General features: G+C 37.3%; 2 protein-coding genes across 6 annotated transcripts in view; both read left to right on the top strand.

The window, feature by feature from the left end:
* ZNF782 (zinc finger protein 782) overlaps positions 1–9,932 on the top strand; it is a 75,279-nt gene extending 65,347 nt beyond the window's left edge. Inside the window, exons 4-5 of the mRNA XM_049615301.1 lie at positions 636–731; positions 6,250–9,932. Of these exons, the coding sequence (XP_049471258.1) occupies positions 636–731; positions 6,250–8,120 (1,967 nt within the window). The 3' untranslated portion in view covers positions 8,121–9,932. The remainder of the gene's footprint in view (positions 1–635; positions 732–6,249) is intronic.
* Positions 9,933–31,399: 21,467 nt separating this feature from the next.
* Positions 31,400–69,204, top strand: ZNF510 (zinc finger protein 510). Of its 5 annotated transcripts, none has more exons than XM_049615649.1 (6): positions 31,400–31,475; positions 32,975–33,261; positions 34,026–34,084; positions 61,106–61,232; positions 61,530–61,625; positions 63,769–69,204. In XM_049615649.1, the coding sequence occupies exons 3-6, from the start codon at positions 34,070–34,072 to the stop codon at positions 65,379–65,381; spliced, it is 1,851 nt and encodes a 616-aa protein (XP_049471606.1). In that variant the 5' UTR covers positions 31,400–31,475; positions 32,975–33,261; positions 34,026–34,069; the 3' UTR covers positions 65,382–69,204. The 5 variants fall into 5 exon arrangements, with proteins under 5 accessions (XP_049471606.1, XP_049471678.1, XP_049471455.1 ...); XM_049615721.1 differs by having other exon boundaries at positions 32,975–33,264; XM_049615498.1 differs by having other exon boundaries at positions 32,975–33,613.
* Positions 69,205–72,089: the final 2,885 nt, after the last annotated feature.

The following is a 72,089-nucleotide window of genomic DNA, read 5'->3' as shown; positions in this document are numbered from 1 at the left end:
ATTTTGAGAGGGAGCACAAGCGAAGGAGGGGCAGAGAGAGAAGGGGACAGAGGATCTGAAGCAGGCTCCACGCTGACAGCAACTAGCCCAGTGGGGCTCAAACTCATGAACCATGAGATCATGACGTGAGCTGAAGTTGGAAGCTTAACTCACTGAGCCACCCAGGAGTCCCTCTTTAAAAATTTTGTAAATGTTTGTTCATTTTTATTGAAGTGTGATAATCATAGGACTCACCTCCTTTGTTTTCCTCTTGTAAGTATCCCACCAGACTGCCTGGTGTCTGAAGTCTAAAAACCAGTTTATACAGTTTGTATGCTTTTTTAAATTCTGCTATGGAGGGGTAAATCAGTTCCTTTCACTCTGTTATGCCAAGTTTGGGAAGTCCTTCTGAAATCTTGTTTGAAACACAGGCATTAACTGTTTTAGAATTTAACATCACTTAGGCTTGTGATTCGGGGTTTTAAGATAGATCCTTGATGAGCCTTAAAAAATGTTTTTTGTTATCACTTCCCCCCTCACAAAAATTGTCATGAACACCCTGAATGTTCCACTTTTGAAACTATACCTTCCTTCACATTCTGAAACAGTGAAACCTGTGCAGCTAACTCAAGTGCTAAATTATTTCCCTTTTACAGGGTACTGCTTTACAAAACCAGAACTGATCTTCACATTGGAGCAAGGAGAAGATCCATGGTTATTAAAGAAAGAATTTCTAAGAAAAGGCTCCCCAGGTGAGTTATTGAATACTGGCAGAAGGCATCCAAGAAAATTAGGTACAAAGTGATGAGCTAGAAGTGAGCAGTTTGAAACATTTTGCAGTACTGTCCTTTTTACAGGCTTTTACATTTGAAATTATAAAAATAATAGATCTAATAAAATGTGGAAGGGGCCAGCTAACACAAGGAATGGATTGTAAGCATGTTTATATTCTTAATCTTTAAAAGATGGGAGCTAAGTATCCCATTTGAAGCTGAAAAGTAACGAATTCTGCATACTTAACAGTAAAAAAGATAGAAACTAAAGTTAATAAAACAACTAAACTTGAGAGTCAGCAGATCAGAAAAGAGAAAGGAATGATAATTTTTTTTTAATGTTTATTTATTTTGAGAGAGAGAAAGAGACAGAAGAGTGTGAGTGGGGGAGGGGCAGAGAGAGGGAGACACAGAATCTGAAGCAGACTACAGGCTCTAAGCTGTCAGCACAGAGCACAATGTGGGGCTCAAAACATGGGCTGAAGACCACGAGATCATGACCTGAGTCGAAGTTGGATGCTAAACCGACTGAGCCACCCAGGCGCCCCAGGAACCATGATGTTTTTCAATTTTTTTAATGTTTATTTATTTTTGAGAGAGAATGAGCAGTGGAGAGTCAGAGAGGGAGGGAGACACAGAATCTGAAGCAGGCTCCAGGCTCCAGGCTCTAAGCTGTCAGGCCGACATGAACTGTGAGATCATGACCTGAGCCAAAGTCAGATGCTTAACCAACTAAGCCATCTAGGCACCCCAGGAACCATAATTTTATCATTATATAATAATTAATTACTAGAACCCATCTAAATAAATAGATAATTAAGGAATTACATAATGTAATTGGAAAGGATAATTCCTGGAGCAAACTGTATCCTTCCTAATTATTAGAAGTTAAACGTGTTTGAGCAAAGATAGAAGAATTTCTTATAAAGCTGTATAAAGAGTCCCCAATAAATTGTGTCAACTATACTTCAATTAAAAAAAAAAAAGTCCCCAGGACAACCACTACATTCACTGATTCTCTTACTCAGCATATAGTCATACTCATAGCTAAGATTTATAAAGTGAAATGATTGGTACAAAGCAAAATTAGCAAAGAGAAAATGGACAAAGTCCAGAGGAAACAGGTGCAAGCTTCCATCGCCCCAGCAATGGATGTGGCAACACATGTGAAATGTTGTCTACCTGGAAAGTTCATTAACGACTAGGTTCTTGGGAACCATTTCAAAATCTAAATTCCCAGATGCCAGCCAAGGATTAATCTTGCAAGTACACCTTCTAAGGTAATAATCTCAGGCCTGCTGTGTTAAGTGTTCTGCACAAAAGCTATGCAAATACACTAATATACAGTAAGGTAAATCTATCTGCCATATCAACTAATATGTGAATGAATTAAATTCACCTATTAAGATAACATGCCACCAAATTGTATCAGAGATATGCCTAAAAAGTAACATACAAAGTTTGAAATATAGTCATGAATTGTTAAGCCCAAAATGTAAAATAAGATCACGTCAAAAACAGAAGAAAAAGGACAGTTTGATAAAGCTAAAAAAGATCATGTTTAAAGGATATATGAAAGTTTTGAATATTGGTGCACCAAATAGATTATCAAGATTCAAAACAAGAAACAGCAAGAGTTATAAGGAGAAGTAGGTGTACATTAGATGCAGTAGACTTTAATAAGCTGCTCTGATTTCATACCAGACCCAGTGGAGTCTAGAATAGTGCTCAGGAAACTATCCCTAGGTCAGATCCTGCCTGCTGCTTTTTTTGGTAAAGAAACATTTATTACAACACAGCCATATCCATTTGTTTATGTATTCACACTGCAGAGTTGAGTAACATGGGTTTGAACTGCACAGGTTTTCTTCTGTGTGGATTTTTTGTTCAATAAATACAGTACAGCACTATAAATGTATTTGCCCTTTCTTATGATTTTCTTAATATTTTCTTTTCTGTAGCTAACTTCATTGTATGAATACAGTATATAAAAAAGAATACAGGGTATAATAATGTGACATACAAAACATGTTAATTGACTTTATGTTATTGGTATGGCTTCTGGTCAACAGCAGGCTATTAATAGTTAAGTTTTTGGTGAGTCAAAAATTGTAATGCAGATTTTCAACTATGTCGTGGGGTGGGGGTGGAAGTTGGTGCTCCTAAACCCCATGTTGTTCAAGAGTCAACTATAATTGCAACAGAGACTACATGACCAGCAAAGCCTGACACATTTATTCTCTGGCCTTTTACAAAGAAAGTTTGCCAACCTCTGATCTAGAAAGTATAAATAGCATACTTTATAAAATGAGTCTATTAAGTGTCTTTCAAAACTCTATTCTGAAAACAAAAAATAAACCTGCTTTTAAATGACTTTGGAATATTGAGAAAATGTACAAGCATTTTAGACAAACATCAATAAATTCCACAAGGTAGAGATACTGTTGTTCAGTAACACTGTAAATTGCAAACAATATGAGAAAAGTTAAAATTCCTCTATCTTAAAATCAGTGATGAATATATATCTTAAAAACCTATTTTATCGGGGCACCTAGGTGGCTCCGTCAGTTAAGCACCTGACTCTTGATTTCTGCTTAGGTCATGATCTCACACTTCACGAGTTCTAGCCCTGCACTGTCAGTGCAGAGCCTGCTTGGGATTCTTTCTCTCTCCTTCTGTCTCTGCCCCTTCCCTGTATTCCCTCATGCTCCCTCTCTCAAAAATAAATTAATAAACTTAAAACCTATTTTACCAAAAGGTAAATCAAAATTAAAGAATATCCAGAAAATTTTTTTAATGAAAAACATGTTTTAATTACAAACTTTGGACTGTAGATAAAGCAGTGCAGAATTTTTAGTGTCATATACAGTTGACCTTGAACAACACAGGTTTGAACTTCATTGATCTCCTTATACATGGATTTGTTTTTTCAATAAATACAGTACAGTACTATAGATATATTTTGTTTTTTCTTAGTAACATTTTCTTTTCTCTAGCTTACTTTATTATAAGAATACAGTATATAATACATGTAACTTACAAAATATGTGTTAATCAACTGTTTATCTTATTGGTAAGGCTTCTGGCCAATAGGACTATTAGGAAAGTTTTGGGGGAGTCAGAAATTATACACAGATTTTCAACTGCAAGTGGGAGTCAACACCCCTAAGCCCTGTGTTGTTCAAGGGTCAAGTGTACTTATTTAACAAGTGAGAGAGTTGTAAAAGAAATCTTAAGTAAAGCAAAAGATATAATAAAAACTATAATGGTATAAATTATAAAGCAAAAGGTAGTTTTGGAATAAAAATAAATAATGTAGCTAACCTCGGCCAGAAAAAGGAAAGAAAGCACATTACTCATAAAATTCGGAACAGATTCCTATTTCTGTAAAATAACCTTGGAATACTTTAGCCTATACTTTATCTCTTACTTTTGTAAACTTCTAACCCATTTGATGGATGTGTCAAAGATAATGAGATATCTGTGCCAGATAGCATATGGTTATCAAATGAGATCCCCTCGCCCCCAAAAGGATGGTCTGTTTTATTTTTCCTTACTCTGGTGTGTATATATATATATGCACATCATATGATAAATATTTTTTAATAACATTGTGGATTGATTCCAAACCCAGATGGAGATAACTATTTCATGTTTATTCATTCAGAAGACATTCATAAATGCAATGCCCAAGTAAAATTTCTGGGACTTTTGAATTCTCAGTTGTAGGTCAGCAATTGATCTGAGCCCTTATATGTGCAGAGCTCTCTAGGTAATTCTCTAGGTAATTCTGAGGCACACTGCTTTTTATGGACCACTGACTTTACATCAGAGAAGGATCCAAAGAATATCACAGTGAGGGTTTCATTTTGGAAAAGTGAGCAAAACTACGTAAAATATATTTCATATCATATAAGGTGCTGTTAATTAAAAAATTAAACCAGTATTATAAGTACATCCAAGAAAAAGAAAATGCTGCTGATTTAACTATGGACTTGCCATCAATTTTAAGATGCCTTCTGATTTCAGTTATGGTAATTTGCTTTAAAAATCATGGGTCACGGTGGGTGCTCTCTATATCCCTTGTTAAAATGAATGATATAGGCAGAATGATACTTCTGTCAGATTTTAAAATAAATGTTGCTTAAATTTGTGAGAAGATATTAGAAGCCTTTTTGTTGATGTTGTTGTTGTTAAGTTTGGGGAAGATAGCTTTGCTGTGCCTGAAGGACATCTAGATTCTATATAGTCCTAAGGCTAGAATGGAGGGTAATTTACGGAAACTTATAAATATAAAATTATATGGAAATGAACCAAGTAATGGGGACTGATATCTTACCAAGATTAGAGCAGAAAATACTGTGAACTGGTAGAATGATAGCCAGAACACATAATGTTCATGCAGTTAATGTGAAACTTTCTTTCCCTAAATCACTTAAATCTTTCATCTCTTGGTCCCTAGGGCACTGTTTTCAAGGCCTTCACATATTTTTACAATAGGCCTGACATTTTTGCTAGAAGTGTGGGTAGAAGCAGGAAAATAAGTGTTAAATATGCACAGGAAACATATGGTAAATAAATACAAAAGATACTTGTTTTTAGGGCCAGTTTGGAACATGATCCTTTAGGTTCTTGTGGTCAAAAAAACAAAACAAACAAACAAAAAAAAACCTAGATATGCTGAAAAACAGAATCAAGGATTGAGCAAGCAAGGTATTTTGGGGAAATTATGAGCAAGCACATTGAAAAGAGAAAAGTTAAAGTTTGATGACCAAGAGATAGTCAGTATTGAACAATTCTGATATACCAAGGTAGGTATGAGAACCAGGATAGAGCAGTGATTCCCAATATAGATGGAAAATTACTTAATTCCCATCATTTTTTCTTTTCATACTTCTACTGATATACTTGTTTCTACTGATATACTTGTATACTGATATACAGAGAGAATAAAAGCATGACAAGTAGAATTATTTTTTTCACCATGAGGAATTTGGTGCCATTATAAGTTAATTTTAGTGTTGTTGTATAGACTGGAAAAAATGGAGCTCCAACTGAAATCATATAGACTAATGATTATGCTCCCATTGCAATCTGTATTTCACGAAGAACCTAGACTCTGGTATTTTTTCCTAATGCATATTCTATGTCAGATAAATCCACTGAAGGCCTTTAATCTATTTAATGCCATAATCTTTGCTAAATTCATCCCATTCTCTGATTTTTTCTGTTCTTTTCTGTTTCCAAGATCCATCTCTCTTGAATATATTCTCCATTCTCAGTTTTTCCTTTCCTTTATATCTTCTTCTTATTTATTTCTAATTACTTCTCTTTTTCTACTACAAAAAAGAGAAAATATACACTTGGAATTACTGTATTGTTGCAAAACTTAGCCAGGAACCAAGGAGTCAAATACATAATAGGGCATGTATCTTTATGTCCCATTCCATAAGTGTGTTAAATATCATAAAGTATTTTTAATTTTCTCATTTTTTAGAAGAATACCAACCTAATCAACTCTCAGAGAAGAGCCTAGAAAACCAAGGCAAATATTTGTGGCAAGTTTTATTCACCAACAGATCATTGACTACAGAGGAAGAGTTTTCAGGAAAACCATGTAATCTGGACATAAACAATTTAACTCCAAGAACAATGCCCTATAAATTTGACAGTACAGGACCTGCTTACCTACATCTCAGCTCAGTGGCTCCACATTGTCAATATTCAAGAAAGAAGGCTCATGAGCTTAATGTATGTGAGAAATGGCTCCTCAGTATTAAAGAGGGAAGAACTAATACTGGAGAGAAGTCTTTTGTTTGTAGTAAAAACATGAAAGCCTTTAGTCATAAAGAGAAGGTTACTCAGCATCAGACAATTCAGACTTTGCAGGAAGCTTCTGAATACAATGAATGTGGAAAAGCTTTCCTTGAAAAGACTGTCCTCATTACATCTAAGAGTACCCACCCAAAAGTGAAATCTTATAAATTTAATAAATTTGGGGGAAAACAATGTGATAAGTCAACTTTTATGGTCTCTCATAGCAATAATCCAGAGGAGAAGAGTCATTATGAGCTTAATGAATATGAATGTACTGAAAACAGAAATAATTTCAGTAGGGTCACTCAGAAAACTGACACAGAAGGGAAGTCTTTCAACCAAAAATCACAAATTAGAGAACATCAGAAAATTCACATAGGAGTGAAACCCTTTGAATATGGAAAGAATTTCAACCGTAATTCAGCCCTCACAGTGCATCAGAGAACTCACACAACAGACAGATCTGATTATGACACATTATCAGAGACATTAGTTTGTCAGTCAGCTTTCAACATACATCAGAGAACTCCTATAACAGAGAAACCATATGAATGTAATGAATGTGGAAAATCCTGCTCTATGAATTCATTTTTGATTCAGTCTCTAGCAAGTCACACAGGGGAGAAACCCTATGAATGTCACACATGTGGGAAAGCTTTCAGTGAGAAGTCACGCCTAAGAAAACATCAGAGAACTCACACAGGAGAGAAACCATATAAATGTGATGGTTGTGAGAAGGCTTTCAGTGCAAAGTCAGGCCTAAGAATACATCAGAGAACTCACACAGGGGAGAAACCTTATGAATGTAATGAATGTGGGAAATCTTTCAACTATAAGTCAATCCTCATAGTACATCAGAGAACTCACACAGGGGAGAAACCTTTTGAATGTAATGAATGTGGAAAATCTTTCAGCCACATGTCAGGCCTAAGGAATCATCGGAGAACTCACACAGGGGAAAGACCTTATAAATGTGATGAATGTGGGAAGGCTTTCAAACTGAAGTCAGGTCTAAGAAAACATCACAGAACTCACACAGGAGAGAAGCCCTATAAATGCAATCTATGTGGGAAAGCTTTTGGTCAAAAATCACAACTCAGAGGACATCATAGAATTCACACAGGGGAGAAACCCTACAAATGTAATCATTGTGGGGAAGCTTTCAGCCAGAAATCAAACCTCAGAGTGCATCACAGAACTCACACTGGGGAGAAACCCTATAAATGTGATGAGTGTGGAAAAACTTTCAGGCAGAAATCAAATCTCAGAGGACATCAGAGAACTCACACAGGGGAGAAACCCTATGAATGTAATGAGTGTGGAAAAGCTTTCAGTGAGAAGTCGGTCCTAAGAAAACATCAGAGAACTCACACAGGGGAAAAACCCTATAATTGTAATCACTGTGGAGAAGCTTTCAGCCAGAAGTCAAACCTCAGAGTCCATCAGAGAACTCACACAGGGGAGAAACCCTATAAATGTGATAAATGTGGGAAAACTTTCAGCCAGAAATCAAGCCTTAGAGAACATCAGAAAGCCCACACAGGGAGTTAAACATATGAATGTAAAGAATATGGAAAAACTTTGAGCCAGAAATCAAATCTCACAGTACAAAAGAGAAAGAATCCTATGAATACAATCAACACTTGCAAGTTCCTCTGTAAGATACCAACCTTCACAAACATCAGAGAACTTAACAGGACAGAAATTCGTGGAATATATTTTCTGTGGGCAGTCTTTCACCCAGAGTGCAGTCCTCATTATGGATCAGAGAACTCAGCCAGCAAAGAAAATGTAAAGATAATGAATGTGAAAAATACTCTGTACTCAATCCTCGGAAAAATCACACTGCAGAAAAGCTCTGGGAATGTATAAAAATGTGAAAGCTTTGTATCAGTAATCAAAACTTCCTCATCATCAGAGAAATGATTCAGTGGGAAACCTGAGAATGTAATAAGTGTTGGATAACCTTTAGCCAAAAGTCAGCTTTCTTAGTACAACAGAAAATATATAGAGACTAGAGATCTAATCAATAAAAACAAAAAATGAGGCAATGGATGTGAGAATCCTTCTATTATAAATCAACTCTCAATTTGACTTACACAGAAGTAATCCCCGTATGCCATAATGACTAGTAATTGTTCACAAAAACAAAAAACAAAAAAAAAAAAAAACACCATTTCCTCTCTCCCTCATGCCACACCTAGTCTAAATTTCTCAACTAGTGCCACCCAAATGGGGTCGTGTTAGTAACCTCTGGCTAGTGGAATATGGGGATCATTGACAAGCCTTGTTGAAAACATCCCTCAAATTCCCAATGTTTTCTCCTGTCCCTTATCATAATGGAGTGGAGATTGCCTTCAGTGAAACCATGGGGGTCATATGCTGAAAATGGGAGAGTACAAGATAGAAGGAAACAGAAAAAGAGTGACTGGAATAGAGTTTTCTCCTCCATGTACACAGACTTTTTGCGGCAAGGAAATAAACTTGTTCTCTGCTGAGTTACAGATTTGGGTATACTTAATACTGACATATACTCACCAACCCTCAGTAAAGCCTATGAATATGATTTCTGTGGATATCTGAACTCAACGTATATCAGAAACCTGACACAGGAGAAACCCCTGACAACATCCTGAATGACCATAGTTTATATCCACAACTCTTCATCAGTCAGGTAACTATCAGTGGAAGAAATCCAACATTTGAATATACATAGGAAATCCTTTACCAAAAAAAAATGGTTTCTCATTAAATATCTGATAATTGAATTGTAAATGTATGAAAGTTTTCAACAAGTCATCAAACTTTAATCTCTCTCAGAATGTGTTACAAGGGGAAAATCTGTCAATTTGAGAAAGGTAAGTAATGGTGCTTACTTAGACGTTGTTCTATGAGACTGTTATTTCATATCTATTATTAAGACAGTTACTGAAACATAACAGTGTTGATACAACATTCACTAGAATAATAAGCTTTAAAAGAATAAGAAATAAATTGCATAAACTGAACAGCATTGAATGTATGTGATTATTTTCTGAGTTCTCTAATTTTTGTCTGTGTGGGTTTGTATACATGCATACCACTTACCAGGTGTTAGTTAATATGTGTACTGGAACTCTACATCATTGTAGTATAATTATGTACCTTGCTCATTAACTATTCTGACATCAGCTACGTTTTGCCACATAGAGATTAATAACAAACCTTTTACAGAAAGTATCTGAAAAGTGAGAATCCCATACTACATGTACATTTAGGAAAGGCCATTGTTACTAACAGTCTCTTCAAAGAAGCCAAACAACGTTTTCTGTGTACCTCTGTATTATCTCAGGGTCACCAAAACATTTAAGCACATTTAACCATACACACACACACACACACACACACACACACACACACACACATCTTCATTGTCACTGATTGTTTTCTCAGAAGTGTCAAGTATACTGAGGAGCCCTTTGTAGGCATTCTTTACTTATGATACTGTGTTTTTTATTTCAAGCACTTAAATTTTATTAAACTTTCCATATTTCTGCTGAAATAACCTATCTGATCTTGGATGTTGTCTAGCTTTTCTATTAGAGTCGTTCTGTATGGCATTTGGCATTCTCTGGCTCAGTTAAGCAACTGCTTGAGCCCTTGCTTCCTTCTCCCTGCAGGCACCTAGCTCTCCAGACTGTGGGGGTTTTTTGTCCTAAAATGTCAGATGTCTGATGCTTTCAAGAAAACTTGTTAATTTAAATTCTGCCTAGCTGGGTTTTTTTTTTGTTTTGTTTTATGGATGGGAGCAGTGCTCTTTCCTGCTCTCTACTTACCTGAGCTAAAACTGAAAGCTGTCAGTGGATTTTGATAAATGTTCCAGCATAATTTGATGGGGAAAGGATCAAAAATGGTGAGAAAATAACTGGATATTCATCTGTTTTAAATGTACCTTGATGTTTACATCATAATTAAATATTTATTAAAAATGAAACAGACCTAAACAAAATAGCTAACCATACAAAATTTGTTAGAAAACAGAGAAAAAAGTAACTTCACTTTGAGACCAGATTTTTAAGATGTAACAAAAAGTATGAAACAGCAAAGCAAAAAAGATAAGTTGGAGTTTATGAAAATTTAAAGTGCTTTTCAAGATTTTATTATGAAAATGGAGAAAAACACAGATTAGGAGAAAATGTCTCAAGTAGATCTGACAATTATATCTGACAAAGGACTTGTATCCATGACATGTAAAGAATATTAATAATAAAAAAGAATTTTTATAATGCAATAATAATGCAAACAACCTAGGTAAAATGGGCAGAACAGAAAGACAGTTCACAAAAGAAGATATATAGATAGCTAATAAATACTAGAAAAGATGTCCAAAGCTTCAGTAATCAAGAAAGTGCAAATTAAAATTGTAATGTGATAGCATTGCAGTTCCTTTTGATAGTTCCTTATAAAGTTAACAATACTACACCTACAACCAACAATTTCAGGTCTAGATATTTACCCCCGAAGAAACATAAAAAACTATGCCAAAAATTTTTTGATAGTTCTTTTAAAGAATTTTATTAAGATATTCATGGAACTTTTATGCATAATAGCCCCAAATTAACCAAAATGTTCATCAACAGATAAATGTGTATAAACAGTGATATTACCTTACAATGGAATAGCACTCAGCAATACAAATAACTACTAATGGATGTATCAACATTGATAAATCTCAATGAGATTAGACTGGGAAAAGAAGCCAAGCACAAGAACGTAGAATTCTATGATCTCAATTAATGAAATTCAAGAGAAGACATCTAATCTAGAGTGATAGGAAGCAGATCATTGGTTCCCAAGAGTGGAGGGTGAGGATTCACTGGGTAGAGGAACAAAGGAATGTTTTAGTGTGATAGAATATTCTATATTTAGATTATGATAGCATTTACAAAGCTGAATAAATGTTCACAACTCATCAAAATGTGCAAAAAATTAATATACTTTGTATTTCATAAATTACATATCAGTACAGTTGATTTGAAAGATCATAGTGAACTTAAAATCCCCAGTATATTATGAGACCCAGTACCAAGTGGCTTGTTGACTTTACTACTTGGGTATTTATTCCCCCCTTCCCCTCCCTGTTTGGCTTTGTGACCTTATGCAACTCAGTTCTCCTTTATGTTCTTCACTTTCCTCATTTGTGAAAGGTGCATAATGATAGTAATTACCTACAATCCATTTTGAAGCATTTTCTGAGTTAATTGTGTCAATCACAGATTTACCAAACCAAGGAGTGCTTGAGTGATACTTCTAACAGTCAGCCACACTAGTAATATGTTTTTATATGCTATGTTTTGGTGGGGAAATGCATATAATTTTTCAAAATTAGTGTGGCATAGCCTGCTCTTTGCCATATTTTTCCAATGTTTTTATAGTATTTGGCTTTGAATTCTACCACCACCACCACCACACACCCCCTCCCCCCTCCTCCTAGTACTGTTTTTATTGTATCCCTTGATTTTGGTGTATTGTCTTTTCCTTTTCATTGTTTCTAAGTATTTTCTAATTTCCCTTGTGATTTCTTTTGTGATCTGTTGTTTGTTTAAGAGAATGCTGTTTAATTTCCACAAATTTGAATTTTCTAATTTTTCTTCTGTTACTGATTTCTGACTTCGTCCTGCTATGGTCATAGAAGAGCCTTTGTATAATACCTTTCTTTTTAAATCTATTGAGACTTCATTTTTATCCTAACATTTGGTCTCTCCTGAAGAATACCCCATGTGCACTTGAGACAAATGTGTATTTTGTTTAGTATTGTGTTCTATAAGTGTTAGATCTAGTTGTTTTATTTTGTTCTATAAATGTTTGTTAGATCTGGTTGGTTTATTTTGTTATATAGATCCTCTATTTCCTTATTTATCTTCTGTCTGGTTGTACTATCCATTATTGACAGTGAGATATGGAAATCTCCCTGTTATTGTAGAAATATATGTTTCTCCCTCAATTCTGCCTATTTTTGCTTCTTACATTTTGATCTGTTACTATGTGTGTAATTGTTTGCAATTGTTAGATCTTCTTGCTCTATTGCACCTTTTATTGTATAATGTATTTTGTGCCAAACTTTTTTTGATTTAAAGTCTATATTGTCTGATAGTATAGGTATCCAGGCTCTCTTCTGGTTACTGTTTGCATAGAATATCTTTTCTATCCTTTCACTATCAACTAATTTGTTTCTTTGGATCTAAAGTCTCATGTAAATAGCGTAGAGTTAGATCAAGGTTTTGTTTTGTTTTGTTTTAATCCATTCTGCCAGTCTCTCACAATTGGAGAGTGTAATCCATTTACATTTAATTACTGAAAAAGAGGAATTAACTTCTGTTTTACTTCTATTCATTTTGCTGTATGTTGTCTATATGGCTTATTGGGTTTTTTGTCCCTCATTTTCCACATTCATCTTTTTTGTTTTGTAGACTTTTTTTAAGTGAAACATTTAAATTACCTTCTCATTTCCTATTGTGCATATTCAAGAGCTATTTCTTTGTGGTTACCATGGGGATTACATTTAACTTCCTAGTGTTATTGCACTCTATATCAGCTTAACTTCAGTAATTTACAAAAGCTCTTGCCTCTATACAGGGATGGAGGGATGGAGATCCCTAACCCCTTTCAGTTATTGATGTCACAAAATTACATCATATGTTGTGTCTCCAAAACCATTAATAAGGTTTTTTTTATGCATTAGTCTCAAATCATGTAGAAAACAAAAAGTAGAGCTATCAACCAAAATTATAATACTACTTTTTATACTTGTCTATATATTTATCTTTACTAGAAGTCTCTATTCTTTATATGACTTTCAGTTACTATCTGGTCTCATTTACACCTGAAGGACTTCGTTTAGCATTTCTTGCAGGACGTGTAGTTGTTATAAACTTTTATTATTTGGTTTATCTGCAAATGCCTTATTTTCTGCCTCATTGAATGATGATTTTCACAGATACAGGATTCTTGACTGGCAGTTTTCTTTCTTCCTGCAGCATTTTGAATATATCAACTCCTGGCATCCAAAGTTTCTGATGAGAAATCTGCTTACTTTCTTATTGGGGTTCCTTGTATAGGATGGTTCGCTTCTCTCGCTGCTTTCAAGATTCTCTCTTTGGCTTTCAAAAGTGTGATTATAATTTGCCTCAGCGTGAGTCTTTGACTTTATCCTGATTGGGGTTTGTTGAGCTTTTGGTATGTTTATGTTCATGTTTTTTCATCAAACTTGGGAAATTTTAAGTTATAATTTCTCTAATGTTTCTGCCCCTTTCTCTTTCTCTTTTCCTTCTCAGACTCCCACATTGTGTATGTTGGTACACTTCATGGTGTCCCACGGGTCCCTTAGGCTCTGGTCACTTTTCTTACATATGTTTTCTTTCTGTTTCTCAGACTCTTATTTTATTTTATTTTATTTTATTTTATTTTATTTTATTTTATTTTTTATTATATGAAATTTATTGTCAAATTAGTTTCCATACAACACCCAGTGCTCATCCCAAAAGATGCCCTCTTCAATGCCCATCACCTACCCTCCCCTCCCTCCCACCCCCCATCAACCCTCAGTTTGTTCTCAGTTTTTAAGAGTCTCTTATGCTTTGGCTCTCTCTCCCACTCTAACCTCTTTTTTTTCTTTTTTTTTCCTTCCCCTCCCCCATGGGTTTCTGTTAAGTTTCTCAGGATCCACATAAGAGTGAAAACATATGGTATCTGTCTTTCTCTGTATGGCTTATTTCACTTAGCATAACACTCTCCAGTTCCATCCACGTTGCTACAAAGGGCCATATTTCATTCTTTCTCATTGCCACGTAGTACTCCATTGTGTATATAAACCACCATTTCTTTATCCATTCATCAGTTGATGGACATTTAGGCTTTTTCCACAATTTGGCTATTGTTGAGAGTGCTGCTATAAACATTGGGGTACAAGTGACCCTATGCATCAGTACTCCTGTATCCCTTGGGTAAATTCCTAGCAGTGCTACTGCTGGGTCATAGGGTAGGTCAGACTCTTATTTTAAATCCATAGATTCTTCTGCCTACTTAAATCTGCTTTTGAATCCTCTGTTGAATTTTTCATTTCAGCTACACTTCAGGTCCAAAATTTCTTTTTGGTTCCTTTTTATGTTTTCTGTCTCTTTATTGATATTTCCATTTTGACATTATTTTCCTGATTTTGTGCATGTTTTCTTTCAGCTCCTAGAGTATCTTTAAGACAGTTGTTCTATATCTTTGTCTAGTATAGGAGCACCTGGGTGGCTCAGTCGGGTAAGCGTCTGACTTCAGCTCAGGTCATGATCTCATGGTTCATGAATTCGAGCCCCATGTCAGGCTCTGTGCTGACAGCTCAGAACCCAGAGCCTTCTTCAGATTCTGTGTCTCCCTCTCTCTGCCCCTCCCCCTCTCATGCTGTCTCTCAAAAAATGAATAAACATTAAAAAAAAAAAAGATACACCCATACAATGGAATAATATGCAGTTGAGGAAAAAGATGAGGTAGTTTTACATATTTTTCCCAAAGAGCATGGCCATAAAACAATGTAAGTATAAAAGCAAGCTGTAATTGAATATTTTTTGCTCATATTTTGGGTTTTTTGAAAACTGTGTTTGTGTTTTCAGGACTGCACTGAAATCAGTCTAGAAAGCTAAACTCCATTTAACAGAGTGGGGAGGAGAAGGTAAGGAAGCTGTCATTTTCCATCAGTTACTGTTTTGGTTTTGTTTGAATAGTGCCTCTTTAGAAATGAAAAATAAAGTGGTTTAGACTTTCACTTTTGCCTTGGAGATGCAGAAAGCTGAAAGTGTCACTCCCACACTAAAAGCAAGGAGCTTGCAGGAAAAAAACAGAACTTGAGCATTTGTTTAACAAGGGCACCTGTTACAAAGACCATTTAAACCTGAGAGATTCAGCTTTATTTTTTAATTGAAAGGCTGAAGACTGAGATGGGCTATGGTAAGAATGTGAAGCATTCACATGGAGTCCCCATACATGGGGGTTTACACTGTCTTTCAGATTTTTCTTTACAGACTTCACCAGGTGCTCACAGAGATTACCTGAGAGATCCTTACTCTACCCAGGCCATCTTCCCTATCTTTCCTGTGGAACAAAAGCCTAATTCTTCAAGAAATATTGTAACAAAAATGGTAGCCTTGGGGCTCTGGTAGAAACTGACTGCAGCTGACTAACTAAAAGATATAACACCACAACAGAAGAAAAAAAATCTTGGGGTGCCTGGGTGGTTCAGTCAGTTAAGTGGCCGACTATTGATTTCTGCCTGGGTCATGATTTCAGAGTTCCTGAGCCCTGCATTGAGCTCCATGCTGATAGCACAGAGCCTACTTGGTATTCTCTTTCTCTCCCTGTCTCTCTGCCCCTCCCCTGCTCATGCTCTCCCTCTCAAAATAAAGGAGGAGGGAGAAATACAAGTGAGGCCTACCATACTGGAGAGGTAGAGTACTTGTGAAAGCCATACACCTGAGACCCAGGTTCATAGTGCGTGCATGAGACTGAAGCCTAACCTGAACATCATAGAACACACTCACTACAACACTAACGAGCATCTCATACAAGTAACAGTGGCATATGGATGGAAGAGCTACAAGAGACATTCTCTCTGGGGAGCAGTGCAAAGGGAAGACTGAAGGCAAACTGGGGACCAATACTGAGAATTTTCTGGCAACTTAGCCCACACTCTAAACACAAGTTACCACTAGTGTCCTTATGGTGCACTGAGAATAAACTCCAGCAGTGAGAAACTTCAAACTCACCCAGCTGCTGACTAGATGAACATAAAACCCCACATTAAAGGCCTAGGAGAAGGAAGGGTGTGCTCATCTCCCAGCATCAATGTTTGAAATGTCCATCTTTGAATTAAAAAGTATGAAACATGCAAAAACGCAAGAAAACACACAGTCGGAAAATACAAAGCAATGATCAGAAAAAAATTCAGATGAAGTTGGTACTATTAGGAAATTTAAAGTGTGAATAATAATAAAGACAATATTGGAAAAGGTACATAACATGCAAATTGGAGAATTTCAGAAGAGACAAAAAAATATGAAGAAAGAATGGGATGTAGTACTAGAAATAAAAAAAAAAATAGTAACAGATAACACATCAGTAGACTTAACAAAATTCAGGAAAGAATCAATGAATTTGAGAAAAAAAGAGTGAAAGAAAAAACAGAACAACCAAGACCTATGGGGCAATATCAAACAGTCTAATATATACTTATTTGGAATCCCAGAAGAAGAAAAAAGACAGAAGAAATGTGTACTGTAAGAAAGAGCCTGACAGCTTTGTTTATTGTAATGTAAGTTGCTTGACATTAAGCTTTTGATTGCTACAGCATCCCTTTCAGACATCCATCTCAAATAAACACATTGCCAGATACACAACTGGATAAAGGGCCAGACCACCCAACCCATGAATTTCCCCTTTTTATTTTTTTAAATTTGTTTTTAAGTTTATTTATTTTTGAGAAAGAGAATGAGCAGGGAAGGGCCAGAGAGAGGGAGACAGAGGGTCAGAAGCAGGCTCCATGACAACAGAGAAGCCTGATGCAGGGCTCGAACTCACAAACCATGAGATCATGACCCCAGCTGAAGTTGGGGTCAAACTGACTAGGCCACCCAGGTGCCCTTCCCCTTTTTAGAAAGCTCTGAGTGGGGCGCCTGGGTGGCTCAGTCGGTTAAGCGTCCGACTTCGGCTCAGGTCACGATCTCGCAGTCTGCAAGTTCGAGCCCCGCGTTGGGCTCTGGGCTGATGACTCAGAGCCTGGAGCTTGCTTCCGATTCTGTGTCTCCCGCTCTCTCTGCCCCTCTCCGGTTCATGCTGTGTCTCTGTCTCAAAAATAAATAAACGTTAAAAAAAAAATTAAAAAAAAAAAAAAAAGAAAGCTCTGAGTAACCTAGATAACGGACCATTTGAGTGACCATACTTTTCCCTTCCCACACCCTAATTCCCACTCTTGTTTTAAATTCACCAATAAAGAGTGAACTTGTGAAACCCTAGGCAACCCACCCTCAACCCCAATATAAAGCAGAACCCTAAGTCCCTGCTCTCTCTCTTGCTCACTCTCCCTTTCTCTCTCCCACCCTCACCCCTGCAACCTCACCATTTGGCCCCAGGCATGCCATATATCCTCCAGGAATTGTAATAAACCTTGCTTTTTTCAAAGTTGCCTGATGGTTGTTTCTGTGGTGTGTCTTGCAACCAAAAGAACCACAGAGGTTCTATAGTCTATTAAATGTACAACAGCATTATGTGTAAAAAAAAAAAAAAAAAATTACACACCCTTATTTTAAAGATATTTTATTGCTAAAAAACAGCTTTCAGTGAGTCATAATCACAGATCACCATAACAAACAAACAATAAAAAGTTTTGAAATATTGTGAGAATTATCAAAATGTGACACAGACACAAAGTGAGCAAATGTTATTGGGAAAACAGCATCAAATGACTTGCTTGATGTAGGGTTACCACAAACCTTCAATTTATGGGGGGGGGGGAGGTGCAGGGAATGCAGTATCTATATAGTGCAATAAACTGAAGTGCAATAAAATGAATTATGCCCATATGTATTTCATTGGCTGAAATGCACCATAGGCCACTCCTGAGTCCACTGGGGTAGGAAAATATTAACTGTAACTGATAAATTGCTAGAGGCTAAGTATGAACAAATCTGAAGAGTTTTAAAAGCTTCAGAGGGGCACCTGGGTCGCTCAGTCGGTTGAGCATCCGACTTCAGCTCAGGTCATGATCTCGCAGTCTGTGACTTTGAGCCCTGCGTCAGGCTCTGTGCTGACAGCTCAAGAGCCTGGAGCCTGCTTCCGATTCTGTGTCTCCCTCTCTCTCTGCCCTTCCCCTGCTCATGCTCTCTCTCAGTCAAAAATAAAAAAAACATTTAAAAAAAAAAAGCTTCAGAGGGAGGGCACAGTCTTGGGGGAGCATTTTTTTGCAAGTTTTCCTCCATTAGTTCTATCAGATTCTCACAGTGAAGATTGGAAAACAGTGCTCTCATGCTTCACTCAGGGAAAGAGAAAAGTAGTAGCCATTTTGCAATAAGCCAGAGCATTCTGTTCATCCTAATATAATCTGCCCTCAAAGGAAACTATTTTACCAAAGCCTAATCTGTAGAGATTTTATCAGAAACTTAACTGACTTGTGGAGAGAGAAATACCCAACTCCAGCCTCCTCTAGCCATCCTGATGCACCTCAAGATGGAGAAGGGGATTAATAAGCACCTATGAAGTACACTTGTAGTACACACTCCAGGTGTACAGGTTCACTGAAAATTTAACTGAGACCTAATAATTATAGGACTTTAGAATACTTCCTCTCTCCCACTTTATCACAACATGACCAAAGGCCTATGTACCAGAGTTCTTTACATCCAGTACATCTTATCTGGCTTTTAACAAAAATTTGCAAGGCATATTGAAAAAAACAAAAACAAAACACTGTTTGAAGGGAAAAAGCAAGCACAAGAAGCAGCTAGATATGGGAGGAGTATTGAAATTATCAGGCCAGCAATTTAACTATGACTAATATGCTAAAGACTCTAAAGGAAAAAAATATGCAACATGTAAGATCATCTGAGTAATGTAATCAAAGAGATAGAAATTGCAAGAAAAAATTCAAAAGAAATGCTAGAAATAAAACACACAGATATAAAAAATGTCTTTGATATACTCATTAGTGGACTAGACAAGGCTCAGGATATAATATCTGAGCTTGCAGATATATTAACAGAAACCTCCAGAACTAAAAACCAAAGAGAAAAAAAAATGGAACAGAATATCCAAGAAATGTGGGACTATTACAAAATGGATAACATACTAATAATGGGAATACCAGAAAGAGGAGGAAGAGAAAAAGAAGCAAAAGAAATATTTGAAGTAATCATGACTGAGAATTTCCTCAAATTAATGTCAGACACCAAACCACAGATTCGGGAATCTCAGAGAACACAAAGCAAGATAAATGCCAAAAAACAAAAGCAAAACAACAACAACAACAAACATATACACAGGCATATAATATAACTCAGAAAATAAATGCTAAAGAAAAAAATCTTTAAGAAGTTTTTCTGAAAATCTGAAAGAAGCCAGAGGAGAAAACACTTTACCTATAGAGGAGCAAAGACAGGAATTACATCTGATTTCTCAGAAACCATGAAAGTAAGAAAAGAGTAGAATGAAATATTTAAAATGTTGAGAGAAAAAACTCACAAACCTGGAATTCTGTATCCTGCAAAATTATCTTTCAAAAGTAAAGAAGAAATAAATACTTTTTTGAACAAACAAAAATTGATGAAATTTTTACCAGTAAGCCCGCCTAGCAAGAAATGCTAAACTTCTTAAGAGAGAAGAAAAATTATATAAGCCATAATTCATATCTACATAAAGAAAGAGCATTAGAAGAGGAATAAGTGATAGTAAAATAAAAACTTTTATTTTTCTTACTCTTAATTGATCTAATATAACAATTTGCTCAAAATAATAGCAAAAATATATTAAATAAATTATAGTTTATATATAAGTAAAATGAATGATAGTAATATTATAAGCACCAGGAATGAAGAATCTAAAACATTTTGTTATTACAAGGCACTTTATCCATGAAGTGATATATTAAAAGTGGACTTGGAATAGCTGTAAATGTACATTGCAAACTCTAGGGCAACCACTAACAAAAGTAAAAACAAACAAAAAAAAACCCTGTAATTGATATGTCAAAAATGAGAGAAAATGGAATCATGTAAAATGTTCAATTAAAAACACAAGAGGCAGGGGCGCCTGGGTGGCTCAGCCAGTTAAACATCCTACTTTTGATTTTGGCTCAGGTCATGATCTCATGATTCACGGGATCAAGCCCTGCATCAGGCTCTGCGCTAACAGAATGGAGACTGCTTAGGATTCTCTCTCTCTCTCCTTCTGCCCCTCTCCCTTCTCATGCTTTCCTTCTCTAAATAAATAAACAAACAAACACACAAAAGACAAAAATAGGAACAAAGAACAAAAGCAACAAATAGGAAACAATAACAAATATGGTAGATATTAATCCAATTGTATCAATAATTACTTTACATGTCAATGGCCTAAATATACCAATAAAAAGACAGAAATTGCCAGAGTGCATCAAAATAAGATTCAACTATAGGTTGTCTACAAGAAACCCAATTTAAATGTAAAGGTACATATAAATTAAAAGTAAAGGGTTGGATGGGGCCCCTGGGTGGCTCAGTCGGTTGAGCATTGTACTTCAGCTCACGTCACGATCTATCTCACAGTTTAGGAGTTCCAGCCCCACATTGGGTTCTCTGCTGTCAGTGCAGACCCCACTTTGGATCCTCTGTCTCCTCTCTCTGCCCTTCCCCTGTTCTCTCTGTCTCTCAAAAATAAATAAACATTAAAAAAAAGAAGAAAAAGGGATGGAGAAAGATATACCATGTTAACACTAATCAAGAGAACACTGCCAGGTGGCTGGCTGGCTGGCTGAGTTGGTGGAGTATGCAACTCTTGATCTCAGCGTTGTCAGTTCAAGCCCCCAGGTAAAGATTACTTTAAAAATAAAATATTAAAAAGAGAGAAAGAGAACACTGTAAGACCTGTATTAATTTAGACAAACAGACTTTAAAGCAAGGAAAATTATCAGGGATATAAAGGGGCTTTATGTAATGATAAAGGGGTCAATTCTCTAAGAAGTCATAACATTCTTTAATGTGTATATACCTAGCAACAGGGAATTAAAATATGAGGCAAAAACTGAAAGAACTAGGAGAAATAGATGAATCTACTATTACAGTTGGAGACTTCAATAGCCCTTTCTCAGAAATGGACAGAAAATCAGTAAAGACATAATTGAACTCAACAGCACCATGAATTAACTGATATAATTAACACCTACAGACTCATTTAACAACAGCAGAATACACATTCTTCTCTCAAGCTCACGTGAAACATTCAGTAAGATAGACCACATTCTACATCTAAAACACATATCAACAAATTTTAAAGAATAAAAATCACACAGTGTAATACCACAATGGAATTAAACTAGAAATCAGTATAGAAAGATAGCTGGGAAATTCCAAAATACTTGGAGATTAAGCAATACACTTCTAAATAACAGATGAGTCAAAGATGAACTCCTGGGACGCCTGGGTGGCTCAGTTGGTTAAGTGTTTGACTCTTGATTTCAGCTCAGGTCATGACCTCATGATTTGTGAGATCAAGCCCCACATCAGGCTCTGAACTGACAGCACAGAGCCTGCTTGGGATTCTCTCTCTTCCTCTCTCTCTCTGCCCCACTTGTGTTCTATAAATAAATAAACAAACATTTAATGAAGAAGATGGCATAAAAACACTCAGATCAATGGAACAGAATAGAGAACCCAGAAATGGACCCACAAATGTATGGCCAACTAATCTTTGACAAAGCAGGAAAGAATATCCAGTGGAATAAAGACAGTCTCTTCAGCTAGTGGTGCTGGGAAAACTGGGCAGTGACATGCAGAAAAATGAACCTGGAACACTTTCTTACACCATACACAAAAATAAACTCAAAATGGATGAAAGATCTAAATGTAAGACAGGAAGCCATCAAAATTCCCAAGGAGAAAGCAGGCAAAAACCTCTTTGACCTTGGCCGCAGCAACTTCTTACTCAACATGTCTCCAGAGGCAAGGGAAACAAAAGCAAAAATGAACTATTGGGACCTCATCAAAATAAAAAGCTTCTGCACAGCAAAGGAAACAATCAGCAAAACTAAAAGGCAACCAATGGAATGGGAGAAGATATTTGCAAACAACATATCAAAGGGTTAGTATCCAAAATCTATAAAGAACTCAACACCCAAAAAACAATCCTGTGAAGAAATGGGGGAAATACATGAATAGACACTTATCCAAAGACATCCAGATGGCCAACCGACACATGAAAAAATGCTCAACATCACTTATCGTCAGGGAAATACAAATCAAAACCACAATGAGATACCACCTTACACCTGTCAGAATGGCTAACATTAACAACTCAGGCAACAACAGATGTTGGTGAGGATGTGGAGAAAGAGGATCTCTTTTGCATTGTTGGTGGCAATGCAAGCTGGTGCAGCCACTCTGGAAGACAGTATGGAGGTTCCTCAGAAAACTAAAAATAAAACTACCCTACGACCCAGCAATTGCACTACTAGGCATTTATCCACAGGATACAGGTGTGTTTTTTCAAAGGGATACATTGCACCCCCATGTTTATAGCAGCACTATCAACAATAGCCAAAGTATGGAAAGAACACAAATGTCCATCCATGGATGAATGGATAAAGAAGAGGTGGTGTGTGTGTGTGTTTGTGTGTGTGTGTGTGTGTGTGTATACATATACATACATATATATACATATACACACACACAATGGAGTATTACTCAGCAATCAAAAAGAATGAAATCTTGCCATTTGCAACTACATGGATGGAACTAGAGGGTATTATGCAAAGCGAATTGAGTCAGTTGGAGAAAGACATATATCATATAACTTCACTCATATGAGGACTTTAAGACACAGAACAGAAGAACACAAGGGCAGGGAAGAAAAAATAATATAAAAACAGGGAGGGGGACAAAACATAAGAGACTCTTAAATATGGAGAACAAACAGAGGGTTATTGGAGGGGTTGTGGGAGGGGGGATGGGCTAAATGGGTAGGGGGCATTAAGGAATCTACTCCTGAAATCATTGCTGCACTATATGCTAACTAACGTGGATGTAAATTTAAAAAAAGAAGAAGATCTATCAATAGAAATTTAAAAAATTTTTGAACTAAATGAAAATACAACTTAGCAAAATTAGGGGATGCAGTGAAAGTGTTTAGAGGGAATTTTATAGCCTTTTATGAATATATTAGAAAAGAGGAAAGCTCTAAAATCAGTAATCTAAGATTCTACCTTAGAAAACTAGAAAAGGAAGAATAAATCTAAAGTAAGCAGAAGAAAAGAAGTAATTAGGACAGAAATCAGTGAAATTGAAAACAGGAAGCCAACAGAGAAAAACAATGAAGACAAAAGCTGATTCATTTAAAAGATAAAATTGATTAACTTCTAGCCAGTCTAAAGAAAAAGAGAGAAGACACAAGTTACTAATATCAGAATTGAAAGGACATCACTACAGATACTGTGGACATTAAAAAGATATTAAAGGACTAGTATGAACAACTCACACACAAATGTTATAACCTAGATGAAATGAACCAATTCCTCAAAACACAGAAGGTACCAAAATTCACACAAAAAAATAAACAATCGGGATAGGCCTAATATCTATTAAAGAAATTAATAATTACTAAACTTCAAAAACATAAAGCACCAGGCCCAGATGAGTTTACTGATGAATTCCTCCAAACACTTAAGAGATTATACCAATTCTTTACAATCTCTTCCAGAAGGCAGAAGCAGAGGGAATACATGCTATTCATTCTATGAGGACAGCATTACCCTAATACCAAAATCAGACAAGGACATTGCAAGAAAAGAAAACTGCTGACCAATATTTCTCATTAACATAAATGCCAAAATTCTCAAAATATTAGCAAATTAAATCAAATGTATAAAAATAATTATATATACAACCAACTGGTTTATCCCAAATATGCAAGACTGGTTCCACATTTGAAAACCAATTGTAACATAACATAATCCCTCATACCAACAAGCTAAAGAAAAAGATCACATGTTCATATCAGTAAATGCAGAAAGAACATTTAACAAAATCCAATACCTATTCATGATAACTCTCAGCAAACTAGGAATACAGAGGAGTTTCCGCAACTTGATAAACAAGATCTACAAAAAACCTACAGCTAACATCATACCTGATGGGAAGAAGCTTTCCCACTAAGATCAGGAGCAAAGCAAGGATGTCCCCTCTCACCACTCCTTTTTGACATAATACTGGAAGTCCTAATAAATACAGTAATATAAGAAAAGGAAATAAAACTTACTGATTGGAAAGAAATAAATAAAACTATCTTTGTTTGCAGATGACATGATTGTGTAGAAAATCTGAAAGAATGAATAACAAAACTCCTGGAACTAATAAGCAATTATAGCAGGGTTGCAGGATACAAGGATATGTACAAATGTCAATTATTTTCCTATACACCAGCAATAAGCAAGTGTCATTTGAAATCAAAAACATAATGCCATTTACATTAGCACGCCTCCAAAATCAAAAAATTAAATATAAGTCTAACAAAAAATGTACAAGATCTATATGAAGGAAACTACAAAACTGATGAAGAGATGAAAGAATAACTAGACAAATGAAAAGGTATTTCATGTTTATGAATAGGAAGAATCAATATGGACAGCATGTCAGTTATTCCTAATTTGATGTATAGATTCAATAGATTAAATGTAATCCCAATTAAAATACCAGAAATATTTTATGGATACAAACTGATTCTAAAGGTAATGTAGAGAGGCAAAGGACCCAGACTAGCCAACATAATATTGAAAGAGAAAAACAAAGTCATAAGATTGACACTACCTAACTTCAAGACTTACTATAAAGCTACAGTAATCAAGATAATGTGGTAGAAAGAATGGTGAAAGAAAAGACTAATAGATAATGGAACAGAACAGAGAGCCCAGAAATAAACCTACTAGTCAACTGATTTTTTTTTTCATTTTATTTTTTATTTTTTTAAATTTACATCCAAATTAGTTAGCATATAGTGAAACAATTTCAGTAATGCCCCTTACCCATTTAACCCATCCCCCCTCCCACAACCCCTCCAGCACCCCTCAGTTTGTTCTCCATATTTATGAGTCTCTTCTGTTTTGTCCCCCTCCCTGTTTTTATATTATTTTTGTTTCCCTTCCCTATGGTCATCTGTTTTGTATCTTAAAGTCCTCAGATGAATGAAGTCATATGATTTTTGTCTTTCTCTGACTAATTTCACTTGGCATAATACCCTCCAGTTCCATCAACGTAGTTGCAAATGGCAAAATTTCATTCTTTTTGATTGCCGAGTAATACTCCATTGTATATCTATACCACCTCTTCTTTATCCATTCATCCATGGATGGACATTTGTGTTCTTCCATACTTTGGCTATTGTTGATAGTGCTGCTATAAACATGGGGGTGCAACGTGTCCCTTTGAAACAACACACCTGTATCCTGTGGATAAACGCCTAGTAGTGCAATTGCTGGGTCATAGGGTAGTTTTATTTTTAGTTTTCTGAGGAACCTCCATACTGTCTTCCAGAGTGGCTGCACCAGCTTGCATTGCCACCAACAATGCAAAAGAGATCCTCTTTCTCCACATCCTCACCAACATCTGTTGTTGCCTGAGTTGTTAATGTTAGCCATTCTGACAGGTGTAAGGTGATAGCTCATTAAGGTTTTGATTTGTATTTCCCTGACGATGAGTGATGTTGAGCATTTTTTCATGTGTCGGTTGGCCATCTGGATGTCTTCTTTGGAGAAGTGTCTATTCATGTCTTTCCCCCATTTCTTCACTGGATTATTTGTTTTTTGGGTGTTGAGTTTGATAACTGATCTTTGAAAAAGGAGCAAAGATAACACAATGGAGAAATGACAGATTTTTCAATAAATGGTATTGAAACAACTGTATATCCACATGCAAAAAAGAAGCATCAGGACTTTACATCCTTTACAAATATTAACTTGAAATGGACCAGAAACCTAAATGTAAAGTACAAAGATAACATAGGAGAAAATCTAAGTGATCTTGGGTTTGGCAATGACTTTTTAGATAGAACACCAAAGACATGATTCATAAAAGAAATAATTGATAAACTGGACTTCATTAAAACTAAAATTTTCTGGGGGTGCCTGGGTGGTTCAGTTGGTTAGGCATCCGACTTTGGCTCAGGTCATGATCTCAAGACTCTTGAGTTCAAGCCCCGCATTGGGCTCTATGCTGACAGTTCAAAGCATGGAGCCTGCTTTGGATTCTGTGTCTCCCTCTTTCTCTGCCCCTCCCCTGGTCAGGCTCTATCTCTCTCTCTGTCTCTGTGTCTCTGTCTCTCTCTCTCTCAAAAATAAATATTAAAAAAAACAAATTTTCTGGGGTGCCTGGGTGGGTCAGTCTATTAGGCGTCCGACTTCAGCTCAGGTCATGATCTCATAGTTTGTGGGTTCAAACCCCGCATTGGGCTCTGTGCTGACAGCTCAGAGCCTGGAGCATGCTTCAGATTCTGTCTCCCTCTCTCTCTGTTCCTCCCCCACTCATGCTCTATCTCTCTGTCTCTCAAAAATAAACATTTTAAAATTTTTTCTGTTCTGCAAAAGTCACTGTCAGAAGGATAAGGAGACAAGCCACAGACTAAGAAAATATTTACAAGAGACATATCTGATAAAGGACTGTTACCTAAAATATACAAAGAACTCTCAAAAGTCAATGATAAGAAAACAAACAACCTGATGAAACAAACAATGGACAAAATATCTGAATAGACACCCACCAAAGAAAATCTACAGACGGCAAGTAAGCATAAGAAAAATGTTCAACATCATATATTATTAGGGAGTTGCAAACTGAAACAATAAACATCAATACACAACTATTAGAATGGCCAGATTCAAAACACTGACAACAACAAATGCTGGTGAGGATGTGTAAAAACAGGAACTCTCATTCATTGCTGATGAGAATGCAAAATGGTTCAGCCATTTTGGAAGACAATTTGTTAATTTCTTACTATACACACTATACCATGTGATCCAGCAATCACGCTCCTTAGTAGTCACCCAAATGAGTTGAAAACTTATGTCTGCACAGAAGCTTGCACATGGATGTTCATAACAGCCTTACTTATAATTTTCAATACTCGGAAATAACCAAGATGACCTTCAGTAGGTGAATGAATAAATAAACTGTGGTACATCCAGACAATAGGATATTATTCAGTGCTAAAAAGAAATGAGCCATTGAGCCATGGAAAGACATGGAGGAACCTTAAATGCACCTTAGTAAGTCAAAGAAGCCAATCTGAAAAGGCTTCATACAATATAATTTCAAATATAATGACATTCTGAGAAAGACAAAATAATGGAGACAGAAAAAAATGAGTGGTTATCAGGAGATGAAGAGGAGGGAAGGATGAACAGGAAGAGCACAGAGGAGTTCTAAGACAGTAAAACAATTCTGTATGATATTTTAATGGTGGCAACATTTGTCAAAGCCTATAGAATGTGTAATACCAAGAGTGAATTCTAATGTAAACTGTGTATTTGGGTGGATAATGATATATCAAAGCAGGCTCTTTAAATGTAACAAATATACCATCCTTTGGTGTGAGATGTTTATAGGGGGAAGGCTGTACTTGTGTGGAGGCAGGAAGTATATAGGAATTGTCTGTATTTTATGAATTTTGTCATAAACTAAAACTGTTCTAAAAAATAAAGCCTATTAAAAGGAAAAAAAAAAAAAAAAAAAGGACACAGAGCCAGCCTGAAAGAACTCCCAATAGCCAAAGATGGCACATATTTAGCAAAATAATAAATCTAGTAAAATAGTCCAAAGAGTGAAATAAATCTCCACGTGTCCATGCAGATAAAAACAAATGATTGAAAATAAATATATTGGAGAGAAGGGACAAATCTTTCTAACAGAATTCCAACTAATAACTGTAGAAGATGTCAATGTAATTCGGCCAAATACCACCAGCAACACACATGCAGTTGAACAATTTAGATTTTAGTAGTCATTGCAGTAAGACAGAGCACATATTACATTGGATGATAGGAATGATAAAGTGCTTCAGTAACAGATGTTAGGAAGGAATTATAGGATTTGAGTGTTAGTTACTTCATTTTGCAGTGGTTCCAAAGCAGCTGAGTTTATTCAGGATTGGGTGTTGTTAAAGCAAAGCAAAACAAAACAAAAACAAAAAAAAAAAAAACCAAGCAACAGTCACTTGTATCAGGTGAGAGGGGGATGTTTGGTATTTTGAAAGTAGCAGAGCAACCTTGTTTTTGTCTTTACTCATGCAAAACAATGACCTTGTTTGTGTTACATCATAAGGGTCAAAAAATGATTTTGTCTGCTTGGTGTTTGGTGTCATTGTTCTGCAGCCAATCTCAGCACACACAGGCCAGTTTTCCTTCGGTGTAGGGTAGGGTCTCAGGCATGGGATAAGAGTGAAGAGATAGGGTTTCCTAGGAAAGGAACGGAAAGGCCTTATATTTTTAAAACATTTGTATTCTTTAAGAACTTGGAAAATTCAGAAATTGAAATTTTAAAACTTTAGAAATTGTCTTTAATTGCTTATATTTGAATCCCTATGAAAGTTATTTATTGTAATATGAATTCCACGGATATGGCCTTATTGTGTTCCAGCACTTACCTTGTTCTAACAAAATTATTGAATGTTCTCTTTCCACTGCTTTAAATCCCAGCTCTGACACATACTACCTTCTCACTTTCTTTTCTACCTAGACTTAAACTTTTATTGCACCAGGATCAGTTTTTAAATACTTTAGCAATATCATACATTTTAATACAAACACATTGCTAGGCATTTTCAATTCTCTTCTGATCATTACTAAAAGTTTTTATTGGAATAAAAGTTGGGATCATTTCTTTAGGTTTAACAAACAAAATAAATATCAAAGAGAAAGAACACAGAGAAAACTTTTTTAGGATTCTGATGGGAACATTAATTATATTCTTTTCATCTAGAAAGATGGTATTTATTAAAGTTTTTTAAGTGTCAACAGAATCGTTTTATACCTGGATTCACACCAGTTGCAATAACTTACTGGCAACATCAATCCTTCTTTTTTCTTGCTAATCAAAACTATTTGGTATGAGTGGTAGCTCAGTCAGTTAAGGGTCTGACTTTGGCTCAGGCTATGATCTCTCGGTCTGTGGGTTCAAGCCCTGCTTCAGCCTCTGTGCTGACAGCCCGGAGCTTGCTTTGGCTTCTGTGTCTCCCTCTCTGTCCCTGCCCCACTTGTGCTCTCTTAAAAATAAATAAACGTTTAAAAAAATTTGTTTTTATTTTTTTTTAACGTTTATTTATTTTTGAGACAGAGAGAGGCAGAACATGAACAGGGGAGGGTCAGAGAGAGAGGGAGACACAGAATCCGAAACAGGCTCCAGGCTCCGAGCTGTCAGCACAGAGCCTGACGCGGGGCTCGAACTCATGGACCGTGAGATCATGACCTGAGCCGAAGTCGGAAGCTTAACCGACCGAGCCACCCAGGCTCCCCTAAAAATTTTTTTTTTAAACTATCTTTTGGGGCACCTGGGTGGCTCAGTTGCCCCAAGCATCAGACTTCGTCTCCAGGGTTCGAGCTCCACATTAGGTTCTTCACTGACAGTGCTGAGCCTGCTTGGGATTCTCTCTCCTTCTCTCTCTGTCCCCCACCCCCCTCCCCAAAACACACACACACTCTCTCTCTCTCTCAAAATAAACTTAAAAAAAAACCTATCTTTTTATCATTGCCATATATAATAATGTTACAAAATAACCAAGAAAAGTATGTGTTTATATGTAAGTATATGTATGTTTTGTGTATATGTATAACACACACACACACACACACACACACACACACACACACACGAAGGCAGTCATAAAATGTGTTCATAGGTTCCTAATTTGGTTCCTAATTTCAGAAGTGTGCAAATGCAAGTTTATCCCTAGGAGATGCATAATTTGCATGATAATTGTTTTCTAACTGAGTTGTGTGTACTTTCAGATATTACTTATGAAAGATTGAACAGCTTACTTTTTCTTTTTTTCTCAGAAATAAACTCTGAGGATCACAGATACTCTTTTTTTATGTTACATTTTACAGTCTTAGTCACAAAAACTGTTTACACATGGTAAAGTTAATTGCATACTGGTACCCACAAAACGGGGGCCAAGGTCACAAATCTCAACCTAAGTCAGCCTGATCTAATGGTACTCCTCTCATTGTCAAAGAAACCTAATATATGCCAGTCACAATCTTGCAACTCAGCTTTAGCTAGCTTACTTGGCCTTATTAGGAAATCCCTATTAATCAAATTCACTCTTGACCAACATCCCTCCGAAGAGTGTTTATGGTTTGTTTTCCCTTGAATAAAAGACATCAAATTGTTACTGTTTTAGTTTTGTTATTTGACACATGTACCTTTCTTCCTTTTGGCAGCTCTGAGTTAAAAGGCACACTTTCGGAAAAATAGTTTAAAATTTCCCCTTTTATGAACTTTATATTACAAAACTTCCTAGCACATAGAAAAGGAGAAAACAGTAAAATGATCATACCCACATATTAGACGTAGAAATCCTTAACATGTTACTATATTTGCCTTTTCTGGTTGTTATTTAATTACAAATATATAATATAATGCTAAGTATTCTAATATGCATCTCTAAAAAAACTAAATCTTCCTACATAATCCCAATAGTTATTATCACAATTAACAAAACTAACGTAACTTCCCTTAATATTTTTAAGATCCGATCCATACACAAATTTCCCCAGTTGTTCCCAAACGTCTTTTTGTTTTCTCCAACCACGATCTGATCCAGGAGCACACTGTATTTGATGGTATGTCAAAGTTTAACCCATAACCTCTGGGACTTTGGTAGAATTTGGGCGCCAGAGAGCAATACAGACTGTTGATACCATCTCATTAATAACGCCCCCTTTACCGTCTGCCTCCCTGCCACGTGGACTGCCCCAACGTACACGAAATCTGCGAGCGGTCGCGGTATTTTCATGGAAATGTAGTTCTGGATGTTCCGGCTGACCGCGCGGCATTCTAGGAACGGATATCCTGGGCTTTTCCCTGCGCATGTGCAGTCACCCCCATTTACCGGCTTCCGTCCTCCCTGGCTGTGCGGATGCGCCGGGTTTGCCCTCAGGTGAGAGAGGCTTACTCCGCACGCTGGGAGGGAAAGGGGCGGGCTCGTGCCCACTGGAAGGGACCACGACGTCTCGGGAACTCCCCGTTCACCCCAAGTGCCGACCCCGGCAGGAACGTAGACCTGGCAAAGACGGGTGGGTGTGGGCTCCAGGGGCCCAGATGGGGCGAGTGCTGTCGGAAGATGTTCCCTGCAGACTGGGGTGCGGGAGCTGACTGCAGCGGGAGCGGGGAAGATCCAGGCCGGCGGCGGGAGGGTAATGCGCGTTTCCGTATTGGATACTGACCGTGAGCCCGGCACAAAGCGCGCCCTGGCGTTCAACTTGGAAGCCAGAAAGACCGGATAAATTCCGCCTTTGTCACTTGGGCATAAGTGAGGTTCTTATCTGAAAATAAGGATAGTAGTTAAAAACTGCTTTGTGGCGTTGTTCAGAAAGAGGTAAGTCATAATCTATAATGCATTTAGCCAAGTGTTAGTAACACTAGTAAGTAGTAGGCAATAAGCCAAAATATAGTGTTGGCTCCCATCATATTTGAAAGACACTTTGTTCTTTTTTATTTAGTATTTAACTTAGTTTTTGCAGCCACCCCATTTATAGGAATAACCATATCCTTAAAAAAAAAAAAAAAAAGAAAGAAAGAAAGAAAGAGAAAGAGAGAAAGAAAGAAAATGGGGGCTCAGAAGAGTGAAATTACAGACCACAGGTCAAAAAGGCGATGAAGCCAGGATGCAAATACTGATAGGCTTTACTCCTAAATTCAGCTGTTCCTAATACCCTGCCTCCCTAAAACCCAGCATTGTAGGCCTCACGGCAGTAGCAGAGTGACTATGATTGTAAAGTTAGCATGATGTCACTCTCTGACGTAAATGTCACTTGCTGACACGTGCATCTATTCTGGGGCTTCTGGCATGTCTCCAGAGCCTCTGGATAAGACTGAGGCTCCTGGTACCTCCTGTGCTGTCCAGGCTGTCTTCAGAAAGCACAGTCTGATATCTAGTGCAGTGCTGTCCAGTAGATAAGGTGAGCCACATTGGTAATTTTAAATGTTCTAGTAGCCATATTAAAAACTAAAACGTGAAATTAATTTTAAGAACATACTGTGTTTATCTCAATATGTACAAAATATTCTTCAACATGTGGCACTAGCCACATTTCAAGTGCTCAGTAGTGGGATGTGGCTAGTGGCTATAATAATAGAACAGTTATAATGATCTTGAAGAAAATCAGGCCCTACACTAGTGGTGCCCAACTAGGGCGATTTTGCTCTCCAGAGGACTTTTGGAAATGGCTGGAGATGATATGGTTTGTCACAACAGAGAAGGATTGCTCCTAACATCTGGTGGGTAGACACCAGAAACACTGCTAGGCATCCTACAACGTACAGGACCCCCCCACCCCCCCGTCACAAAGAATTCTGCAGCCCAAAATATCAGTAGTGCTGAAGCTAAGAAATTTTGCTCTCAATGAAAGTTTCAACTAAAAGGAATTTGTTTCCTAGGCCTAAATCTCAACGTCTTTGGAACAAAGCGGCTCTTGTGTGGCAAGCAGGAGAGGAGCCCTGGGGACAGGAGTCCCACCTGGAAGAAAAGTTTATCTGACAGGGACCATCCTCACCAAAGCTTCAGAACAAATGCAGAAGAACCCAGAAAGGAGTGGGTCCTAATTTGTTCCACCAGAAGCATTTTGTTATTACCTTTTCCAGAAAGAGCCAGACTTGGTGATGTCACCACATCCAGAAGCCATCACAGACTGTATGACAGTGGAAACTGGTCCAGCTTGCAGAAGGTGGTGAGCTGGGGTTGGAAGAGATTGGTGATTGTCAGGCCGTACAAGAAAAGCCAAGCCAGAGCCAAGGAAATTCATTCTCCGTCCCTAAACAGCCCCCTATTTTCTTCATTCTTCACTTATTTGCAGATTCTGAGCCACTCTCTCATTGTGTCCATCAGAAGGGGCATCTAGGGATATGCTGAGTTTTCCTTTATCCTGAACATAAAGAATTACAAAATGACAGTATAGGAGTAGATTTCTATCTCTGACTCTTTTGAAACTTTTAAAAAACTGGAGCCTCAGATGTATGTCCCCTGGTCACCCAGGACAGAGCTAGGAGGAAAGCATAGTGCTGTTCATTCTGTCACACGTAAGTCATTAGAAGTGTCTTATCAAAAGTCTTACCAAAAGTCCTTTGTTCAGAAGAACAAAAGTATTTTAAAATATTTGGTCACTAAGCATCTTTTTTTCCCAGAGTTTTCTGTTGATTCTCTAGCTCAAAGTATAAATAATATTAATAGGATATTAATAATCAACGGGGAAATAATTCACAGTCACCTAGTGAAAAATAGCAAGGTTACATCCATGTGATCATATCAGAGATGTACTACATATTCAGGGAATGAAGCACTCTGTGGTGCTTCCTGCCCCTTCTCAAGGGTCAACAGGACATTTTTCCATAGGGAGGCTTTTCCCCAGCTGGTGTGATGAGACTTTTAGGCAACTGAATGCAGAATCTCACCAGACCTCTCATGATTCCTTTCCTCTTTCCTTATTCCCAGCTTATCCTTCACAGTTGTCCGTACTCTCCCAACAACAGCAGAAAATGGACACAACTCAGGTGAGTTGTATGTATGCACCTTTTTTTATAATGGATTTTATGGGTGGTTAATTAACATAGAAAAGTAGAAATAGAAATAGATCAAAACCCTCACAGTTTGTGAGTTCAAGCCCCATGTTTAGGCTCTGTGCTGACAGCTCAGAGCCTGGAGGCTGCTTCAGATTCTGTGTCTCCCCCTCTCTGTCTGCCCCTACCCCACTTGCACTTTGTCTCTCTTTCTCTCAAAAATAAATAGACACACAAAAAATTTTTTAATAATAATAAAGAAATGGATTAAAACCATTCAAGGAAGAGGGGCGCCTGGGTGGCGCAGTCGGTTAAGCGTCCGACTTCAGCCAGGTCACGATCTCGCGGTCTGTGAGTTCGAGCCCCGCGTCAGGCTCTGGGCTGATGGCTCGGAGCCTGGAGCCTGTTTCCGATTCTGTGTCTCCCTCTCTCTCTGCCCCTCCCCCGTTCATGCTCTGTCTCTCTCTGTCCCAAAAATAAATAAAAAATGTTGAAAAAAAAAAAATTTAAATGTTAAAAAAAAAAAAAAAACAAGGAAGATACAGGAAAGCAGATGAGTAGTACAGCAGAGTTGGCATGTGGATAGATGGCAGTCCTCTGACTTTACAGATTTTTCAAAGTGCAGGGGCAGATTTCTTCCTGACCTAATAAGCCATGGCAGAGAGTCAGACAGACAATATTTGTTTCAGATATGCATTGATGAGAATCTTAAACCAAACATTCCTCGTGGAGTCTAAAGTTACTGAAGTCAGGAAAAATGTCTTTGTTGGTCTTCAGGTAGGTGATAGTGCAGATCTTTCCAGAACAACCCTGAAATAATTATAGAATGTTGTTTCCACTTTTTCCTCAGTGGAAGTAAAGGGCACATTATCAAAGCAGGGCTTTCATTAATACAGTTGTCTGTGTCAATAAAACAGAAGAAGTAGACCTTTCTCTGATCATCCTGCTGGACCCAGAGATGACACTTAGACTAACTGGAGCCCGGCCTGAATAGCTGGTACATTCATGTCCTAAAAATAGCTCTGTGTACATATTTCTCTCAAGTGCCCGTATTGAACAAGCTGTTTAGCAGACAGCTTAAAGTTCTATTCTCTAGCAAATGCTACTGCACTTTCCATTCACATTTCAGGCCGCTGCATGTGCCTGTGACCTACACTCACCGGTGACCTAATTACGGTTCAATCCAGTGGGTCTTGCACAGATCTGTCTGCAGTGTCTGACTCCGCCCCTACTTTGTCCTTCTGGACGGTCTCCCATGTTAGTGTCTGTGTCGGTTTATGCTTGTTTCTTTTGTGGAGTCACCTTCCTTCTCTTGCCCTTTCACATGTCCCTTCACAAGTTTCCATTCCTTCTCCCTATTTTTCCAGCTAGTCTTCTTGACTCCTTTCATCCCCGCTCTGGTTTGAACAGTGATGTATTTGTTAGTTCTTGCAAATGTGTCTCTGCAGCCCCCTGTGACCAGTAGCACTTTTTGTGATGATGGAAATGATCTTTATCTGCATTGTCCCAAACGGTGGCCACTAGCCACATGTACCTGTTGAACACTCAAAATGCAGCTAGTGTGACTGAGTAACCGAATTTTTAATTTAGGTTTCAAATAGTCACACGTGGCTAGTGACTACCATATTGGACATAGTTCACTCGACATCTCTCTGTAGGTATCCAAAAGGCATCTCCAGCTCAACTGATTCAAAGTAAAAGTTAAGATTTACAGCCCTCCCCAAACTATCCCCTCATCTTTCCCTCCCTAGTCAGCCAGGCACCCAAGCCACAAAAGTGCAGTGCATCCCAGGCTCCTTTTGTTCTCAGTCTCGCAACTTCTACCACATCTGGTGTGTACTCACGTCTTGCTACTTTCCTATTTGTCAAAGATGACAGCTATTTTATACGGTTAAACCTAAATGCATATTTTAAATGCATTCTTGGGGTGTGTGGGTGTCTCAGTTAAGCGTCCAGCTCTTGTTGTTGGCTCAGGTCACGATCTCGTGATTCATGAGTTTGAGCCCCACATCAGGCTCTGTGCTGAACCTGCTTGGGATTCTCTCTCTCTCTCTCTCTCTCTCTCTCTCTCTCCCTCCCTCCCTCCCTCCCTCCCTCTCCCCCTCCCTCCCTCCCCCTCCCTCTCTCTGTGTTCCTCCCCCACTTGTGCTCTCTCTCTCTCTCTCAAAATAAATAAACCTAAAAACAAATAAATGCATTCTGCTACTTTATTCCTTTTTTGCTGTCTCACAGTATCACAACTGAACTGTTGGAATAGCTTCTTTACTAACCTGCCCATTTCTTTTGTCACCTACTCAAGCATACCTTCCACATGGGTAGTTCATCTAAATGCTAATGAAGTAACGTCTTGTCCTTGTGTAAATCACCTCATGGCTCTTTACCCTATATGATAAAATTCCTAATTTCTCAAGACAATGTTCAGGCTTTGGAAGCATTACCCCTTCCTTTTATTTATTTATTTATTTTTCCACTTTTTTTGGTGTTCTGACTTTTTTGATAACTATTGAGCAACCAAGATGTTCCAAGAAAGTAGCATGTGCCATAGTTACAGCTTAAACAATACAGATACTTTTCTTCACTAATAGTGTTCACAATCTAGTGGGGAATATGACATTAAAAAAATTTGCTATTAAAAATATTACTAAAAGGTAAAAAAAAAAATTACTAAACCAAACCTCATTGAGTTTTTTAAACATATCCTCCTATCCCTAACTGCTTCATATTATCTTTTCATTGTCTCCTCTAGATTGACCTTTAGAACCGCATCCTCATCCTGTGCATCTGGTGCTGTGGATTGAATTGTGTTCCCCCACCCCAAATTTATATGTTGAATCCCTACCCCCCAGTGTGACTGTATTTAGAGATAGAGCATTTTTTAAAAATGTCTATTTATTTATTTTGAGAGAGAGTGCACATGTAAGTGAGGAAGGAGTAGGGAGAGAATCCCAAGCAGGCCCTGTGCTGTCAGTACAGAGCCCTGACGTGGAGCTCGAACCCACAAACTGAGATCATGACCTGAGCCAAAGTCAAGAGTCTGACGCTCAACCAACTAGCCATCTAGGCACCCCTAGAGATAGAGCTTTTAGGAGGTAATGGAGATTAAGTGAAGCACAACAGTGGGATCCTAATCCAGTAGGATTGATGGTCTTACAAGAAAAGAAAGACAGAGAGAGACAGATTTCTCTCTCTACACATAGGCACCAGGCAAAGGCCATGTGAGGACACAGCAAGAAGTGGCCATCTGTAAACCAGGAAGACAATGTCACCAGAACCCAACCATGGTGATACTCTGATCTTGGACTTCTAGCCTCTAGAACTGTGAGGAAATAAATGTCTGCTATTTAGTCTACCCAGTCTGTGGTATTTTGTTATGGCAGCCCAAGCATCTAAGACACTTGGCTCTTTATTTTTCTTTTTTCATTTTATTTTTAATTGTAGCAAAATGCAGATAATATATATCATTGTAGCCATTTTTCAACTGTACAGTTCAGTAATATTAAGTGCATTCGTATTTCTATGCACCCAGTCTCCAGAACTCTTCATCTTGCAGAACTAAAGCTGTATATCCATTATTTTTTGTAAATGTTTATCTATTTATTTTGAGAGAGGTCATGAGCAGGGGAGGGGCAGAGAGAGAAGGAGAGAGAATCTTAAGCAGGCTCTGTGATGTTATTGAGGAGCCCGTCTCACTAACCATGTGATCATGACCTGAGCCAAAATCAAGAGTCAGGCACTTGACCGACTGAGCCACCCAGGTGCCCCAAGCTATATATCCATTAAACAACAGCTCATCATTCTTCTCAGCATTTGGCCTCTGGCAGCCACCACTCTACTTTCTGTCCATTAATGTCCCTACTCATATAAGTAGAATCATATAGTAATTGTTTTTTTGTGACTCATTTATTTCACTTAGCATGAAGTTCTCAAGTTTCATGCATGTATCAGAATTTCCTTCCTTTTTTTAAGGCTGAATAATAGTACATTGTGTGTATATACCACATTTTATTTATCCCTTCATCAGGTGTTAGACACTTAGGTTACTTCCACCTTTTGGTTATTGTGAATAATGCTGCTATGAGCATAGGTGTACAGATACCTCTTCCGAGAATGCCAGTCTCGTGGGTATTTATTTCCAGAAGTGGCATTGCTGGTTCATGTGGTAATTCTACATTTAATTTTTTGAGGAACCACCGTACTGTTCCACAGTGGCCGTGCCATTTTATATTCCCACCAGCAGTGCACAGGGATTCCAGTTACTATACATCCTTACCAACACTTGCTATTTTCTGATAGTGGCTATTCTAATGGAGATGATGTCTGCCTCTTTACTTTGGTTGCCTCATCCAGGAAGTAATACTCTTCTCTTTCCCCTTGTCTCCCTCTGTGCTAATTTCCCCTTTTCTGAATCTGCACAGCCCCATTATAACTTCATGCATTGGTGTAAGTCACCTGATAATGTATTTGTCTCTCCAGTTAGGCTATTAGCTTCAAGGTGTGGAACTACCATGGGTTCATTTTCATATGCTCCATTCTAAGCCCTCTTCTTTAGTTGAGAATGCTCATTAAATTGTTTTTAATAAAAGATTATCTCCTCTCTATATAGGACTGGGCCACTGAAAAAATTTGGATTTCTTTTTTTTTTTTTTAATGTTTATTTATTTTGAGAGAGAGCCGCGTGTGTGCACGCACACATGCATACATGAGCCAGAGAGGGGCAGAGAGAGAGGAGAGAGTGAATCCCAAGCAGGCTCCGCACTGACAGCACAGAGTTCGACTCCAGGCTAGATCCTATGAACCATAATATCATGACCTGCACAGAAGTCAAGAGTTGGAGGCTTAACCATCTGAGCCACCCAGGCACCCTAAGAATTTAGATTCCTATTTTCAGACCACCTTACTTCTTATAAGGCAGAGCCCGTGCCATTACTATCTTTTGTCCTAGAAACCTGTGCATATTTGTATGCATTACAAAAAAGACCTGTTCTTAATAAAGGATGCTCCAAGAGGATGTTTTCCTGACATCACCACCCCCATCTCATGCTTTTCTCTAAAATGCTGTCATTTAATTAATAAATAAGATGTTGTCATTTAGCCTCCTCATCTTTAAGACTGGATCATCTCCAGACTGTCTGTGTGCTTCTGAGAAGAACTAAACTTCTTGTGGGCAAGTACAGTCCCCTTAGAGGGGATAATACATAGGAGGTGCTAGGAATAATGTGGAGCTTTCTTCCTTATACATGGGAAACAAGTTAAGATTAAATGAATTAGCTAATCGATTGTTTGAATTGAATCAGCATCAGGATTTGCAATTTGTCAGAGAAAGACTAAGTCAATCAAAGGTGGATAATTGAAAAGGATCACGTCAGTCCTGAAAAACAAGTGGGATTTTAATTGTTGCAGAGTAGAGGGAGGTTACTGCATTTTGAGGGTCCAGTAAGAATCTCTGCCTATTCCACTTTAGAATTCCTCTTAAGGAATATTAAGAGCGAATGAGATAAATGTTGGGACCAGACTAGGTATATTAGTTTGCTAAGGCTGCCATAATAAAGTACCACAGACTGGGTGGCTTAAACAACGACTTTATTTTCTTACAGTCTAGAGGCTGGAAATCCAAAATCAGGGAATGGACAGGGTTGATTCCTTCTGAAGACTGTTGAGGGAAGAATCTGTTCCAGGCCTCTTTTCTTTGCTTATAGATGCTTTTTCCCTATGTCTTCACATCATCTTCCCTCTGTTCATATCTGTGTCCAGATTTTTCTTAAAAGGACACTAGTCAAATTGGGGTAGGGCCCACCCTGATGACCTCAGTGTATGCATTTTGTGTCAGACAAGAGGCACATAACACTAGAAGTTGTTAGATGTTTTCCTTAAGGGTTTGGCTTCATCCTGAGTTCTAACATGCAATAAATTCATGCAATAAAAGCAGTTTTGTGTTTAATCTGGAAGTACTAGCAGACTGTAAAAAACGTGAAAGGGGTGAAGTAAGAGTCAAGACTCCAGAGGTTTTCTTGACGTAAGGGCAGAAAGATGATGATCCCTGTTCCAGAAGTGTATGAGAGCTGAGATTGTGCATATTTAGTATATTTTTTAAGTGGCTTGTGTGTGTTTGTGTGTGTATAGTGGTTAATCAGCCTTCCTCCCTTTTGCTCGTTTTGAAAGCTTTTTAGGGGCGCCTGGGTGGCTCAGTCGGTTAAGGGTCCGACTTCGGCTCAGGTCATGATCTCACCGTCCGTGAGTTCGAGCCCCGCATCGGGCTCTGTGCTGACAGCTCAGAGCCTGGAGCCTGTTTCGGATTCTGTGTCTCCCTCTCTCTCTGCCCCTCCCTTGCTCATGCTCTGTCTCTCTCTGTCTCAAAAATAAATAAAACATTAAAAAAATTTTTTTTTAAAAGAAAGCTTTTTAATTATTAAAGAATTAATCCTTCTGACATGTAGGACATATATATTTCCCTGTTTAATTGTCTTTGGACTTAGTGTCTGCTAGACCAGGCTCTTTCATTTCTACTAGTGACATTTGGGGAAATTTTTAATTTATAGAAAGATACAAAGGGATAATAATGTAATAGACCTGTTCCTACCTTCTCAAATTATTAACTATGAATTTTTGTCAATTTTTCTCTTGTATGCATTCTTTATTTTTTCCTTTTATTTATTTCTGTAAATGAGATCGTTTATACTGGTGAAGTACACCCTTAAGTATGAACTGGGTGGATTTTTACATATGTATACATATGTGCAAATGTAACTTACCACTCAGATTAAGATGGAGAACATTTTTGTCACCCTAAACTTTCCTTCCTTCCAGTTCCCAGTTAATAACCACTGCCCTGCTCTGCAGAGGCAAGTGCTATTCTAACATCATATGTCCAAAAAAAGGATAACTTCATTTTTTAACATTGTATAAACAGAATCATAATCTGTACCCTTTTTTAGGAGATGGGGGGATCTGGCTTTTTTCTGTGTACATAACATGGTTTAGATTATCCGTCTTGCTGCTGTATGTTTCATTACTTTTTTTTTTTTTTTTTTTTTGAGTGAGAGACAGAAAGAGAATCCCAATTAGACTTTGCACTGTCTGCGCAGAGCCTAATGTGGGGCTCGAACTCATAAACTGTGAGACCATGACCTGAGCCGAAACCAAGAGTCAGACTCTTAACCAACTGAGCCACCCAGGCACCCCCATTACTTCCTTTTTATTGCTGAGCAGAAAGTATTTCATTATATGATCATATGATAACTTTATTGGCTCATTCTCTTGGTGGTGAGTTTTTTACTTTTATTTTCCCATTTGGGCACTATTATGAATAAAGCTGCTATGAACAATCCTTTGTGTCTCTTAGTATATCTTCATTTCTCTTGGTTATACCTAGAAATAGAATGGCTGATGCATGGAATAAACATATGTTCAGCTTTAATATATATTACAATTAGCTTTCTAAAGTGCTTGAACCAATTTATACTACCAGCGTTCTGACTGTACCAAATTCTCACCAACACTTGCTACTGTCAGTCTTTTTTGATTTTCGTTATCCTGGTGGCTGTATAGTGGTCTCTTGTTGAAATTTATAATTTGCTTTTCTGTAACAAATGCTAATTTCAAACACCATTATTTGTGTTGGGCCATGTAAATATTCTTTTATGTAAAGTACCTGTTCAGTTCTTTGTTTTAATTGGACTCTTTGCTTTATCTTCTTGATTAGTCGAAATTATTTCTATGTTATCAATACAAGTCATTCGCCAGATGTGTATGTTGCAACTGTTTTTGGATTCTGTGATTTGACTTTTTAAAATTAATTAATTTTTAAATTTACATCCAAGTTAGTTATAGTGCAACAATGATTTCAGGAGTAGATTCCAGTAATTCATTTCCTATGTATAACACTCATTGTTCATCCCAACAAGTGTCTTCCTTAATGTCCCTTATCCATTTAGCCCATCCCCTCCCACAATCCTCCAGCAACCCTCTGTTTGTTCCCTATATTTAAGAGTCCCTTATGTTTTGTGCCCCTCCCTGTTTTTATATTATTTTTGCTCCCCTTCCCTTATGTACATCTGTTTTATATCAAATTCCTCATGAGTGAAGTCATATATGATATTTGTCTTTCTCTGACTAATTTCGCTTAGCATAATACCCTCTAGTTCCATCCACGTAGTTGCAAACGGCAAGATTTCATTCCTTTTGATTGCCGAGGAATACTCCATTGTATGTATATACTACCTCTTCTTTATCCATTCATCCATCGATGGACATTTGGGCTCTTTCCATACTTTGGCTATTGTTGATAGGGCTGCTAAGAACATTGGAGTGCATGTGCCTCTTCGAAACAGCATCCCTGTATCCCTTGGATAAATACCTAGAAGTGCAATTGCTGGGTCATAGGGTAGTTCTATTTTTAATTTTTTGAGGAACCTCCATACTGTATTCCAGAGTGGCTGCACCAGTTTGCATTCCCACCAGCAGTGGAAAGAGATCCTCTTTCTCCACATCCTTGCCAACATCTGTTGTTGCCTGAGTTGTTAATGTTAGCCATTCTGACAGGTGTGAGGTGGTATCTCACTGTGGTTTTGACTTGTATTTCCCTGATGATGAATGAGCATTTTTTCATGTGTCAGTTGGCCATCGGGATGTCTTCTTTGGAGAAGTATCTATTCATATCTTTTGCCCATTTCTTCACTGGGTTATTTGTTTTTTGGGTGTTGAGTTTGATAAGTTCTCTTTTTTTTTTAATGTTTATTTTCAAGAGAGAGAGAGACAGAATGTGAGGGGGGAGGGACAGAGAGAGAGGGAGACACAATCCAAAACAGGCTTCAGGCTCTGAGCTGTCATCACAGAGCCTGATGTGGGGCTCGAACTCACGAACTGTGAGATCATGACCTGAGGCAAAGTTGGACACTTAACCGACTGAGCCACCCATGCACCCTGAGTTTGATAAGTTCTTTATAGATTTTGGATACTAACCCTTTATCTGATATGTCATTTGCAGATATTTTCTCCCATTCCATTGGCTGCCTTTTAGTTTTGCTGATTGTTTCCTTCACTGTGCAGAAGCTTTTTATTTTGATGAGGTCCCAATAGTTCATTTTTGCTTTTGTTTCCCTTGCCTCTGGAGATGTGTTGAGTAAGAAGTTGCTGTGGCCAAGGTCAAAGAAGTTTTTGCCTGCTTTCTCCTTGAGGATTTTGATGGTTTCCTGTCTTACATTTAGGTCTTTCATCCATTTCGAGTTTATTTTTGTGTATGGAGTAAGAAAGTGGTCCAGGTTCATTTTTCTGCATGTTGCTGTCCAGTTTTCCCAGCAACACTTGCTGAAAAGACTCTTTATTCCATTGGATATTCTTTCCTGTGTTGTAAAAGATTAGTTGGCCATATGTTTATGGGTCCATCTCTGGGCTTTCTATTCTGTTCCATTGATCTGTCTGTTTTTGTGCCAGTACCATACTGTCTTGTACTATTACAGCTTTGTAATACAGCTTGAAGTACAGGATTGTGATGCCTCCTGCTTTGGTTTTCTTTTTCAGGATTGCTTTGGCTGTTTGGGGTCTTTTCTGGTTCCATACAAATTTTAGGATTGTTTGTTCTAGCTGTGTGAAGAATGCTGGTGTTACTTTGATAGGGATTGCATTGAATATGTAGATGGCTTTGGGTAGTATTGACATTTTAACAATATTTGCTCTTCCTTTCCAGGAGCATGGAATATTTTTCCATTTTTGTGTGTGTGGGTCTTCTTCAATTTCTTTCATAAGCTTTCTGTAGTTTTCAGTGTTTAGATTTTTCACCTCTTTGGTTAGGCTTATTCCTAGGTATTTTATGGGTTTTGGTGCAGTTGTAAATGGGATCAGTTCCTTGATTTCTCTTTCTGTTACTTCATTATTAGTGTATAGGTATGCAACGATTTCTGTGCATTGATTTTATATCCTAAGACTGCTGATTTCATGGATCAGTTCTAGCAGTTTTTTGGTGGAATCTTTTGGGTTTTCCATATAGAGTATCATGTCATCTGCGAAGAGTGAAAGTTTAACTTCCTCCTTGCCAATCTGGATGCCTTTTATTTATTTGTGTTGTCTGAATGCTTAGGCTAAGACTTCCAATACTATGTTGAAAAACAGTGGTGAGAGTGGACATCCTTGTCGTGTTCTTGACCTTAGGGGGAAAGCTCTCCATTTTCCCCCCATTGAGGATGATATTAGCAGTGGGTCTTTCATATATGGCTTTTATGATCTTGAGGTATAATCCTTCTATCTCTATTTTCTTGAGGGTTTTTATCAAAAAAGGATGCTATATTTTATCAAATGCTTTCTCTGCATCTATTAAGAGGATCATGTGGTTCTTCTCTTTTCTTTTATTGATGTGATGCATCACATTGATTGTTTTGTGGATATTGAACCAGCCCTGCATCCCAGGTATAAATCCCACTTGGTCGTGGTGAATAATTCTTTTAATGTATTGTTGCATCTGGTTGGCTAATATCTTGTTGAGGATTTTTGCATCCATGTTCATCACGGAAATTGGTCTGTAGTTCTTTTTAATGAGGTCTTTTTCTGGTTTTGGAATCAAGGTAATGCTGGCTTCATAGAATGAGTTTGGAAGTTTTCCTTCCATTTCTACTTTTTGGAACAGCTTCAAAAGAAAAGGTGTTAAGTCTTCTTTAAATGTTTGGTAGAATTCCCCTGGAAAGCCATCCAGCCCTGGACTCTGGTTTTTTTTAGGAGATTTTTGATTATTAATTCGATTTCTTTATTGGTTATGGATTTGTTCAAATTTTCTATTTCTTCCTGTTTCAGTTTTGGTAGTTTATATGTTTCTAGGAATTTGTCCATTTCTTCCAGATTGCCCATTTTATTGGTATATAATTGCTCATAACATTCTCTTATTATTGTTTATATTTCTGTGTGGTTGTGATCTCTCCTCTTTCATTCTTTGTTTTATTTATTTGGGTCCTTTCCTTTTTCTTTTTGATCAAACTGGCTAGGGGTTTATCAATTTTGTTAATTCTTTGTTCTTTCAAAGAACCAGCTCCTGGTTTTATTGATCTGTTCTACTGTTTTTTGGGTTTTTTGTTTGTTTGGTTGGTTAGTTTCGATAACATTGATTTCTGCTCTAATCATTGTTATTCCCTGTCTTTGCTGATTTTGGGTTTTATTTGCTGTTCTTTTTCCAGCTCTTTCAGGTGTAAGGTTAGGTTGTATATCTGAGACCTTACTTTCTTCTTTAGGAAGGCCTGGATTGCTACATACTTCCCTCTTAGGACTGCCTTTGCTGCGTCCCAGAGGTTTGGGACTGTGGTGTTATCATTCTCATTGGCTTCCATGTACTTTTCAATTTCCTCTATAACTTCTTGGTTAGCCCTTTCATTCTTTAGTATAGGATGTTCTTTAGTCTCCAAGTATTTGTTATCTTTCCAAATTTTTTCTTGTGGTTGATTTCAAGTTTCATAGTAGTGTGGTCTGAAAATATGCATGGTATGATCTGTCTTTCTGTACTTGTTGAGGGCTGATTTGTGTCCCAGTATGTGATCTGTTCTGGAGAATGTACCATGTGCACTCAAGAAGAATGTGTATTTTGCGGCTTTAGGATAAAATGTTCTGAAAATATCTGTTAATTCAGATCCCTCCGGTCCAGTGTGTCATCAAAGCCATTGTTTCCTTGTTGATTTTCTATTTAGATGATCTGTCCATTGCTGTAAGTGGGGTGTTGAAGTCCCCTACCATTATGGTATTATTATCAATGAGTTTCTTTATGTTTATGATTGATTTACATATTTGAGTGCTTGCATGTTTGGATCATAAATGTTTACAATTTGTTAGATCTTCGTGGTGGATAGACCCTTAATTTTGATATAATGCCCTTCTTCATCTCTTGTTACAGTCTTTATTTTAAAATCTAGATTGTCTGATATAAGTATGGCTGCTCCGGCTTTCTTTCGGTGACCATTAGCATGACAAATGGTTCTCCATCCCCTTACTTTCAATCTGAAGGTGTCTTTAGGTCTAAAATGTGTTTCTTGTAAACAGCATATAGATGGATCTTGTTTTCTTATCCATTCTGTTACCCTCTGTCTTTTGATTGGAGCGTTTAGTTCATTGACGTTTAGAATGAGTACTAAAAGATAATGAATTTATTGCCATTACGTTGCCTGTAGAGTTGAAGTTTCTGGTGGTAGTGTCTGGTTGTTTCTAGTCTTTTTTGCTTTTGGTCTTTTTGGTTTGTTGGTTTGGTTTTATTCATCTTTTCTTCCCTCAGAGTGGGGGAGGAACCCTTTGGGGGGAAGGTCTCGCCAAGCAATGGTTGGGTGCTGGTCTGCCCCCAGGAACGTTTGCAGGACCATGCTGCTGCAGATGCCCAGAGACTGTGGCTGGGTGCCAGTCTGACCCAGAAAAAGTTCCCGCGATCATGTAGCCACAGCATTTCAGGGATTATGGTAAATCACAGCACACATCTGGCATCAGACTTCACCCTTAACATACTCGTTCCAGCATCAGCAAAGTGTTGTTCTCTGGGGTGTGCTGGGACCTTTGCCTGTGGGGAGGCCGCAGAGCTTCTACCAGATGTCCTCCCAGCACGGGAATTGCCTCTCCCTGTGTGGCCCGAGGAATTGATCTCTGCTCCTGGGGATTGGCCCTTCCCACCAGAGCACCGCCAGGTATCGGAGCTGCAGTTTCAGACTCAGCACTCCCCCTGTTTATAGAGTCTTAATGGAATTTAAACCCTCTCCTTTCTCCTTTCTCTCTTTTTTGTTCAGTCCCTTGCAGCTGTTTCCACTCTCCCTCTTTTTCTCCAGCTGCTTTCAGGGGTTGAGGGGGAGTGCTTCCCATACTCTTCTCCCACCCACCAACCCATCTCTGTCCTCTCTCAGCAAGCAAAAAAAGCTCCCTTCCTTCTGTGGCTCTATCTCCCCCAGTTCACCTCTCCACACTGTGTACCTGCCGAGTTCTGTGATTTAAGTTGTCCAGATTGTTGTGTTAATCCTCAAATCAGTTTTCTAGGTGTGCAAGATGGTTTGCTGTTGATCTGGCTGCATTTCAGGGATGAGAGATGCAAAAAAACTTCCATGCTGCTCTGCCATCTTGGCCCCCTCCTTTGACTTTTTTTTTAAATAATGTTTTCTGATGAGCCAAGTTCTTAAATTTAATACAGTTCAGGATCAGTGTTTTCTTTAATGATAGTTCTTTGTGTGTCTGCTTGAAAGATTGTTCCCTTTTCCAGGAACACACGAATATTCTCCTATGTTCTTAGTAGATGCTTGATTATTTGAGCTTGATCCACCTGGAATTGTTTTTGTGTGTAGTTTAAGGTAAGTGTCAAGATTTATATTACTATATGGATATACAGTTGCACTACCACCGTTTGTTGGAAAGACCATCCTCTGTCCACTGAATTGTAGCAGGGCCTCTGTTGTCAATCCAGTGACCACATATATATATGTAGATCTCTGTCTAGACTGTGTATTCTCTTCTTTTGATCCAATTATTTTTCTTTTTCCTACTACTTCACAGTTATAATTATTATTGCGTTATAGTAAGTTATGAAATATGGTAGTGTAAGGCCTTAAAGTTTTACTTCTTCAAAAAATTTATTGGCTAACTTAAGACCTTTGCATTTTCATAGAAATTTCATCTGTTTCCATAGCAAATCCTGCTGGGTAGTTTTTCAAAGTAGAGGTGAAGCCTTTGACATGTGTCATTAGATTTATTCCTATGTATTTTTTTCTATGTTGATACTATTATAAATAATACATTTTTTAAAATTTTATTTTCTAATTTATTATTGGTTTATTAAAATACGGTGGATTTTTAAATACTGATCTTATATCAAGGCATTTTGTTAAATTTACCTATTCTAGTAGCTTATTTGTAGATTCTTTTGGATTTTAAATATGCACAATCATGTCTTTTGCAAATAAAGACATTTTTACTTCCCTCCTTTCCAATCTTTATGTCTTTAATCTCTTTTTAAGCCTTATTCTTGTCTTTCTAGTACAGTGTTGAATACAAATTATGATAATAGAAATCCTTTTGTTACACCTCAACTGAGGGAGGAGAAAGTATTCAATATTTCACTGTTGAGTCTGGGTTTAACAGGATTTTTACACACACCCTTTGTTAGAATAAGGAAGTTCTCTTTCTGTTTTTAGTTTCCTGAGAGTTTTTAATCATACATAGATATTAAATTTGTGAAATGCTTTTTCTACATCTAGTGAGATAATAATACAGTTTTCTTCCTTTATTCTGTTATAGGGATGAATTATATTGACTGATTAATTTATCAATGTTTAATCTTGGATTCCTGACATAATTCCTACCTGGTCATAAAATATTCTCCTTTAATATGTCTCTGGATTCAGTTTGTTAGTATTTCAGTTAGTATTTTTGAATGTGCATTAATGGAGAGATAATTGGCCTGAAATTTTCATTTTATGTACTGTGCTGGTCAGGTTTTGGCATCAATATTATGCTCCCATAAAGTGAGTTGTGAAGTGAGTCCTTATTTTCGGTTCTCTGGAAGAGTTTAAGATTGCTGTTAATTCTTCCTTAAATGTTTGGGAAAATATACTGATAAAGCAACATGGCCTTGGAGTTATTTGTAGCTGGTTTTTAATTATAAATTCAGTTTCTTTAATAGATATTAGAAAATCTAAATAATCCTATTTTTAGTGTCCTTTTTTTAGCTTTACGGACATATAATTCACATACCATACAATTCATACATTTAAAGTATACAATTCAGTGTGTTTATTTTTTTATTTTTGAAAGTGTTTATTTATTTTGAGAGAGAGAGAGATCATGAGCAGGGGAGGGCAAAGTAAGAGTGATAGAGACAATCCCAAGCAGGTTCTACTCTGTCAGCATAGAGCCTGTCACAGTGCTCAATCTAAACAAACTGGGAGATCATGACCTGAGCTGAAATCAAGAGTTGGGATGCTTAACTGAGTGAGCCACCCAGGCTCCCATCAGTGTTGTTTTTTTTTTTTTTAGTATATTCACTGTTGTGCACTCATCACCACAATCAATTTTTAGAGTATTTTCATCACCTAAAAAATCCTGTACCATAAGTTATCATCCCCCTATCCCAACATGCCCTACCCCAGCCAAAAGCAACCACTAATCCATGTTTTGTCTCTATAGATGTGTCTAGTCTGAACATTTTAAATAAATGAATTGTGTGATGTATGGACTTTGTGACTGTTTCTTTCACTTAGCATATTTTTAAAGTTTCAAGGTAAGGCTGTACCACATTTTGTTTATCCATTCAGCTGATGGACATTTGGGTTGTTTCTATCTTTTGGCTGTTGTGAATACTGCTGCTATTAACATTCAAGACATATGTACATATATACAAAATATATGTATACACACATATACATACAAGTTTTTGTGTGAACACCGGTTTTTCATTTCTTTTTAAAAATTTTTTAATGTTTTATTTATTTTTGAGAGAGAGAAAGAGAGCACAAGTTGGGGAAGGGCAGAGAGACAGACACCGAATCTGAAGCAGGCTCCAGGCTCTGAGCTGTCAGCACAGAGCCTGATGTGGGGCTCAAACTCACAGACTGTGAGATCATGACCTGAGCACAAAGTCAGATCCTTAACCGACTGAGCCACCCAGGTGCCCCACCTGTTTTTCATTTCTTTGTGGAATAAATATAGAAGTGGAGTGACAAGGTTATATGTTAGCACTACATTTGTGTTATTCAGGAACTGCCAAACTGTTTTCCACAACTATACCATTTTGCATTTACACTGACAGTGTATTAGGGTTCCAATTTCTCCACATTGTCACCACTACTTATTATTTTCCTTTTCTTTTTTTAAATTATGGCCATCTTAGTGATTATGAAGTAGTATGTCACTGGAGTTTTTTGTTGTTTGTTTTATTTTAGAGAGTGAGCATGAGCCAGGGAGAGAGAGAGAAAGACAGAATCCCAAGCAGTTTCCATGCTTAGTGTGAAGTCCAACACAGGGCTTAATCCCATGACCCTGGGATCATGATCTGAACCAAAATCAAGAGTCAAATGCTCTATCGACTGACACACCCAGCTCCCCTTTATTGGTGTTTTAAGTTTTGATTTGCATTTTCCTGACAATAACATTGAGCATCTTTTCATGTGCTTATTGACCATTTGTGTGTCTTCTTTAAGGAAATGTTTGTTCAAATTCTTTGCCCATTTTTTAATTAGATTGTCCTTTAGTTCAGATATAAGAGTTCTTTATGTATTTTGGCTACTAGATGTTTATTAGTTATGTAATTTATGAATATTGCCTCCCATTCTGTGGATTTTCTTTTCACTATCTTGATAGTGTTCTTCAGTGAACAAGTTTTTAATTTTGATTTAAGTCCACTTTATTTTTCTCAATTTTCTTGTGCTTTTGGTGTAATATTCAGGAAAGTATTGCCAAATCCAAGGTCATGAATGTTTACCCCTGACTTCTTCTAAGAGTTTCATAGCTTAAGCTCTTAGATTTAGGTCTTCACTCCTTTCTGGGGTAATTTTTGAATATGGTATCAGGACTCCAACTTCTTTCTTTTACATGTGGCTATCCTGTTTTGCCAGCATCATTTGTTGAAAAGACTCTTCTTTCTCTATTAAGTGATCAATGCATGGGTTTATTTGTGGACTCTCAATTCTGTTGCATGGATCCATAAGTGTTTTTATGCCAGTACCACACTGTCTTAATTATTGTTTTTCATAGTTAAATTTTGAAATCTGGAAGTACAACTCCTCCAGCTTATTTCTTTTTCAAGTTTTTTTTTGACTATTCAGGGTCCCTTGCAATTTCATATAAATTTTAGGATCAATATTTATGCAAGGGTTTTGACACAGATGTCATTGAATGAAAAACAAAGCCATTGGGGTTTTGATACAGATGTCATTGAATCTGTAGATTGCTTTGGGAAGTATTGCCATCTTAACAATATTAAATCTTCCTGTGGTGTATATATACAATGGAGTATTACTCGGCAATCAAAAAGAATGAAATCTTGCCATTCACAACTGCGTGGATGGAACTAGATGGTATTATGCTAAGTAAAATTAGTCAGTCAGAGAAAGATAAATATCATATGACCTCACTCATATGAGGGCTTTAAGATACAAAACAGATGAACATAAGGGAAGGGAAGCAAAAATAATATAAAAACAGGGAGGGGGACAAAACATAAGAGACTCCCAAATATGGAGAACAAACAGAGGGTTACTGGAGGGCTCGTGGGAGGGGGGATGGGCTAAATGGGTAAGGGGCACTAAGGAATCTACTCCTGAAATCATTGTTGCACTATATGCTAACTGACTTGGATATAAATTAAAAATTAAATGTAATAAATAAATAAATAAAAACTTTTTAAAAAATTAAAACTTCTAATTCATGAGCATAGGATGTTCTTCCATTTATTTAGATTAAAAAAATTTTTTTTAACGTTTATTTATTTTTGAGATAGAGAGAGACAGTGTGAAGGGGGGAGGGTCAGAGAGAGAGGGAGACACAGAATCCGAAACAGGCTCCAGGCTCTGAGCTGTCAGCACAGAGCCTGATGCAGGGCTCGAACTCTTGGACGGTGAGATCATGACCTGAGCTGAAGTCGGATGCTTAACCGACTGAGCCACTCAGGCGCCCCGATTTAGATTTTTTTAATACATTCAGCAAAATTTGCTAGTGTTGAGTGCACAAGTTGTGTACCTTCTTGGTTAAATTTATGCATATTTTATTTTTTATTCTCTTGTGAATGGAATTGCTTATTTTTTTTTATTGTTCGTTGCTAGTGTATAGCAATACAATGGTTTTTGAGTTCATCTTAAATCCTGAAAATGTTCTGAATTTATTTTATAGGTCTAGTAGGTTTTTTTAATAGATTCTTTAGTGTTTATATTTTAAATACATATATTTATACATTAGATCATGTGGTCTGTGATTACAGATGGTTTTATTTTTTCCCTGTCTAATTTTGAGGTCTTTCTTTTTATCTTGCCTATTTTCTCTGGCTAGAACTTCCAGTATAATAAATAGAATCGTTTAGGGGCGTTTAGGTGGCTCAGTTGGTTAAGCATCCGAATTTAGCTCAGGTCGTGATCTCACGGTTCATGAGTTTGAGCCCCGTGTCGGGCTCTGTGCTGACAGCTCAGAGCCTAGAGCCTACTTCAGATTCAGTGTCTCCCTCTCTCTCTGTCCTTCCCCTGCTCATGCTCTGTCTCTCTCAAAAATAAATAAACATTAAAAAAAATTTTAATAAAAAAATAAATAGAATTGGTTACAGCAGACATCCTTGTCTTATTTTTCATTTTTGGAGGGAAACCCTGTATTTTAGAATTGTGTTGATGTTAGCTGTGGGTTTATCCTAAGTGCTTTTTTTTCCCCAGTAAATTCTGCCTGCAATGTGGGGCTTGAACTCAAGACCCTGAGATCAAGAGTCAAATCCTCAATTGATTGAGCTAGCCAAGCCAGGTGCCCCATAAGTGCTTTTTATTTTGTTGAGGAAGTTCCTTTTTATTCCTGTTTGTTGAGTGTTTTTATCATGAAGTGATATTGGATTTTGTCAAATACTTTTTCTGCATCAACTGAGATGATCATGGTTTATTTCCTCCATTCTGTTACTGTAGTATGTTACATAGATTGATTTTCATTTGGTGAGCCATGTTTACATTTCTGGGATAATCCTTCTTGGTCATGGTGTATAGTAATCATTTTGATATATTGCTAGATTCTGTTTGCTAGTATTTTGTTGAAGAGTTTTACATCTGTATTCATAAAGGATATTTATCTTTAGTTTGTGAATTCTTAGTCTGACTTTAGTGTGAAGTAATTCATAGAATAACTTAGGAAATGTTCCCTCTTCTATTTCTGGAAGAGTTAGAGATAGATTCGTATTAATTCTTATATGTTTGATTGAACTTAATCAGTAAAGCCATCTGGTCCTGAGCTTTTCTTTATTGAGAGGTTTTTAATTTACCAATTCAGTCCTATCCTATGGATGTGTTCAGATTTTCTGTTTCCTTTTGAGTCAGCTTTAGTAGTTTGTATGTTTCTAGGAATTTGTCCTTTTCCTCTCGGTTATGTAATTTGTTGGTGTACAGTTGTTTATAGTACTCTCTGATAGTCCTTTTTGTTTCTGAAAAGTCAGTAGTAATGTCCCCCATTATATCTGATTTTAGTAATTTGAGTATTCTTTTTTTCTTGGTCTACCTAAAGGTTTATCAATTCTGTTGATTTTTCAAAGAACCAGCTTTGTTTTGTTGATTCTATTGTTCTTCTGTTCTTTATTTTTTGTTTGCTCCAATCTTTATTATTTCTTTCCTTCTTAAGGTGTACACTTAAGTTATTGATTTGAGATTTCTTTTAAATGTAGGTGTTACAGCTATAAATTTCCCTGTAACCACTGCATTAGCTGTATCTCATGAGTTTTGGTGTATGCTGTGTTTTCATTTTGTCTCAGAGTATTTTGTAACTCCCTTGTGAGTATTCTTTGATCTTTGGGGTTTTTTTTGAGTGTGTTGTTTCATTTTCACAGATTTTTTAATTTTCCAGTTTTCTCATTGATTTCTTGTTTCATTTTATTTTGGTCATAGGAGATATTTTATATGTTTTTAACCTTTAAAATGTATTGAGGGGCACCTAGGTGGCTCAGTTGGAAAAGCATCCAACTCTTGATTTTGGCTCAGATTACAATTTTACAGTTTATTGGATCTAGACCTCCATCGAGATTCTCTCTCCTTCTCTCTCTGCTCCTCCCCTGCTCATCCTCTCTTTCTCTTAAAATAAATATTTTAAAATGTATTGAGACTTGTTTTGTGGCCTAACATTTAATCTATACTGGAGAGTGTTCCATATGTACTTGAGAAGAATGTGTATGCTGCCATTGTTGGCCTGAGTGTCTTTGTAGATAACTATCTTTGTATCTGCCTTGGTCCAGTTGATATAGTGTTGTGTAAGTGTGTTTTTCCCATATTGGTCTTCTATCTAGTAGTTCTATTCATTATTAAAGTGAAACATTAAAATCTCCCAACTGTTATTGTTGAATTGTTTGTCTTTTTAATTCTGTCAGTATTTTGAAGCTCTGTTGTTAGGTATGTGTATGTTTATAATTGGTGTATTGTCTTCATGTGTTGACACTTTTACCACTAATAAATGTCCTTTTTCTCTCCTATTTTTGTCTGAAAGTCTATTTTGTCTAATCCTATTTATAGGCAATCCAGGGCTCTGTTGGTTACTGATTACATAGTATATTTTTTACCAGTCTTACTTTCAAGCTATTGTGTCTTTAAGTGTAAAGTGTCTCTAGAGATAGGATATAATTGGATAATGTTTGGTTTTTTTAATTTAATTTTTTTTTAATTTACATCCAAATTAGTTAGCATATAGTGCAACAATGATTTCAGGAGTAGATTCCTTAGTGCCCCTTACCCATTTAGCCCATCCCCTGTCCTATAACCCCTCCAGTAACCCTCTGTTTGTTCTTCATATTTATGAGTCTCTTATGTTTTGTCCCCCTCCCTGTTTGTATATTATTTTTGTTTCTCTTCCCTTATGTTCATCTGTTTTATATCTTAAAGTCCTCATATGAGTGAAGTCATATGATATACGTCTTTCTCTAATTTCACTTAGCATAATACCCTCCAGTTCCGTCCACATAGTTGCAAATGGCAAGATTTCATTCTTTTTGACTGCTGAGTAATACTCCATTGTGTATATATATACCACCTCTTTATCCATTCATCCATGGATGGACATTTGGACTCTTTCCATACTTTAGCTATTGTTGATAGTGCTGCTATAAACATTGGGGTGCATGTGTCCCTTTGAAGCAGCACACCTGTATCCATCCCATGGATAAATACCTAGTAGTGCAGTTGCTGGGTCGTAGGGTAGTTCTATTTTTAATTTTTTTTTTTTAACGTTTATTTATTTTTGAGACAGAGAGAGACAGAGCATGAACGGGGGAGGGTCAGAGAGAGGGAGACACAGAATCTGAAACAGGCTCCAGGCTCTGAGCTGTCAGCACAGAGCCCGACGCGGGGCTCGAACTCACGGACCGCGAGATCATGACCTGAGCCAAAGTCGGCCGCTTAACCGACTGAGCCACCCAGGCACCCCCTATTTTTAATTTTTTGAGGAACCTCCATACTGTTTTCCATAATGGCTGCACCAGCTTGCATTCCCATGGATTATGTTTTTTAATCCATTCTGCCAGTCTCTGCCTTTTAATTCAAGTATTTAGCTACTAACATTTAATGTGATTACTGATAAGTAATCATCCATTGAAACATTTCTTTTCAGTCTGTGATTAAGTCTTTTTTGTTTCTCTACTTCATTTTTTTTTTTTACTTCTTTCATGTTGAATCAATATTTCCTAGTGTACCATTATAATTACTTTGTGTGCCTTTACTACATTTTTTCCTATTAATGGTTACCTCATTGATTACAATTAACATCTTATGACAGTCTTGTTCAGATGAATACCAATTTCAATAATCTATTAAAACTTTCTACCTTGTTGATTACAGTTAGTAACTATGACAGTCTTGTTCAGATGAATACCAACTTAGTTTCAACAATACACTAAAACTCCTCTATAGTTCCAGCCCCTTCTGCTTTGTGGTTTTACTAAATTACAATTTTATGTATTGTGTGTACATTGTGTGAGATTTCTAAATACTGCTTTAAGCAGTTGTCTTGAAATCATATAGGAGAAAAATAAATACAGCAAATACACTTACAGTGGCTTTTGTATTTGCACCTGTGTAGTTACTTCTACCAATATGGTTTTCTTTATTCATGTGGATTTGAGTTATAATCTAATGTATTCTCATTACAGCCTGAATGACTTCTCTATTAATAGTTCTTATATGGCATGTGTAATTTGACAGATTTTCCTAGTCCTTGTTTATCTGGGACTGTCGTAATTTTTTCTTCATTTTTGCTGAATGCTGTCTTGATTGATAGACTTTCCTTTCAGCACTTTAAATGTGTCATACCACTGCCTTCTGGTCTCTCTGGTTTCTGATGACACATCAACTGTTAATCATATTTGGGAATCTTTAGAAGTGATAAGTCACTTCCCTTTTGCTGCTTTCAAGATTTACCCTTTGTTTTTCTGCCCCTTCTGCTCTCCCCTTTTACTCCTCTCTTGTGGATGTTGCTATGTTTAAATGTTTGATTGTGTCCTACAGGTCCCACAAAAACTGAGGCTTTTTGTTCATTTTCCCTATTTTTACTATCTTCAGATTGTATCAGCTCAGCAGGTTTATATTCAAATTGGCTGATTCTTCTGCATGCTCAGATCTCCCTTTGAGACCTCTAGGGAATTTTTTACTTCAGTTATTTTACTTTCATGTTTCAAATTTTCAAATTCTAAAATTTCAGAATTTTAGTTTACTTTTTCATTACATATCTATTATTTCTGTCTCTTTATTTATATTCTTTATTTGGTGAGACTTCATTACCATACTTTCTTTTGGTTCTTTAGATGTGGTTTCCTTTAGTTATTTGTATATATTTGTATATATATATTTATTTAGTTATTTGTATATATTTCTTTAGTTATTTGTATATATTTCAAACAGTTTATTGAAAGTCTTTGTCTAGTAAGTCCAGTGTCTGGACTTCCTCAGAGGCAGGTTTTACACTGTTTCATATATAGTTTAGGGTTTTCTTTTTTTCTGTGTATGAGCCATACTTTTTCATTTGTAGGTCTCAGATTTTTATGGAAAACCTGACATTTAACATATAATGCGCCAGGGTGCCTGGGATGGCTCAGTCAGTGGAGTGTGGGATTCTTGATCTTGAGGTTGTGAGTTGGAGCTCCACGTTGGATTGAGAGAGTACTTAAAAAATAAAATCTTAGGGGCGCCTGGGTGGCTCAGGTGGTTAAGCATCCAACTCTTGATTTTAGCTCAGGTCATGGTCTCATGATTTGTGGGATCAAGCCCTGTGTCAGGCTCTGCACTGACAGCCTGGAGCCTGTTTGGGATTTTCTCTCTCTCTTTTCTCTCTGCCCCTCCCCTGCTTACATGTGCACTCTCAAAATAAGTAAAAACATTAAAAATATATAAATAAGTAAAATCTTAAAATAGGTATGTATATATACATATATCACCTGAATATCACCAATCACTGCTGCTGTTATTTGTTTAGTGACTCTGTTGAACAGAATATTTACAACCTATATTCTTTGTCATATGTGGCCACTAAAGTCTCCACTCCATTAGCTAAATATCAGCAATTGCACAATGATTTCCTTAAATATTTGTAACCAGTAAGTCTCCAGTCTTTGCCAAGATGCTCTTATGTTGGGATATGCCTTCAACAGTAACTTGATATTTTGTATTCACTTTCACTTTTCTTTCACAGAGTCTCAAGGTTAATCAGAGGCAAATTTAGTACCTTCTCAGATATTTTCCTGAATATGCACATAGCCCAGAGGATGTGTGCCACCTTCTAGATTCCCAGAGATATGTCTGAGCTTTTCAAAGCCCCTTCTGGATATACCATGTTCCAGCTTTTCCCTTTAAGCTTTTAATTAGACTGTTTTCCTTAATTGTTATAAACTGCCTGAAGTAGCTATGATGGTAAACAATATCCCTTTTTTTTTTTCATTAATGTCATGTCCTCAGAAAATGCTGTTTGCAGTGTGTGAGCTTTAAGTCATGTCAAATGAAGATAGCCTTATGAGTGGTATGTTCCAAACAGGTCAAATAATGACAGTTCTCTGGAAGTGGGATTCATCTTCTAATTTAACCTCAGTCTTAGGCACTAAGAACTTGCATCTCACCATTTTATTACTTGGGAAAAATAGGGCATATGGGTCTGGGCAACATTTTGGTAGCGTCTGCCATTGCTCTTCCCTTACCGCAAAAAGATACCATCAGTGGCCTCAAGGTATGTGTTTTATTTACTTTTCCCTTACAGATTAAGTGTTCTGTAGTGGAAATAAGCAATATGGATCTGAGTGGATTTAAACAATAACTCTTTTCCCCCTATACTAGCCAGCATCACATGGGGCAGAAAGGGACTTCCTCTTAATTGTGCCCCAATCCTCTCTGTGACATATTGGGTTCCTGGAGAAAATCTCACAAAAAGGTACAAATCACACTATGTCTGTGACACACACCACATCCCCAGGGACTTCACACTCTAACATTATGCACATGGGTCTTTAGCAGGTTGTTAAATTTTTTCTACCTTTATCTTCCTATTATCTTATGTGAAGTTTGGTAGCATAAGGTCCAGTAAGCAAACAGGTGGGCTCTGATTCTCCCTACAGTGCTTATCTCTCCCCTCATTTCAAATTATTTGTTATGCAATTTCATTTCTCTGATGATTTTTTTAATTTTTTTTTTTTAATTTTTTTTTTTCAATGTTTTTTATTTATTTTTGGGACAGAGAGAGACAGAGCATGAACGGGGGAGGGGCAGAGAGAGAGGGAGACACAGAATCGGAAACAGGTTCCAGGCTCCGAGCCATCAGCCCAGAGCCCGACGCGGGGCTCGAACTCACAGACCGCGAGACCGTGACCTGGCTGAAGTCGGACGCTTAACCGACTGCGCCACCCAGGCGCCCCTCTGATGATTTTTTTAAAATACCTTAACTTCCAACCTGCCCAACTTGTTCTTGTTTTAAGGCTGCTCTTTTCAGCTCTCTATATCTCTGAACTAAAAGCCAAAGTCAAACTATATGTTTGTAATCTTTTCTAATTTGATGAGACTTACTGTTTTTATTTTTAATATACAAAATGCGCCAGAAAATATTTTGATTAGATTATCCTGTATGTTTCAGTTACTTAAATTTGTTATTTATGTCATGTAAATCTTCTGTGTCAGTGGTCAACAAATTCTGTAAATGTCACATAGTAGGCTTTGTGTGAGATAGGATCCCTAGAAATACTGAACTCTACAGTTGTAGGGCTATAGCAGCCATAGATAACATAACAAATGAACATGACTGTGTTCCAATAAATTTTTATTTACAAAATGAAAACAGGGGCACCTGGTGGCTTAGTCAGTTAAGCATCCAACTTTGGGCTCAGGTCATGATCTCACAGTTCATGAGTTCAAGCCCCACATCAGACTGTGCTTACAGCTGGAGCCTGCTTCAGATTTTGTGTCTCCCTCTCTCTCTGCCCCTCCCCTGTTCATGCTCTGTCTCTCTCTCTCAAAAATAAATAAAGATTAATATTTTTTTTAAATGAAGAAAAACAGTGGGCCAGATTTTTCCTCTTGGCTGTTGCTGATCTCTTCCTAAATCTCTATTGTTTTGTTTTGTTTTTTTCTGCTTGCCCTCTGAGTTGAGAGTTGTGTTGAAATCACCAGTTATAATTATGGATCCCTCTATAACATTTCTGTTAACTTTTGTTTATACATAGTTGATTCTCCCTATTCTCAGTGGTTATTTTCTATAAAATCACTATGAGCACTGAATTAGCAAATACTGAATCATTGTTCCTAGGGGAAGTACAGGGTTAAGTTCCTGTGAGTTTCCAGTCACAACATTTTGGTCCACCATTCAATATGCAGTCTTATTTTATGTGTGTTTCTGTTTAAAAATACCTTATTTAATATATTGTTGATTCACGAGCAAGAACTAACAGCCATCTGCATGATAATTAATTCTCAAAGTTTATCTAACACACTTGGTTTCTCCCTAAGGCATATCACAAACTTCCTGCTCTTGGGAACACTAGACTGCATTTCTGCATTACGCAGGGGTGGGGGAGCATTTTAAAAAGTGAAAACACTAAGAAAAAGCACAAAAATGCCAAGAATGCACTAAATAGACTGCAAAAAAAACATTTGTCAAAGCATTATCTTGTTCAGTTCCAGCTGGAAAAACATGTGCTGAGCACTCAAATTTTTTTAACCATTCTGCAAGTGTCCATAAATCCTGCAAAATCATAACTGTTGAGGTTAGAAGTAAATTTTAGGTGAATTTGCAGATACAGAATCAGTGAATAATTAGGATTGACTGTATTTGGAAGCTGTGCTTTCAAATGCATACCAATTTATGATTTTCATATCTTCTGTTAAAAGGATCATAAATTGTTATTATGATACTTTCTTACCTTTATTTTTTTTCATGTTAATATAACCATACCAACTTACTTTTGCCTCATAATTACGTGTATTTTTTTTCCATTCTGTTATTTTCAATCTACAATATATCCCTCTCTATTAATTGGGGGGGGGGGGGGGTTGTTGTTTTTAAGCTGTTAATCTTTCCTTTAATTGGACTGGTTTAGCCCAATGGTTGGCAAACTTTGCCTCTAATGGGTCAGATAGTAAATGTTTTCACATTTTATAGTCCTAAGGTTTCTGAGGGGAGTACTAGGCTCTGCTGTTACAGCACAAAAGCTACCATGAACAGTACAGAATGATTGGCTGTGTGTGTGGTTATGTTGCAATAAAAACTTATTTAAAAAAGTGGCAAGCTGGATTTGGCCACAGGTCATAATTTGCTGGCCCCTACCCTAGAATATACCCAGGGTAGTATATTGGGGTGTGGGATAAAAATTGGAGGAAATTTATCATTTGTGCTTTAAAAAATTTTAAGACAAAAGTTTTACTAATATACTTATTGATAGTACATGTGTAGAACTCATAAAAATACAAAAATTAAGTTAGGGGTACCTGGCCGGCTCAGTCAGTTGAGCATCAACTCTTGAACGTTTTTACTAGTTGAGTAGTTCCGAAACAAACTTAAAATTATCAGGGTGCCTGGGTGGCTCAGTCAGTTAAGCATCTGACTCTTGATTTCAGCTCAGGTCATGATCTCACAGTTCATGGGTTCAAGCCCCACATCAGGTTCTATGTTGACAGTGTTCTTAGGATTCTCTCTCTCTCCCTCCCTTTGAGCCCCTCCTCCCTCCCCCCCCTTAAATAAACATTTCAAAAAATTAAAGTTAAAATTAGATTCAAAAAAGCGTCCTTTATATTCATTTTAAACTCTTTACAGTAAACATAAGAATGGTTTTTAGGGGTATTTTCTTTGTTACCTAATTATGAACACTTCACATTGAGCAGAAATGTACTGTTGCAGGCTTCAGTGTCATTCAAGGACGTGACTGTGGAGTTCACCCAGGAGGAGTGGCAGCAAATGGGTCCAATTCAGAGGACCCTGTATAGAGATGTGATGCTGGAGAACTACAACAACCTGGTCTCAGTGGGTGAGCATATAAGTGTAACTTATCCTCATCACACCACATGGAAAGTATTTCCTTTTTATACACCAATACACATGAATACTTTATTTAGATTTTAATGTTATTTAAGCATTTCATTCAGGAATATAAAATTATTAGCTATGCCCTTTTGAAGATAAAAGGAGCGTTTTGTCGGCTCTCCATGATAAATCCAAACCAGGATCTTCAGGATGCAGCTCTTGAAGCTCTATCTTTTTTACACTTTTGGAGACTAAAAAGCTCATCATCTGTCCTAAGTACTCCATTGTTCCCTGTTTACAGGTAACTGTATTTTCAAACCAGCAGTAATCTTCAAATTGGAGCAAGGAGAGGAGCCTTGGTTCTTAGAGGAAGAATTCTTAAACCAGAGCCACCAAGGTGAGTTACTGAGCACTAGCAGATAGAATTCTGTAGGGGTGGTTAGACTCCAGAAGGTCAGTTTGGTGATAAAAACCTTTATATTTCAAGACTTTTCTTTTAGGCTCAAAGGTGCAAAAAGCACCAATCAAAAGAAAATGATTAATAAACTTGACTACTTTAAAATTAAGAACTTTGTTTATAAAAGATACCACTAAAAGGATGAGAAGACAAGACACAGAGTAGCAGAATATGTATATAGTACAAGTAACCTAGAAAGGATAAGTATCCTGAAAATGTAAAAACTTCCATAAGTCAACATAGGAAAAGGTGGCAACCCAACTAAAAAATAAGTGAAAGACTGAACAGGAACTTTCAAATGGCCATTAAATCTTTGAAAATGTGTTCAGTCTCATTAGCTTTCATGGAGTGCAACATAAAATATAAAGTGTTATGAGAGATGTATGAGGTGACATTAACAAGTTTGGCAAAGCCAAGTCCTGATGAGGATGTGAAATATTAAAGAATCTTACTCACTAATGGAAAATGTAAATTGGTAAAACCACTGTGTTATCAGAAGGATGTTATCAAATCATGGTAAAGTTCTATATAACTTGTAACCAAGGAATTCCTTTCCTAACTGTATACCCTACAGAAAGGCATGATTGTATTCTCTAGGATAAAGAAAACAATATTTGTGGCAATATTGTTTGTTTTTGTTTAAAATTGGGTACATCAGCAGTAGGATGAAAAAATAGTTGTATTCCTTAAGGGATAATTAGCTATATAATATTAAGCAAAAGAAACCAAACAATATAAGTATGCATGTATGGTTACATTTATGTAAATGTCAGAAATGCAAAACTCAATTACATTTTTAGGAATTCATTTTTTGGTGGTAAAACTACAAAGAAAGCCAAGGAAACAATTATATAAATATTCGGAGAGTATGAACTCTTAAGCATGAAGTTGTAACTGGGCAGAGACAAATAGGGATTTTTGCAGACCCATTTTGGGTTCTGTTTCTTGACCTGGTTTCTAATTACACCAGTGTTCACTCGGTACTGTTAAATTGCACATATAAGTTTTATGCAGATGTAAATCATGTTTCATACTTAAGAGAGTGAAGAGATGAACCAAAAATAAATGATATTTACAACTCATAAAAGCCTCAAAGGAAGAGCATCTAGAATTCATAAATGATTTGGAGCTTTCTTAAGTGCCATCTCTGCAGTTAAGGCCTTCCATGATACTCCATTTAAAATTGTACCCCTTGGAATACCTGGCTGGTTCAGTCAATAGAGCATGTGACTCTTGATCTCAGGGTCCGGACTTCAGGCCCCACACTGGCCACAGAGCGTACATACTTGCATACATATATAAAGTATACCCCTCACATCAAATTGAAATGTGGAAAATTAGGATGAGGTGATCAGGTACACTTATTCAACTTTGATAAAGGTACCACAGCAGGAATTGAGCAGTGAATCTAATTTAGTTGCAAAAATGGATTTTTCTTTCATCTTTTTTCACTTGTTTGTATTTCTATAACTTATAAGATGGTTAGAGTCTGAGCTGTAAACTTCTTAATTTAATCATGAGGAATCTTGTACTCAATTTTAATTTGATGTTGAAGGATTTAATGAAAATAAGGGATATCAAATTGGAAGTATAGACTCTTGAGTATTTTACCAGTATGGCCTCTAGATAGTGTAGGGCTATATAATATACTTCCTCAAAGCAAACTCTTCTTCTGTCGGGCCTAGCCCATCAGTGTTCATTATCTCCTAATTTTTTTGTTACTTAATTAATACTAATTTTTTTTGTACTTAAGTTTATATAGTCCAGTTGGGTTCATCCCATTATCTGATTTTTCTGCTCCCTAAAATAACCACTCCTGTAAAAGTCTATTCAATTTTATCATTCTCCACCCTGGTAGGAAAATCCAATTTATTACAACCCAAATAAAGATATGTATTTATTACTAGTTTCCTCTCTCATTTTCACTGTATTGTTTTTTAAAGCAGAGTGAAGATATACACACAAATAAATTATTTAATCTTAAAAAAAACAAAAAGTGAAATATAATATAAGCTATATGTCTGTGTCCCAGCCATAAGAAATGTAAGATTTATAAGATGTTTTCAATTTATCTCCATTTTAGAAGATTACAGAGATGATTACCTGATCAAGAGGAACAAGAAAATCAAAGACAACCACTTTCAGGAAGTAATATCCATTAATAATAAACTATTGACTGGAGAGGAAGAGGAAATTTTGGGAAAACAGTTTAATCTGCACATAGCTCCTGTTTCAACAAAAATGTCCTGTAAATATGACTCATGGGGAGTAAATTTGCAAAATATTTCCCAATTTATCATTAATAATAGAAACTATTCAACAAAAAAACCAGATTGCTGTAGTATATGTGAAAATTTGTCTTTCAAAATTAAGTTTGAGAGAAATCACACTGGAGAGAAGTTATATGAATATAATAGAAGTGGGGAAGCTTTCAGTTATAAGGAAAATCCTCCTGAGAGTCAAAAGTGTCAAACGTTGGAGCAAGCTTTTAAATATAATGAAATTGGAAAAACCATCTATGATGAGGCTGCCTGTGTTACACATAAGAATATTCACACAGGAGAAAAATCCTATAAAAACGATGGATTTAGGGGAAAAAATGAAAAAACAACTGTCTTTAACTATAAAAGAACTGGGACAGGGGAGAAATACCCTCATCTTAACCAATGTGGGAAATCCTTCTGTGAGAAGTCAGCTCTCAAGGAATACAATAAATTCAACATGGCTGTGAAACCTGAATGTAATGCAAGTGGGAATAATTTCTACAGGAAGTCATACTTCACTCAACCTCAGATAACTGTCACAGAAGAGAACTCATTAGTATGTAATGACAGAAGACAAACTGGGGATAAATCCTTTGAATATCATGAAGATAGGAAATCCTACCACATATCAGCCCACAAAGTACGACAGTGGAGTCACTCTGAAGTAAAACCCTATAAGTGTAATGAATGTGGTAAATCTTTCTTTCAAAAAGGACATCTCATTCAACATCAGAGAACTCACACAGGAGAGAAACCATTTGAATGTAATGAATGTGGAAAAACCTTCTCCCAGAAGTCACACCTCAGTACACATCAGAGAATTCACAGAGCAGAAAAACCCTATAAGTGTAATGAATGTGGGAAAACATTTGTCCAGAAGTCAACCCTCAGGGGACATCAGAGAATTCATACAGGAGAGAAGCCTTATAAATGTAGTGAATGTGGGAAAACTTTTGTTCAAAAGTCAACCCTCAGAGATCATCACAGAATTCACACAGGAGAGAAATCCTTTCAGTGTAATGAATGTGGGAAAACTTTTGGTCAGAAGTCAAACCTCAGAATACATCAGAGAACACATAGTGGTGAGAAAACATATCAGTGTAACGAATGTGAAAAATCGTTCTGGCGAAAAGACCATCTCATTCAACATCAGAAAACACACACAGGAGAGAAACCTTTTAAATGTAATGAATGTGGGAAAACTTTCGCCCGGACATCAACCCTTAGAGTGCATCAAAGAATTCATACTGGGGAGAAACCATTTAAATGTAATGAATGTGGGAAAAAGTTTGTCCGGAAGGCAATCCTTAGTGATCATCAGAGAATTCATACAGGAGAGAAACCTTTTCAGTGTAACAAATGTGGGAAACCTTTTGGCCAGAAATCAAACCTCAGAATACATCAGAGAATTCACAGTGGTGAAATCTTATAAATGTAATGAATTTAGAACATTGTCTAAGAAGTCAACCCTAAATATTTACCAGAGAATTCAGGGAGGGAGGGAAATCCTGTTGATATAATAGCTGTGGAAAATCATTGTGGCTGAAAGACCAATCCATTTGACTCCAGAAAATCCACACACGAGAGGAACCACATACATATGAATGTAGGAAAACCTTTATCCAAAAAGCAACCTTGAATATATATCAGAGAATGCACACAGGCTGATACTCCTTTCAAGATACTATGGAAAGCCCTCTTGAAAGAAGCCATGCCTTTTAAGATAACTCACACATAATTGTCTGGGTCTCCCTTTCCTCCAAATAGGGCTGGTGGACTTTGAATGTTCATGTTGTATGCCGTATCTAGTTCTGACAAAAGACCTCCCTGACAAACTACAGGGATACTGTCAGAATAAAACAGAGATGACCCAAGACAACCTTGGGTATCATGCTTCAACATGGCACTGCTTTTATAAGATAAAAGGGTGCCTGGAATATGTGGAACAAAATTCTCATTCCCATCTTTACCATTTGAACATTTTATAATTAAGAAGTAAGCTTTTGTTAAGCTCTTAAATGTTTAGGTCTATTTGCTTTTGAACATAATTTAGCCATCCCTCTGCTGGGGAGGTAGAAAACTATTTGAGTAAGCCAAGCTTATGTCAGCCAGCGGGTATAACACTTTAAATTAAAGTGTGGTGTTGGGAGGAGTCTCTCAAAGATCATCAGAGAATTCATTTAAAAAAAATCACCTTCTTTCAATGTAATGAAATAAATAATACACCTGTAACAGGGCTTTCGATGAACCAAAAGGTTGAAAGGTTTTTTGGTTAAAATATGAGTATACCTCATGCAACTAAAGTAAATGTGGCTTAATGTCATGAAGCCCCTCTCCTTCCACACTTCCTTTTACCTCCATATACCCCAATATTCGCTGCTTTAGGGGAGAGAAATTTTCCTGTCTCCAAAGGGGACACAAGGCCATTGACACCTACCCAAGTATTTGGGGGAACTTTGAGGGAGGAAAGGGGTCCAAACTTTTCTGGATCTATGAGATACAAGTGCCCAAGTCAACATCTTATCAATTTCCATGTGATTAGAGGGTATCTAGATTTAGAAAATGTTGTTAGGGCAGGGTTTACAGTAGGGAAGGGAAATGAATTTGATCTTGGAATAAAGGAGGCCCTTTAGGCCAGTACAGTATACTGGGATTATTTCTAAATCTGAAACTATAGTAGGAATGTGTTCTATGCTATATTTCCCCTTCCCATAACTCAGAGGAGATTCTCCTAGTCAGGAAAAGTTGTGTGTAAAGAAGATAACTTTGAGGTCTCACAGCCCTTAATGACTACCTTGGGCTTCAAGTCTCTGTGACTTGTCATTCTGTTGATTGGAATTTCTAGCAAAAGGAGATGCCCTTGGGGTGGGGGAGAAGGGTTATTTGACTTGATACCCTAATGAGGCTATGAAGTATACTCCTTTTGTAAAGCAGCCATTAGCTTACTCTTGGGCTCTTTTACACTAGACACCTGACTCTGACTTGATATTCCAATTTTAGGGTGTCATCTTGGACTTAACTGGCTAACAAGATGTAAAGTACTCAGGCCTCATGTGTAAAATGCACATGGTATATTTAAGAATACAGCTGTCTTGGTCCCAGAAGTATCTCAGCTGTACATGAGGTGATAGCAGCTATCCCTTACAGAGAAAATTTATCCCCCATTCTGCTGCGTGAAGCAAAGCTACTGGCTCAGTAGGGCCCTCAGTTCATAGAGGTTACTCTAATTGGGCCTGGTTCACTGAAAGGCTAGTGAGAACCACTTGGGCACTGTGACTAGTCAACCTTATTGCCATTAATGCAGACCTAAAAATTGATGTGGCTGATCCTCTCAAGGGGCAGGACACAAGGATGTTCTTAACTCTAGCAGATATTCCCTTTGATAAAACTTCTGGCATTTTTATTTTGGGTTCTTACTGTGCCTAGCTGCTTGACACACCAGCAGTAAAACTGCAGACTGACAAAAGCACCCCTTTTTGGTGCTGTGAACTGTAGGGAAAAGTCATAGCTGCTGACATCTGGGTTGTTAAACTAGGTGCTCTTGGTAAGTGACTATTCTATGGTAATACCGAGTGGAACCAAGCTGCTGAGTAAGACTTCACTACCCTGATTGCCAGCATTGCTACCTGGATCCATCATCATACTGATAGAGCAAAATATTCACCATTTTAACTGCATACAAAGTAAAGGTCTCTATATGTCCAGTGCTTCCTTTGATGTCATTTGACCTAATACAATTTTTTCTTTTGTATTAATATCCAGTGCTCCACATACGATAATTCACCCCTTTCCTAATGATTTTAAATCTGTTCATATTCTAAATTGCCATTTGTAAAGATATTGCACAGAGCTGCTCATGACCCATTCCCTGCATTCTGTTATACTAGCAACATATCCACCTTTTGGGATCAAGGCTAGCGTATACCTCATATGAGCCAAAATATTCCTTTTCTAGCCTGATACTGAATTTTTTCACTGAAGAGTATTTGAATCAAGAAAAGGAAAATATGTCCTAGGACTACAGAAATGGAACATCAGATGCCGGTTAAATTATTACTCTAGAGCTGCCAATGGCCTTGCAAAGATGCATCTGCAAAAACAGAAGATAATATCTAGTGCTATATTCCCTAAAAATAATCAAGAGATTATTGTTCACTCTGCTTTTATAATAGTTGGTAATATAAAGAGTCCTTCTTTCTTAGTTTCTTAAGTTTCAGTTTCTTAAGATATTTAGAATCATCTCCTTTATACCCTTTTTTATATATAATCTTTTAGAATTGTGATTGGATTTGCTATTAAGTTCAAGATCATCTACCCATTAGGATGAAATAAGTCCACCCAGGTAGTCTGAGTCACTCATTGGGAGTACAGGTGACAAAGTCCCATGATTGGACACTTAGGCTTTACCTGCTGTCCCCTTGCTGGGGTAGGCCCACAGGACAACTCCCTGTATAATACATTATTAACTGGAGACCATGGTCTGTGCTATAGCCATGAATGCTTCTTTCTCCCTACTTGGCTGATGACCTTTCCAGATCGTGGGCTTTTATTCCAACATGGATGCCACATCTAGAGACCCTGGAAGAGTCAATTTTCTGTCTGCCTGCCTATTAAGGACCTTTATGCTAATTTTAAAAAGCCTCCATTGAGGGCAGGAATTTTTATGTTCTGTTCATAATGTGTATCTCAAACAACTGAAACAGACCCTCTACATATTGCTCACTCAGAAATACTTCCTGAAGGTGAAATTATCAAAGTGAAATCTGAATATATTTTGATGCTGCAAATGATCTTCTGTGATTATTCATCATTTATTATAAATAGTTAAGGAAAACTATTGCTATAAGCTCCACTCAAAGACTTCTGGATATTTTTTTTTTAATTTTTTTTTTTTAACGTTTATTTTTGAGACAGAGAGAGACAGAGCGTGAACAGGGGAGGGGCAGAGAAAGAGGGAGACACAGAATCTGAAACAGGCTCCAGGCTCTGCGCAGTCCACACAGAGCCCGACGTGGGGCTTGAACTCACGGACCATGAGATCATGACCTGAGCCGAAGTCGGACGCTTAACCGACCGAGCCACCCAGGCGACCCTGTTCTGGATATTTTCTAAAGTTGATAAAAGAAACGTGTTTATTAATGTTCAGAAGTGTACAGTTCTTCAAATATTTGTCACCCAAAATAAGATTTATTTTCAATAAACTAGAATTCCCAATTCAAAATTATGCCTACATATCAGTTTTTATTAGCATTGTACAGTGCAGGCATTTTTTTTTTTTTACCTCTTTTGTTTGTTTTTAGCTTTGCTTCTAATTCAAGCAATTTTGCAAAACAATAGTGATAGTAAATCAGATTTTCAAGATCCAACCAGAAGACAAAGGAACTGGTTCTTGGGGTCATCCCTTTACTCCATCGTGCCAGTAGTTCCACTCATTTTTAATTTCCAAATAATTCTCTTGGCAGCTCCAAAAAGAAGTATTTTCTCAGGTTCAAGGATCTACTGAGAGAGGTGTCTGATGCCAAAAGAAGGGGCATAACATTTGTTCTGAGCTGCCTCCATATTTGTCTTTCCTTGCCAGGTGTGTAATACTTTTTCTTCCTCACATTAAAGGTTCCTTGGAACTCCAGAAGAAATAATACATCATGCCTTTTTACGAGGGCAGCTTCACACTATAATGAGGGAGAAACAAATTTATTTTCTTCTTAGAGACAGCACAATCTCCAAGTACCATTAGCTTGCCTGGCCAACTGGCTATTTTAATGATCTTTTAGTATTCTAAAAAACTGACTTCCAGGGGCCCCTGACTGGCTCACTTCATAGAACATGGGACTCTTCATCTCGGTCATGAGTGCAAGCCCTGCATTGGGCATGGAGCCTACTTAACAAAAAAAAAAAAAAAAAAAAACTGCCAAATCCCAGAACAGTATAATTAGCTTAACTACCAGATGATTGACTCTTATACATAATTAAAATAAGCTAAGAAACTAATTTGCCTGACCTGTGCCAATTCTACTTCTCAATATATGCTGCAAACTTAATGTTCAAACAAAACTTGTGTACAAATGTCATAACAGCACTATTCACAATAGCCAGAATATGGAAATAATCTAAATTTCCATCAACAGATGACTGGATAAATAAAATATGGCATATTTGTAAACTACAATATAATTCAGCCATAAAAAGGAATGAAGTATTGATATATACTATAATAGAGATAAACCTTGAAACATGCTCAACTGAAAAAGCAAAACACTAAATAAAGATAACACTTCACAGCAAAGAATATTTCCAGGGTAAAATGTGCATTACAGTAGACTCTATCCACTAAGAATACAACAACCCTGTGTGCAAGAAACAGCAGAACATCGACATACATGAAGCAAAATCTGAGAGAACTGAAAGGATAGACAAATCTAGTGTAGTTGACAAATTCAACATCCCTCTCTTAGCAGTTGATAGCACTACTAAATAGGAAATCAGCAAGGATATAAAAAACATAAGACCTCGGCAAACACCCAATGCTGTGCTTCTACAGATCCATCCCTCTGACAGGTCTACCTCCCTCCGAGTGCCACAGGGCCCCTCCCGAAGCGGACCACCAAAGGCAAAATGAGCTGAGCCTGCCCCTCCCGCCCCTGTGCACCTTGCAGATCCACCCTGGCTAATATGCCAGATCCCAACGAAGCAGTACCACAAGACTGGCAGTGTGCAAGTAGCCCAGAGGTCACACCATTCCACAGTGAGTCCTGCCCCTGGGAGAAGGGAAAATAAGGTACACACCAGTCTGACCATGGCCCCAGCTGTGGGCTGGGGGCAGACATCAGGTCTGGCTGCGGCCCTGCCCACCAATGCAAGTTACTCCACACAGCACAGAGGAAGAGCCCTGCAGTTCCCCGACACTCCAGGGACTATCCAAAATGACAAAACGGAGGAATTCTCCTCAAAAGAAACTCCAGGAAGTAGTGACAGCTAATAAACTGATCAAAAATGATTTAAGCAATATAGCAGAAAATGAATTTAAAATAATAGTCATAAAATTAATCGCTGGGCTTGAAAAAAGTATAGAGGACAGCAGAGAATCTATTATTACAGAGATCAAGGGACTAAGAAACTGTCAGGAGGAGCTAAAAAATGCTATAAATGAGCCGCAAAATAAAATGGAGGCAACCACAGCTCAGATTGAAGAGGCAGGGGAGAGAATAGGTGAATTAGAAGATAAAATTAGGGAAAAAGAAGAGGCTGAGAAAAAGAGAGATTAAAAAGTCCAGGAGTATGAGGGGAGATTCAGAGAATTAAGTGACATAACAAAATAATGTACATATAATTGGGATCCAGAGGAGGAAGAGAGAGGGAAAAGTGCTGACGGTGTACTTGAAGAAATAATAGCTGAAACTCACCTGATCTGGGGAAGGAAAAAGGCATTGAAATCCAAGAGGCACAGAGAACTCCCTTCAGACGTAACTTGAATTGATCTTCTGCACGACATATCATAGTGAAACTGGCAAAATACAAGGACAAAGAGAGAATTCTGAAAGCAGCCAGGGATAAACGTGCTCTAACATATAAAGGGAGACCGATAAGACTCCTGATGGATCGGTCTACTGAAACTTGGAGGTCAGAAAGGAATGGTAGGAAATCTTCAATGTGATGAACAGAAAAAATATGCAGCCGAGAATCCTCTATCCAGCAAGTCTGTCATTTAGAATAGAAGGACAAACCAAAACTGAAGGAATTCATCACCACTAAACCAGCCCTACAAGAGACCCTAAGGGGGATCCTGTGACACAAAGTACCAGAGACATTGCTACGAGCATGAAACCTACATACATCACAATGACTCTAAACCCATATCTTTCAATAATAACACTGAATGTAAATGGACTAAATGCGCCAACCAAAAGACATACGGTATCAGAATGGATAAAAAAACAAGACATATCTATTTGCTGTCTACAAGAGACTCATTTTAGATGTGAAGACACCTTCAGATTGAAACTGATGGGATGGAGAACGATCTATCATGCTACTGGAAGCCAAAGGAACCAGGAGTAGCCATTCTTACATCAGACAAACTAGACTTTAAATTAAAGGTTGTAACAAGAGATGAAGAAGGGCATTATAAAATCATTACAGGGTC

The sequence above is a fragment of the Panthera uncia genome, chromosome D4 (assembly GCF_023721935.1).
Source record: "Panthera uncia isolate 11264 chromosome D4, Puncia_PCG_1.0, whole genome shotgun sequence".
NCBI classification, from domain to species: domain Eukaryota; kingdom Metazoa; phylum Chordata; class Mammalia; order Carnivora; family Felidae; genus Panthera; species Panthera uncia.
The sequence above is the reverse complement of the archived record's forward strand: the minus strand, read 5'-3'. Positions and strand labels throughout refer to the sequence as shown.

Bases quoted from the DNA above. Each gene is read 5' to 3' on its own strand.
- ZNF510 (XM_049615408.1), top strand. From the start codon at position 33,866: ATGAAGCACTCTGTGGTGCTTCCTGCCCCTTCTCAAGGGTCAACAGGA. The intron at 34,085-61,105 runs GTGAGTTGTATG...GTACTGTTGCAG, and splicing joins AGAAAATGGACACAACTCAG to GCTTCAGTGTCATTCAAGGA. The intron at 61,233-61,529 runs GTGAGCATATAA...CCCTGTTTACAG, and splicing joins CAACAACCTGGTCTCAGTGG to GTAACTGTATTTTCAAACCA.